This window comes from Delphinus delphis, chromosome 3 (genome assembly GCF_949987515.2).
Source record: "Delphinus delphis chromosome 3, mDelDel1.2, whole genome shotgun sequence".
In the NCBI taxonomy this organism is placed as follows: Eukaryota; Metazoa; Chordata; class Mammalia; order Artiodactyla; family Delphinidae; genus Delphinus; species Delphinus delphis.
In genome coordinates this window covers 127,760,822-127,832,910 of record NC_082685.1, presented here as the reverse complement: position 1 = coordinate 127,832,910, position 72,089 = coordinate 127,760,822, and the positions used below count along the sequence as shown (strand labels likewise).

Here is a 72,089-nt window from a genome sequence, read left to right as displayed (position 1 = left end):
AAATCTGTAAAACTGCCAGGTGACTCTAATAAAATACAATCAGCATAATACCCTATGGCTTGATATTTAAACGCTGAATTTGATTATTTAATTGATGTGGATTTTTTAACCTCAATGTTTAAAAGACAATTTGAAATATTAAGATTAGATAGTTTAGAAGCATGGATTTCACCTAAAACTCACAGAAAAAAAATAAAATAATGTAAAGCCTACGTCATATTATCAAGAGTGTGGTGTTACTTTGACAATGATCTAATTTTTGGGGTAGCTTATAAACAATACTTCTTTAGTTGTTGTTTATTCTAATGAATGTTATCTATTTTAGATACATTGCACAGATTTGGCAATATTATGTCCATTAGTCAATCTTAACTGTTTTCAGGAACATCTTTAAATCTTATCAGATTCAGTATAAATAAAATTGGATTTCATCCCTTCTCTATGGAATTGTACCTTTCAACCAGTAAATCAGTAATTGTTTTGTAGCTAATGACTTCATATCTTTAAATCCTAGAACCACCACTGTAGCAAAAGATGGGAAAAATATAAAATATACTGAGTTCTGACATTAGAAAATGCCATCTGATGGTTTGAGTTGACCCAAATGAAGGGAAAATAGATGTTGTACAAATTTATTTGGAGCAACTAGATTCCATGTGCTCTTGTTTATGCAAAAGAGGTCAAGAAAACCCCTAACAACCCACTCAGTTCAGCTTTCACATTGTGATCATGAACCAGGTCTTGTCTGTAAGATACTCAATAATTTGTGGATAGAACAAAATTTATATTAGCATATTCATCTTTATACTTTGAAATAAGTTTTGGCACTCATTGCTCATGAATAAAAAAAAAATGTTATGCAGTGAAATCCTCTAAGGCAATTAGCATAACACAGGGTTTATTTCTTCAACCAAAACCTTCTACTACTAAGGGCCTTTTTGGAAATCGAACTTAATGCTTCAAAGTACCTATGTATAAAGAAGATGAAATTTAATTTTTGAAGCTTGTTTTTTTTTTTTATTTCACAGGTTTCCCCTAGAGACAATGCAGCAGATACAATTCAGAAAATATAAAATAATTCTCTGCTTTATTTATGCTGGTAGAAATGTCTAGATTCTCATTCTGACCACAATTCATCTTTTCTCCTGTGTACATGAAAAACGATTAGGAATCTAACCTGACTTCAACATATGGTAATTTTCCATCTCCTGTGATGTTAATTAATTTAATGGAAATGCTTGATTTTAGAGATAAAACAGGGTCCTCAATGTTGTACCTACAATGTATCATTATTATTTATAGAGCACTTTGCTTTTCAGAGCATTTTCAGGAGTTTTACTAGTCAGTTTTCATTGTATCACTTACAGTTGTATGATTACTCTCATTTGACACACAGAGAAAATCACAAATAGAGACATGAAAGCTCTGGTTTACACTGTGCCAAAACTATGCATTTCATTCCATCAGTGCAGCTAATCCAGTCATGAAGGAAAAAATAGCAGCTCAGTCAAGATACTTAGCACTATCTGGACAAAAAAGAAAATCAAACAAAAATAAATACACACATCTGTAGTGATCTCCTAAATGAAATGGTCAGCCAAGATATAAGTTTGTTACATAACTTCAGACCTAGCTCCTATCCACCCTATGAACTAACTCATGGTGATGAGATAAGATGAGAAGGCGACATTTTTCCTCCTGAAGAGATAAGTAGTTTCCATTCTATGCATACAAAAAGCTCCTAAAAAGGAGTTTTTTTATGTTTATTTAAAATTAGTTTATCTCATTTTTTCACATTAAGCCTTAGATTTCCCCAAACTGTGAATATTTTGAAAAAAAGTGATATCTGATATTTATCGAGTCTTGACTCTGTGCCAGCCACTATTGTGGATTATTTTAACAATCCTCGGAGGGTTCGTATTTCTATGACATGGATTTTATGCCTAATTTACAGTGGATGTGATAAAAGTCCAGACAGAGAAGTCAAGGAACTTACCCACAGTCACAAAACTAGTTTTGATAAACCTGGGACTTGGACTCAGGTCTGACCTTAGAACCTGGATGCTTTGCCACTCCACCAGCTGAGAGAAAGAAAATCCAGGGCTCCACATGACGTCCATCACTATGATTTGTCCTCACTCCTGATTCCATAGTCCCCAGATAGAGGAGACACTGTGAGTATAGCCTGAAATCATTGTTTTCACTAAAACCTCCCAGAAAAACAATACTTCGATACCCACAGGACGGAGTGCCATACAAAACAGGAGTGTGTGGGCTTTCTCCCCTCTTCTGCACACAACATGCCGTGTGCTCCGTGCCTTCAGCCATTGTAGTTCCCGGAATCTGTACTCTCATTTTGGCATCCGGAAGGTTTCAGCGTAAGAGCAGGATATTGCTTATAATGGTGCCTAGGAGCACTGAGTGGGTGGGCCTCCTATGCATTTTTTACAGGGGCTCCAAGAGCAAAAGGAACAAAATGGCCTGTGACTAAAGCAGCTAGAAGAACCCATAGGAGAATGCCAGTGAGATAGCGCCTGCAGACACCATAAATAAGCGGTTAGAAAAGTGTTTCACTGGAAGTCGAAGGTTCTGCAATAACAAGGGGGAGTGAAAGCCCAGAAAATGTATATCATAACTGCTCATCTCACTCCATTTTTCACCTGTCCACCCTCCACATCCCTCAAGGCTGGGGCAGCCTAAGAAAATACAAACTGTGAATTTAATCCCTTGACAATGTTCTTTGTACACTAACTCTCTGACAAATAACGTTTTAAACATGTCTCACTCCACTTCGGATGTCTTCAAGTCTCATGTTTTCATTATATGTGGGATCACTGCCCATTATGAGTAGTATTGTGTACTGTGGTTAGCAAGGCCTGAGTTTATCTCCTTAATACAGCATATAATTGTCTCTGGCCAGAAAGGAAAATTGACATTATAATTATATTCAAAGTTAACACATAAGTTTTTTTTTTTTTTTTTTTGCGGTACGCGGGCCTCCCACTGCTGTGGCCTCTCCCGCCGCGGAGCACAGGCTCCAGATGCGCAGGCCCAGCGGTCACGGCTCACGGGCCAGCTGCTCCGCGGCATGTGGGATCCTCCCGGACCGGGGCACGAACCCGCGTCCCCTGTATCAGCAGGCGGACTCTCAACCACTGCGCCACCAGGGAAGCCCAACACATAAGTTTAGGACGTAATCCAGAGAAACAGGTCAACAAAATAACAGCCATATAGGTGCCAGAACAGGGCTAGACAGGGCTGTTACCAAGCCTAATCATTGGTTTTTGTTTGTTTGTTTTGTTTCATGCTTCTGATATTTTTAAGGACCTACAGATGAGTAACATTTATTATTGCTTTTCATGGCTATGACCATTCTCATAGATTCCTAATAGAGAGAAGAAAATACAGGTATGGTCTAAAAGATTTTATATTCAAGGCCAAAATAGTAGGCATATTATGGCAGGACATTTTGAAGAGAATGATTATAGCATACATGCACACATGCATATGAGAGTGTGGTTAGTCATCCTTGATAATCTTCAGGGCCTTTGTTCCAGGACCCCCAGGGATACCCAAATCTGCAGATTCTCAAGTTTCATATAAAGTGGGGATCCGCCGTTGCTTGAATCCGTGGATGCAAAACCTGCGGATACAAAGGGCCCACTGTATACGTTTCTTGCAAGAGGGATGGGCAGCTCAGTGCTGGTGGTATCAGAGTGGCAGGCTGGCCTTGGTAGAGAGCTGAAACAAAGACATCAAAAAATAAAATAAAAAAGAAGAGAGCCATCTGAGTTTCCAGGAAAGGTTAGGTTAAAATCTAAAGGTTAGGACTCCCCTAACACGTGTGGCAGTCAGGATCTAGGATTCACTCTAGTTACACACTGGCCGCCCAAGCATTCCCCTTGAATTTGGCTTGGGAAATAAAGAGTGACCCAGCCTTGCTTTGCCACTAATGGAAGCATGAACTTTGGGTCCTGCATAGCTCCACATAGATGTCCTCACAGTATCCTCCCAAGGTCCCTTAATAGAAGAGCTTCCGCCTATCGTGGCTTTGCTTGTGATACCCATAACGACGATTAGTAATAATGCCTCTTTTTGGTAGAGCACTTTGCATCCTGCTTTTGTCCATTTTACACCTGTTATTCAGTGTGATCCTCACAATAGCTCTGATGTAGAGTGAGGGTGGTATTAGCCTTGATTTGCAGATAAGGACAGACTCAGGGAAGGACTTGGTCTAGGTCCAATAGCTAGTGAGTGACAAAGCCAGTACTCCTGTCTTCAGGCCACTTCCTTTGCCAGAGCCCTGGGCTGCCTCACCAGCTGTGGCCAAGCTTCTGAAAAAGTGAGCCCCAAGGCTTCTGGGAAGATTCATCTTGCAGTTTTGCTTCTCCCAATGGATTCAAGGGCAGTATGGCCTCTTTACAATGTTGGATGAAGTGAACAAAGGGATGAACTTTATTTTATTTGTACTCTCTGTCTTCAGGTTCTATTTACCACTGACTCTGCAACAATGAACAATTTAACTTCTCTGATGATTGATTTCTCTGTCTTTAAAATGGCAAAGGTAATATTTGTCACCCACTGACATTTCTAGAATTAAGGAACCAGAGCTTCTAAACTACAGTGAAAGAGATTATTTCAAAGAGATGCTCTAGAAATATGATATTTACATTCAATACAATTAAATGTGATTTTTTAAACAGAAATTAAGGTTTCACCAAAGAGTCTTGCCACATTGAACTCATCATCATTTGTGTTTTTATTATTCTTCTTATTACAATTTCTTTCTTTTTCAGTTTCAGTGACTAGGCAGTAAATGGACTTTCCAGTTTTACAGATTCTGCCATTTTATGGCCCACTGCTGAAGACGGAAATTTCATCATCTTATACACTCCACCCAAGACCTCATTTTACTCAGTTTGTTCTAGCTAAGGTGATAAATAAACATTGCCTTTTTTTGCTATACAGGAGTAACAACATGTTCTTCAAGCTCTGCCTCAGAAAAAAGCATAAGATGATGAACCAGGTTTTACTTCAACACTAAAAGTGCCATTTTGCACCATAATCTAGCAATGGCACAACAGTGTTGCTGGCCCTGGTGACCTGATGCATCACAGGGACAGCCATCATTAGTCAGGCTGGCATGACTCCCACTCGGCGAAACTATAGGATGTGTAATCTCTCCAAGGAGAGCTGAGGTATAGCAACCAGACCGCTGAAGGCTTCTTAATGAATGACTCTAACAGTCCAGAGTTACTAGGAATAAAACTATTAAGCCAGAGAGACATCTATGGCTTGCAAATTTAAAATGGTGTGTTTGTTCTTGAGAAGCCATTTTTAGATAAGAAGTGCAAACTTTCACACTGAACTGGATTTTCTAAAGCACCTGAACCAACAAAATACTTTCCATAAAGGTGCTATTGGTTGTTGAAGTTGACCTTGAAATGATACAGAAGCGTTTTTCTGGAAGAACCTGAAATTCACAAATCAGGATTTTCATGAATGATATTATACATTATCTACTGTTTCATAGGAATTTTTTTCAAAATTGGGTTAGTGTCATTTAGCTTTTCTATCTGTCTCCTGTTTTCAGGAAGACAATGAATTAATATACTGCTAAAAGTCTTCTAAGAAATAAATACCTGTCTTTTAAAGACCTGTCTTTTAAACATCTAAGTGCTTCATTTAGTCCTGATAACCAGGGTCTGCTACCAAGAAAACAAAAGGAAAACAAACAAAAAACAAGCAAACAAAATGGCTTATTTCTCAAAAGTTTTTATTTTCTTAAATACAGCTAACCCTAGCTCAAAGTGCTCAAAAATGTTCATCTTCCTCATGACATCTGCCTTATATTTTGGATACTTTGGTTAGGCTTGTGGATTTTGTGTTGTTTTGCTTTAATTTCTAGAGTGAGCAATGCTCTTCCATTAGCTTGTTAGGAAACTGGCCTTTCAGTCTTCTCACACCCACTTAAAACAAGCACACAATGTTTGGAAAACAATCCACAGTACCTTTCACAGTGTCCGAAGATTGGAATATGACCAAACGTTGAGAGATTGGAATATGACCAAACATTGAGATTCTGTCTACTTTATTGACCTAAAATTTCCTTCACGTTGCCAAGAAACTGGCTCCTGTAGACACTTGTTACACTTTAATATCAGACTGGTACTGTGGCAATGACGCTAGGTAAATAGCATCGATATGTCTAATACGTTTTCTGAAAACCTCATGGTGCTTCACTGAAAAAAAGTCATCCAAACACATAGAGAACTCAATACCATGTCTGTGTAACTAAAATAAATGATATTTTTTAAAAAATAAGTTATTTTGGCCAATTTGGTGCTGAACTAATAGAGTGTAAGAACAAGAGCTCGAATCAACTTTCTTTACAAGAATTTGGAGTATTGTGATGTGACCTGCAATATCTGCATTTTTTAAAACACAGAATTTTAGGTTTTCAATAAAAATATTGATATAACCCAAAGATTTTTTTAAAATGTTCCTTTTGACTGTTAATTCTTAAAATCTTTACATACATGTAATAAAACTTTCATATTTATTGTTGTTATTATGACTCTGAATCTTAATTCCTGTTTTTGTTCTTCTGCCCATTAAAGTAAAAGGATAACTTCAAGAAACCATATAATGTCACTCTTATACCATGAATGCTAAGAGAAAAGCCAGTTAGAAACTGGGAAACCCTAATGAAAAATTTAAATTTGCTATGCAGTCCATTCAGTGTAGTATCTACGTCACTAAAGCAAACCAGCTGTTATATGCCTGATATAAAGTGCATTCTTACTTTTAATTCTTAGCTAAGCCCATAAAATGTACCAATACAATCGCAATTCTAAATGCGTCACTAAATTGACAATGTTACTAAGTTCAAGGTGAAATTCTTTTGATGTATCTAGAAACTCAGAATACTATTATTTTATAACCTCCTTCCTTAGATAAATAATTATGACATCTTGGTATGTTTAGTTAGTATTGGCATTTCAGCTAATATTGACCGAAGAAGCTGGGGTGTCTATATTTAAATTCTTATTTCCATAAGAGCTTCACCACACTCCACAGAATATTTTAAATATTTTTAAATCGATGAGATCTATTATTTTCAGAGTACATTTCAAATTCATTCGTTTTTCCAGTCAAATTATTTTTCCAGTCTATCCACCTGAATTGAAGGAAATCAATTTTATTTGAAACAAGAACTCCATATTTCTATTTCAGTCCTTCCTCTTTAAAGCCAGGATGAAATCATGTCACTGTTTAATTCAACCATATACCTCTAAGTTGAAATGACACATAATTGATTATGAGTCAGAGTCTGTAAAAGATTAGTGATTAGAGAAACCATATCTTTTCCAAATATGTTTCTTTCATTCTCATTTACCAGGTGGTACCTGTGTCATTGACTGTCTTTAATACTTTTTACCATCATTGGCATAGTGGTCTTAACAAGCAGATAAAGTAAAAAAGTATGTAATGTGTACCAGCATCTAAATAAATTTGTGTAGCCTGGATTCAGTTTTTCTGCTTCTCTGTTTAATGAGGCATAAAAATAAGGTCATAGACACTAACAGTACCGAAAAATTCTAACCTAACTTCCATAGGAAAAGGAATGGAAATCAAAGGTGCAGTAACATGGGAGCAGGTCATGCTAGATGCATCTTAGCTCATGTGGGATAGAGCATGAAAGGGATAGCAATGAATATTTCATAGGGTAACCATATAATTCATCTTCCAAATCCAGACACATTTGACTGGGACAAAGTCTGGGTAAAATTTTCCCAGGTAAACAGAGGTGTGTGGTCACCCTCCACGTATATGCATCACATCTTTGCAGTACCTGGCTGTTCAGTATTAATGAGAAAAAACCAAATTGGACAATTAAGCAATAGCTAAAACAACATGTTCCAAACCGTCTAGTGGACATTGAAAGACCCTCTTCATTTGGATTGGAACTACAATATTATGTTCCTGGTGCAGTGTGAGATTTATTCAATTAGGGTTTCCTGACTTTTTTCTTTAAACTGAACTGAGTTTCTCTATCCCTTCTGAATATATAACTCCTTTCCTTATCACGCCATTAAAATAAGTCAATTAAATCTTGTCCTTCTACAATGATTTCACAATGAAGTTTAATTAATAAATCTTGCTCTAATGTATTCAGTATGATAGATCCACATGCACTGTTCAGTAGGTTCTTCACAGGAGGTGGCATATGGAGGAAGATGCTTTACATCTTTTACAGCTGTGCTCTTCAGTGTAAAGAACTATCAACATGCTCTCTTCAAACCCAAAACGTTTTTTGCAAATCATAGTGAATATGGACTAAAATTTATTTTAAAGCATTTCAATGCTATTATTGTAAAGAAACAGAAATGTGCATAAGTCAACTGTAGGCCTCTCCTTATTATCTAGGAATGGAATGTCTGCACTGCAAAGTTGACGTGGTTACCTGGCCATACGGTTGATTTCTGGGCCATAAGTTTCTCCCTCTAGAGGGAAAATTTTCTTACTAAGTAAGACTGTAGAAGATATCTAAGGGGTCTGGAACTGTGATATCAGAGGTGGTGTTAAACTCCCTATTCACCTAAATATTGTCCTACCACCGTAAAACTCTGGGCTTTCATCCCAACCTATTTGACTGGTTCAAGATCTTTTAAAAGTAAATTTCAGTTACTAAATATGATTACTACATACATTGGCGAACTACATTCCAAGGAACATTGCTTACGATCTTAAAAGTTAATCCAAAACAAAGAGTGTACTAGGGCAAATAAGTTTGGAGAAACCTTTCCACTCTATTCCTCTCTGGAGATTCACAATGCAGGATATAGCATATTCAAGTTCCTGAGAAGTTTTGACTTAAAGAAATGTTTACATTTATTTAATTCAGTATTTCCCCAAATAATTTGCCACTGAGTATATTTTTCAGGGAATCTTCATGATATTGCAAGAATTTGGTATTCCTTGGAACACAGTAGAGGAATTATTTTTGAAGATAGTTGAGAAAGGACTATAACAAGAAAAAGCAACAAAGGAGGACTTACAATGTGGGAGATGTTTATGTGACTGGACTTAAATTTTGTCGGTTATCAGAAATTAAATTGCTCTCACTTTGGCGCATTCCTTACTTGATTCCTAGGAGCATGGTGAATGAAGCAATTAATAATTGAAAAGCTCTAACGATATTTAATTAGGTACAAAATATACTCTTTACTGAAGTGTATATCACACATTATATTGTGTATACCCTTATTTACTCTTCAGTAAATGATATAAATATAAAACAAAAGGAAATATTAATAAAGACAATATTAAAAGAGGGAAGAAGAAAACTTTCAATCTGATTTCTTCTCTTATTTTTTGAATGAAAAGAAATAGCTTCTGTTGTAGGTCAAAAATGGTCAAATATCATCAATATCATATTGTTCATCCTAATAGATTCCAATACAATTTTTATTATTATCCTTATTTTACAGATGAGAAAAATAAGAATCAAGCAGTGTCGTGTTCCTGATACTCAGCATGATGCCATTGGCCCAGTTCAGTCAAGCTTAATATAGCTGATTAAAATTCCAAACTTTTCCTACTACATCATATATTTTTATAATTTGTTCATTGTGGGTTTTGTTTTACCACAAATGTTTCTTATTTGAGGAACTGACTTTTTACCACAAGTTTTGTATTTTAAACAAGAAATATAACTGGCATATTGTCTTTGAGGTTAACTGTAATTTCTTACACATTAGGACTTTGAAAATGTATTAGCTTTCGTACTTATATTCAGCTCAATTTGATTTTCACTGCCATGTATGAATACATTTATAAAAGTCCATTTGCAAAGATATTTTTTCATTCAGTTTAAAAATTCTTATGGCATGTTCAACATGATCCCAACTTTAAAGGTCATTCGGCTGCCGTTGATTCCAAAGCAGTACCAAAGAAAGGCATTGCTGATTTTATTTCATTTAGGCCTGCTGCCTGGTTTCTTGCAGTACTAATTTGCTACAGGCCTAAAAAAGAGAATTTGTTCTAACTCGTATGGTTGGATTAAAATATCTGATCGTTCAGTATTTCATAGCCGAGATACCTCAGTACATTTATTATTTTCACCTTAACTTGGTAGTGAAGTTATTGTACCTCAATCATTAAAATCAATTTTGCTTTGTATATAATTGTATTATAAAGCTAATCCCAGGGGCAAAATCTATGTATTCTATTCAGTTGAATTCCAAACACTGATGAACCGTTATATTAAATTCTAACACTGCATATGGGAGTTTAACATTTTAGTTTGAATTCACTAATATAATTAAATTGTGGCAATTCAAACAAAGGGATACTTTCCATTACTAAAGTTAATAAGGCACAAAGAAGTACTAGAGGAAAGCATGAGTCTATTCATATATAGATTAGAATCTCTTGCAAGTCAAGGAAAAACAAAATGGAATCTACAGGTTTCTGTTTATAGAAGAGGTTATTCCAAGCCTTGGAAATATACTAACTCTACCATGCACAGAATTGTTATAAAATACCAACATTGATTTCTCCATGTACCTTATGAAAATGTATCTTACTCATTTTTAAGTCATATCTATTTTCATTAGACTAACGTCTCTCTAGTGTAAAAAAGTCTGATGATGTTTCAAATCACAGAGGCCTAAAGCAAGAGTGACTCATTTTAAGGTTCCTCACTCTATCTTGTTCCTCCTCTAACCTTCCCCTGCCTGTCATCCTCCTGCCTAGTGAACTAGAGCTCTTAGCACTCATGTCACTTTGGGATTTAAGAGGAAGCGAGGATAGAGGTGGTACAAAATTAATGGAAGAGAAAAGTTAAGAAAGAAGGAAGGTATTGGCCTGTTCAAGCTCAGACCCACCCCTGCCCTTCCCTGCTTCATTCTCCAATAGAAGAATGATTCCTGCAACTACATTCATCAGGGTTCTTTTCCATTAGCGTCCAGTTCACTTGGTCATCGGTAGACTGTAGGGCAAAAGGAAGAAATAATCCAGAATATTTTATCCCTTTTCTTTCCTAACCAGATGTGTACAGGGGTTATCTCAAGCAGTGACTACATTTGCTCCATGATTTCAAACTCCTGGTAGGCAGTGACCACCATAATTCTACTTTCTGCCAGAAACCCCCAGTTCTGGAGTATTCCCACTTTCTCTCTGGGTCTCTCCAGCCAAGGGTGTGGTAGCGGCTTCCTACTGCTGCTTATCTCTTGGTTGCCTCACCGCCTCCTATCTGACTTCCGAGCTCTTCCATTATCTATACAACCAATAGCCTCCAATAAATTCCTTCTCTTTGAAAGTCCTAAAATGACTTGTGCATTCCTGGCTCGCCCATGACTGATACAGAAAGGAAGACTGGAAGGGGCAGAAATGAGTCAGTTATTTTCTTTTCTAGGTAACCAGGGTTACTGTTATGATGGGTGTGGAAGAAGGCAGGGGAAACAGGACAAGAAAAGGGGCAAATATTTATTGAGCACCTTTGATGTACAAGTGCTTTATTATCATTTAATCTTTGTAGGTGAGGAAACTGAAGCTTAGAGAGGTTAGGTATTCTTGAGATCTTATTGGTAATACATGGTTGAACAGGAATTTGAACTTAGGACTGATTCCAAAGCTTTTCCACTGCAGTACACTTCCTATCTAGCAAACATAAGGTTACATTCAAAAATAGTTCTTGAAGGTTGGTTTTTCTGGGGTTTTTTTTACTACTTTTATGAAGTAGTAAATGTCAAATAACTCAGGATCTGAGTCCTGCCATGGTCACACCACACTTAGCTGAAGTTAGCTATTACTATGCAGCAAAACTGAAGTTTTACATCTTAAAAGATTGCCTTGTATCTCAGCCTATAGACTGCCAGGATTGGGGATGGCTAAGTGAGAAACATTCTTGAGGACCGAAGGTGTTCATCAAGCACATCTGTTATTTGGGAGTTGTTTTTATGGAATCCAGAGTCCTTGATTTTGAAAAGTAGAATTTATTTGGGAATTTTTTATCTTCTTTCCTTCATTGTAAAGGTTTATCAACACTGTTACGTTTTACATAGATGTCCTCAGTACCAAAAAATAAAAATGCTGCTGGGTAGAAGGGATGACAGGGACCCATTTTTGTGTGCTCTCATCCAAAGCCTGTTTACTCCCAAATCTTGCCCACTCTTGAGATGTAGACATGTATATCCAACTGTTTTCTGGACCTATTTGAGCATCCTCACACGAGTTTGATTCAAGCTGTCCTAAACTCACTGCATTTCCCTGAATATCAGGCTCTTCCTTCTACATTCCTAATTTATTTCAGTTAATGACCCCACAGTACACTGCCTGCCCGCCATTGACTGCCAATCATCCTAAGGCCCACCTTCTTCCTCAGGCTCCACATTCAATAAAGTGCCAAATCCTATTCAAATCAACTTTCTAAGTCCCTCCCAAATCTACTGTCATTTATTCATTCAATATTTGATTGCCATATGCCACCGTACTGGGGATACTAAAATAAACTATTGGTAGACGGGCCAAAGGAGACACTACCTAACTCTATATGCTCCTTTTTATAAAGTCCTTTCTCACCTGGATCACAACATTAGTATCTTTACTGTTTGGGTCATCTTTCTCCATCTTCTTCCCCACCCATCTTGCTTTAATAAATTTATTTATAATTTATTAATTAATTAAATTAATTAATTAATTAACTTAATAAAACTGAAATACTAGGTCACTTCCTTAAAATCTTTCAGTAACTACACATAGCCTTCGGTGCAGCCTAAATGCCTTGTGATGGAACTTGGGAGCACGTCAGGTCTGTTTCTTCCAGCCTTTACCTATGATGCTTCAGACTTACACATCCACTTCTCCTGTGAACTCTTTCACCCTCGGGCATCTATATATGTTATTCCCACTGCTTATAATACCCTTCCCCATCTCATACCTTTATTTAACCCTCACTCATCTTTCAAAACCCAATAAAAAAGAATTTTCTTCTCTGGAATCTCCTGCGCAGCCACGCCTGCGGCTCCTTCCCCACGATTCCTGTTCTTGGTTCCCACAACACCCAGTACATATCTTTATCATAATATCACAGCACTTATCAGACTCCTAGACAAATGCACTAGACAAATGTCTCCTCCACTCTGCTGTGATTTCCTCAAGGACAGGGAGAGGTTTGGGCTCACTCAGCATCTCCGACACCAGGCCCTGGGTTTGGCACACAGGAGACCCTCAGTACCTACAAGAATGGATAAGTACCTAATTTTGAAATGGTGAAGTAATATACAACCTAACACTGTAAAACTCAAAATGAAAGCACATTTTTTACTATTTACAAACTCCTACTTCTACCTCTCTGCTCACAAAGACAAAAATAGATTCTACTTTTGCACACCCAGCTATGAGTGTGATTATCCAGTTTTCTTCAGCTATTACTATTTTCTTCAGCTATTACCATAAACCATTTAACGGAGACTGAAGCTGTACACGTGGCCAGAGAACTCCAGTCAGCAGGAGTTACTCTAGGAACTGTGAAACATCCATAAACAGTTCTCCAGATTCGACTTTTATTAATAAAGCTCATCAGGGGCAGTTTGTAGTAATTTTAGAAAACTGTAAAATTACAACCACCATCTCTATGCTACTCTGTACAGGATCCTAGTGCAAACAGAGCCTGACCCATGAGACAGTGCTGCTTTTCTCAGGACAATATTTTCCTTATAGTGGGATTACAATTGAACAGAAAAAGTATTTGCACTTTATACAGGTCACTGTAAGTTCAGAGTAACAGGGAGCAGCTTTGTACACCTGTCAAAGGAGACATCCCACTGAAAGAGAAAACTGTCTCAGATTCACCGCTTGGATAATTTGATAGTTTAAAAGATGGGCTTAAAACCAAAGCTTGGTACCCTTACCATTCCCCATCCTCCATGCACCAGAAGGAAAATGACTTATTTACAAAGTACTTCTCACTACTGGTGGCAATGGGCGTGTTTAGGTAGGTTTAAGCTGAGTTATACATTTAGGTGGTGCAAGTATTATAAAGTACAGAGTCCTGCCCACATTAAGATAAACTTCCGGTACCTGTTGACACTTAATAACAGAGATCCGTTTACACGGGATTACTCTAGCTTTGAGCTCCAAGCTAAACGAGTTTTGGGGAAATACTCCAGAGAGAAATTGGTTTTGGATTCAGTAGGAGGCCTATATTCTGGTTGTGAAAAGAGTGGTATTTTTGTTATACTCTTCTCTTCTCAAGCTAGATCTACCAGAGAGCATATGACTTCCCTTCAGGTATTAAAGACTGACTTCCTAGAAATTATTATCAGCAAAGTTAAAACTCTAACTTTCTAGCCTGCTCCTGCACTCAACGTCCTGCCGAAGAGTGCCAAGGATCCATGATCAAAGAATGCTGGGATGCAGTGCTGGGGCCACACCAAAGACAGGAGATCACTGTTTCTGCTTTTTCATACTCTTTATTGCCAACAGTTTAAAATGGTCAACATAAAAAAAAAAAACTGATAATAAATACTGCTCTTTGGGCTGTAATAAATAAAAAGTTTATTAACAAGGAATGCACTTTTCCAGCCACAAGTGTCTTCAAAAAAAAGAGAAAATTATATATGGCCATAGTTCACAGTTGAGCAGCCAAAAGCTGCTCCAGTTACAGCCTTTCAACAACACGGGAGCGTCCTCCCTTCTCCCTCCCCTTCAGGAAGTATATTCACAGTCCCAAGTCCTCTGTCTGAAGTGCTCTCCACAGAGAGAAGTTAAGTCAATGCACCTTTCTGCGAAATTGTCTGAAAAACCTTTTGAAACAGGTACGTCAAGGAAAACTGCATTCGGGTTCACTCTCAGCTTGTCCAAGGTCCAGAACTGTGTGCCTGTGCCCGGTCTGGTTCCACCAGGTCCAGCAGGCCACGGAGGAATTGTTTTCGTACCACCACCTGTCCACCTTCTTCAACGTGCTGTAGATCATTCTACTGGCTTCCCTGTAGATCTCACAGTGGAAAAGAGGAGTCCCATAGGATCCATTCAAAAAGTCTCTCAGTTACACCTCTGTAAGAGCATGTTCAGAGCATATTCCATTCGATTTTTTAATTCTAATGAACAGCCAGACATCAGCAGAGTTGTCAGTCTAAACGTTGTAGATATCCTGTCCTCATTGATGTAGGTGAGAAGGTATTCTTCATTTTGGCTACAGATGATTATTTTCGTATGATCGTGGTAGAAATTCACCTTTAAAAAGCAGACACAGATATCAGATCTCTCTAAATACTCAAGATGTGAAGAGTTTCGTCAATGATCAGATTGGCTAGGTCAAAATCATTTGGGGACCTAAACACGTGCTTTCCTCAAGGGTTCATTTACCTGAAAGGTGCCATCGTTGAAGAGCATCATTAAGGCCTTATCAGATTTTAGCCACTGAAGGAGGTAGAGCCGAGGTCTTCGAACATCCGTAACACTAGGCAGATCTCCACCCTGGGAGAGATTGGGAGACTTAGTGCCTATAAAAGCTTTGCTGTGTGTGCACTCGGTTCTTCTCAGCAAATGCCTATCAAACTTAAGCAAGTGCCAGAGTGGCCTGGAGATTCTGATCCAGTAGATTGAGGGCGGGACACAAGAGGCTGCATGCCTTAAAGCGCTGAGGTCACACAGATGCCACTGCTCTGTGGACTACACTGCAAACATCACTGCTGGAAAGCCACGGTACTTACATCCATGAGGTTCTCCTCCATGTAATGAGAGAAGTATTTCAGCACCGTCACTTGACTAATGAATTGTTCGGGGGCATCTGTTGCTGGGAAAACAGAGCATTGGCCAAGCTCCGCGTAATAGTGAACTGTTCTAAAGAACAGGAACAATACGGAGAAAAGAAGGAAAAACGGAAGTAGTTAGTCACTATTTTCAGATTTCCTTAGGGCAAAACTAAAGAACTGACGGGGCTTCCTTAATTGAACATGCTTACTTTTTATCTGGAAGGAGGCTCATGTGAGCACCGTTGTTGAAGAGGACGCCTACAGTGTGGTCTGAGAGCTGGTACCCAAAGCCATATTTATTAGAGTAGTCGACCCATTTGGTGACCCACTGAAAGGAAGTGCTCAGCTGCTCTTTGGGGATGCAGTCAGCTTCTGGCATGTTTTCTAGACATCCTCGAAGGACTCTTGCCACTGTGTCTGCGACACTTCCCATGGTACTGTCCTCGAGGCCTGGAAAGTCAGAGAAATTTAGAAAATAATTAACAACAAAACCTCAGGCTATGGTAGGTGCTAAGTCTCCCTTCACTAAATCTAAGGAGGGAGGACTCAAAATTGTTCCAGTCCTCTAATTTTGCTTCTTCTATGTTAAATCAGGCCAAAAACCAAACTGACGTCAGTTACTTAGTATTGAGCACTGGCATTCAGAGCGTCCTTATTTAAAATGCAGTTGACAACCACTTACATTCACTGCTGCTGCTGCAGCTGCCAAGTGTTCCTCTGACTATCATCCGAATAGCATCTCCAATCTGCTGCTTGTTTTCCACTGCGGGTGTTCCAGATCTGGCAACTGTAGTGGTAGGTGGCTGGAGTTCCTAGAAGAGAGAAGAGCCAGGCCATGGTCAAGCTTTTAAAATTCATTTGGGGTTGAGAATTCTAGTTTAAGATGAGATTGTGGCAATTAGTAGGAAAGCTTATCAAAAAGCAATGGACACAAGCCAGGTAACAGCTATTTCGGTAACTCAACTGCATGCATTGTTAAACTAAGAGATAAAAATCTTCCCTTTTAAAGGGTTGGGAAGAAAACGTTAAGTAAATATGTGATCCAAGCGATAATTAACGAAGAATGAAAAGGATATAAAGTGTTTATAACTATTTTACTCTTCTTTAGCATACCTCATCTGTCCTATGTTTGCTGGGTTGCTGAGTTATCGAAGTCTTTTTCAAATCATGCCTAAGCTTGTAAATTTCTTCATCTTCTTTAGCCACTTTATCTGTAAATCAAGGAAAAGAATTATGAGCATTATTCTATCCAAACAAGGTAGAAACAGAGCTAGCCCTATTTCCTCCTTTGGCATTAATAACCCACTTAAGAGCATCCAAGGCAAAACCATCAGCTTTTACTTTTATCTTTGCCATCAGCTGCAATTATGCAAGAAGCACACTTTAATGCCTATGAAACAAAAAGCTATCAACCACAGTTTGCAGTGTGGATTTTTGATGCTACAGAAAGTCAAATAGTATACAAACATACAGGCCAACTTATGTTCATATAAAAGCCTCTTTTAACTAACTTATCAACTTTATATATAATATTGGACACGGAAGAACAAAAGAAGTCTTATAACTTACTGTGTGTGTCAATATATCTTGCTTTGTCTTTTTTGCCACCAAAAAGAGCAGCAGCTGCCTTCTTAAAGAAATTCTTAGCTGGGCTTGACAAGTGGAAATCTGGAACTGTATGACAACAGCTAGAAGAGAGTCTGTCTGGAGTGAAGCCCTATGGAGTAAAAGACAAGATCTTCAGTAACCTGCTGGGAAATTAGGATCAAGAACATGTAATAAAATGACGGCAAAAAAAAAAAAAAAAGCACCCACCTGCAAAAAAAAATCATGTCGAATGATGTCATCCAAACTGGGACGATCTTCTGGATTTTTGGACAACATGCTGGCTATTAAGTGCTTAGCAGGAGCCAGCAATGAAGAGGGCATCGTATACCTTGCTTCTCTTATGCACCTGTAAGTTTCTTTCAGGTTTGTGGTTTCAAATGGGGGTCTTCCTAATAACATTGTATACCTGTATGCAAGGAAACACTTCTTTAGGAACGGTCAAAAAGCGACTCTTTTCGAGTGTTAAAAACCTACATCCAAATTTGCTTTTTGATTATTTTGGTGCGTTTACTTACATTACACAGCCTAAGGCCCAAATGTCTGATTCACAGCCGTGTCCTTGTTTGTTGAGGACTTCAGGAGAAAGATAATTTGGGGTACCACATATCGTTCTAGGAAAACAAAATATGAAGATCTCATTAGGAACTATTCTACTGTTTAAACTTAGTTCTCTGGATAAAACCTTAAAAGCACTATGCTGAATTTCTATTTGGAAACATCTGACTTTTGATTTCTGGCATGTAAACAACTGACATTTGACCAAGTGACTCGGTAATTTTTTTTTAATGTGTGTACAATTTTTTTCAGCCACATGACAAAGTGTTTTAAGCCAACTGAGACCAGGTACAGCAGGACATATTTATATATTTCAGGCAAATATAAGACAGATTTGTTTCATAATCAACTTATAGGCATAAGGTACTCTGCCTGGTCCATAGTGGCACTGGATAAGTGTTTCCTTCAATTAACACTGTAGCGGTTTATAGATTTTAGTATCAACTGGCCTTTGAAACATTAACTGGAAAATAAGAAGGGCATATTTGATCTCCACAAAACCCTATCAGGATGTGTCCTTCTGACTCTTACCTCCTTCTGTGTTCCAAGGGCTCCAGCCTGGCTGCCAAACCAAAGTCCCCAACTTTTAGTTCCATGGCTTCATTAATAAAAAAGTTTCCTAGATGATTAAAAAAAAGAAATCTGAATTCCCCTGGAAAGCTGTTCTAACCAAGTACACACACATCCACTCAACAGGCAGGCAGCCAGTTGCTTCAAGTGAAAGCCATCATTCATAAGCAAGATTGCGCTGGTTAGATTCCAACTAAGCCATCATTCATAAGCAAGATTGCGCTGGTGAGATCCCAACTAAGAACGTTAATATGTTAAAAAAAAGGGAGAGAGACAGCACACCTCTCTGACACAAAAGTCATCATTCGGAGTGAAAGGCTTACCTAGTTTGAGATCTCTGTGCAAGATTTCTTGTTCATGAAGGTACTTCAGTCCAGACACAATCTGCCTGAGGTAGTATCGGACTTCCGGCTCTGTCAACACCTTCCTTGCTTTCAAGATATGAGCCATGGACTGGGAAGAGGAGAAGGAAAAAAGAGATCTGTCAAACAAAGTTACCAAAATCAGGGGTTTCCTTGTGCAGGATGAGTGATGAAAGTTAATGCTGCAGTGTAATAATTACCTCCACAACGAAATTCCCAGATAAAGTTCAGTTTGAATGCCATGTCAGTTTGCGGGAAGTAAATGCATTCAAATAGGAGTGAACACTTACCCTTCTACTGCAATATTCCAAAAGAATGTAAATGTTTTCTTTATCCTCAAAGTAGTGGTAAAACTGCACTACATGCTTGTGATGGAGGATTCTGTGAAGCTCTATTTCTTTGTCAATCTAAAAGAAAAAAGCAAGATCAGTCTTATTAGCCTCCCTCACCTCTGAAAAGCCAGTCTTACACATGCAGAAGACATTTTCCTAAAAGGGAAGGGCCATCTTGCACACAAAGAAAATACTTTACTCAACAGTCATACACACCTTTTCCCTTTGATGAGGTTTGGCCACTCTGCTGTGAGGAATAATTTTTGCAGCGTAGACTTTGTTGTTTGTCAAATCTGTCATCTCGTAACATTTTGCAAAGCCACCCTGACAGGAAACAAAGCCGAGACGGAATTGAGTATGGCAGGGACATGGACGGCAGATTTATATATATATATATATATATATATATATATATATATATATATATATATATATATATATATATATATATATATATATGTAAATGAGAAAGAAAAGCAGAAATATGGGAGAGGAAGGGCGGACAGAGGGATGCGGTCTACTTTTTTAAAGCTCTTTCACGAAGGGAAAAGCATTCCTGAAAACAGTAAGTTAAAACAGTGCCCCTTCTCCCTTTACAGAGAGGAGCTTTCCGGAGGGGGGGCTTGGGGTTGGGGAGATGAGAAATAGGGTATGAAGAGACTTGTCAAGAAAATCCTCTGTGGGGGCAGCTCGAGAGAGTTAGGTCTGGTATAGAAAGCCCTCGCTTCTGGCCTCAAGATCAATGTCTTTGGGCGGCGGGACGCAGACTGAGCCGCGGCTAAGGATGTGAAATCGATCCCGGCGCTGCCAGCGCACAAAAGCCAGAGGAGGGCAGGTGAGCAGCCCACGTCGCACCGGGATCGGCCTCCCGAGACGCCGAGAAGCGCTGGGCGCGGCGTCCGGCCCGGCCCGGGGAATGCCCGGGCAGACCTCCCTCCCGCCTGGCAGCAGGGCGCCCGCCGCTCGTCACCTTTCCCAGCACTTTGCCTCGGCAGTAGCGCTTCCCCGTGGTGGGGTCGACGATAATCCTCGAGATCTCGGCCCCCGAGTGCGAGTGGTGGTGATGGTGGTGCGAGGCGGCCGGCTGCACCTGCACCTGGGGCTGCGGTGGCTGCGGCTCTTCGGGGGGCGGCTGCGGCCGCTTCTTCTTCGAGTCCCCGCCGCAAGCCTTGCCCAGCGCCTGCTCGCACATCTTGGTGCCGGCTGCCGGCTGGTAGGTGATAGTCCGCAAGAGCTCCATGGTCCCCTCGCCACCCTGCACTGCCCGCTGCCACCTCCGAGGCGCGGACACGCGACCGAGCCGGCCTCTACCCTCGAGCCCCAGCCGCAGGCACCAACCTCCCACGCCCGACGCCTTCGTTCACTTGTACGAGTGTGAACGCCCGGAGAAGTCTTATATACGGGCGGAGAAGGGGGCGGAGAATCGAAACGGGATGCTACATCACGGGTGACGCCCCGCCCACCGGCCTCAAGAGCGTCCGGGGCCGAGCGGGAGGTTGCGACGGGCTGGTGGCTTCCAGCTTGCGAGCTGCTTGCCGGTCGCGGGGAGCGCTCACCCCGATGGGGAGGCGGACACAGGCGTCCGGCCGTCCCCGTGACCGCCATCCCATTCTTGGAATGTTCCGAGCTTCTGGGTTTGAAGTAGAAACCCTAGGGCCGACGCCTGGCTCCGCCCCCACCCGCCCCGCGGCGGGCGGTGCAGTGATCAGAGCCCCGCCGGGTGCTGCGGTCCTCGCAGGTTCCCTCCCGTGCACAGCCCTTCCTCACCGCCCTACAACCTGACGCCTCCGGTGTCAAGGTGTGAGTGTGGCCGGAGCCACTGCACAGTCACGTGAGGCTTCCCGGTGGCCACCTGGAGACCTTCTGGGCTGCCGCCGCCCCCGCAGTTTTACCCCGTTAGCTCCTGTCTAGAGGGGCCCTGCGGGGAGGCCGTGCCCCTGAAAGACAAGGGTCCGCGGAACAGGGTGTTCCGAGCTCCCCGCCGCTTCTGAATGAAGCGGACTTCGGCTGGGGCCGGCCGGCTGACCATGGACAAGTCCCACTTAGGCCCGTGTGGCCTCTGCCCATCACCTTAGAGCAAGCCTTTGTCGGAGGTCAGGCCCTTAACCTTGGAGAGGGAGGCCAGCGCCTTGGGAAGGCTTCGCGTTCAGAATGACCGAAGACGGGGAGCAAAGGCGCCACCTCGTGGAATGTTCCAGAAGTGCAGTTAGTCCGAGTGGGCAGCGGTTAATGACTATATGGGCTTTCTTTGACAGTAAGTGGTTTAAAAGTGCTCCTGGTGCTAACTATGGTTTTACAATCTAAATCATCTATCACTTCTTATTCCGAAGGGGTTATGCGGAATGCGTCGTTTAAAATGGCTCATTAAGCCACGTGGCTGCTCTGGTGCTGGGAGAGTCAATCCTAGGCCTTCCAAGTGGAGAGGATTGGTAGCATGAGGGAGGAGCATAGCCAAGTGAGCTAAAACATGGCTTAGTTTCCTATTTCCAGATTTTACGATTCAGACTTGCTAACCTGGGACCGCCATTGTTTCTTGTTCTAATGACAGTAGTGCATTTATGTGCAGGGTACCGTGCTTAGTATTTTGAAAAGCCTTATTTAATTCTACATCCATTCTAAGTAGGAAATATTGTTATTCCCATTTTACAGATGAGGAATCTGGGGTTTAACGAATTTAAGTTAACTATTCCCTCTATATATATTTAGTAGAACATCCAAGTTATGTTAATTGGCAATAGACAGATTTTTAAATCCAAGTTAAGATGTGTTAAACAGTTTTTTGATACTAATTTCCAGTGCTATATAGAATACCAGATTAATAACCCCCTGGAAGGTACCTAGAAAACGGTTGGCTCCAGTACAGATACCATCAGGGTAGGCATGGTATCAGTTAATTAAATGTGCATGGTTTCGAAGATTCTGTCTCAAGTGTTTCCCACATAATGTAGAAAGGAGTTTCATTGGCATTATAGAGTAGAAAGGGAAAGTCTTCTGTGACTCCTCCTTTTTGATTCTGTAAGCTGTTCAGGGCAAGCCAAGGCATGTTTCTCATAAAGTGAAAGTAGAATTTACCCCATGATTATCAGGGCTGGAACAGGCGCCTGGTGGTGGATATGAAGAATTACACAATCCTCTTTAAAGATAAACCTAGGGGTGACCTTTGCTCCCCAGATTTATGCAAACTTATTTACTAGCCTGTAGTAGGCTTGCAGGTTTAGAAAATACTACCTAAATTTCCAGAGTTAATTTTACACCTTGTCTTTATTTTCTCGGTTGATAATGAACTTTTTAATCTATATCTGTTTATGACTTTCTATGATAAAAGGACTATGAAGAATAGTCATGATATTTTTCATTATTATTTCCATTCTTTGATTATCATATACTATAGTATATCTCTTTACCAAATGTACTTAAGCATTTTATGGACTGTTGAACATGCCATGTGAAATTCAGGTCTATCCTCCAAAACATTTGAGCATTTAATAAAATATTAACATGTATACGTGTTATGGGACCTTCTGTCCAACTATGAAAATCTGATTTTTTGGTTCGTGGTGCCATCGTGTGGACAGAACTAAAATTGTTGTTAGTAGAACAAAAAAGAAAATAAATGTACTTTCCAATGGAGATAAATCTTTAATTACAAAATATTTCTCTGTAGTTCTGTAGATTTAATGTAATTACAAGTGGAATCCCAATATGACTTTTAGTGAAACTTGACAAGCTGATTGCAAACTTTGAAAGTGTAAGTGATCAAAAATAGCAAACTAATTTAAAGAAGAACTAGAAGGGGGAAAGTCTTTCTTTACCAGTTATCACAACTTATAATTAAGCTAGAGCAATTAAGAAAATTTGGTCTTCTCACAGGGATAGACTGACCAATGGAATAAAGAGCCTAGAAATAGATCCACTTATATATGGAACTTTGGTATATGGCAGAGGAAACATGATAGATCATTGAGGAAAGGAAACTATTCAGTAAATGGAAGTAGAAAATTGATTTTTCCATATTCAAAAAAAATGAAATCCGTATCTTACACTGTATTAGTTTTCTAGGGCTACCCTAACAGAATACCACAGACTGGGTGGCTTAAACAACAGAAATTTACTTTCTCACAGTTCTGGGGGCTACAAGTCCAGGATCAAGGTGTGGGCAGGCTTGGTTCCTCCTGAGGCCTTCTCTCTTTGACTGCAGATGGCTGCCTTCTCATCGTGTCCTCACGTGATCATTCCTCTGTGAGAGAGCATCCCTGGTGTCCCCTTGTATGTCCAAATTTCCTGTTATAAGGACAGCAGTTAGACTGGATCAGGGCCCACCCAAATGACCTCATTTAACCTTAATCACCTTTTTAAGGCCCTATCTCTAAATACAGTCATATTCTGAAGTACTGGGGACTAGAGCTTCATTATATGAATTTTGAAGGGAAACAATTTTTAGCCCATAACACACACCATGTACAAAAAATCTACTTCAGATGGAGTAAGGACTTAAAGAGTAAGAACAAAACAAAATATCAGTAGGAAATATAAGTAACCAACTTGCAGAGCATAGGGTAGGGAAAGATTTTTCTATTGAGATCTAGTTGACATATAATACTGCATTAGTTTTAGGTGTACAGCATTATGATTTGATATATGTATGTGTATATATATGTGTGTGTGTGTGTGTGTGTGTGTGTGTGTGTATATATATATATATATACACAGTGAAATGGCTAACAGTTTATATCACCACATATAGTTACATATTTTTTCCTTGTGTGATAATAAATTTTAAGATCTACTCTCTCAATAACATTCAAATATACAATACAGTATCGTTAGCTAGAGTCACCATGCTTTACATTACATCCCAGGGACTTACGTATCTTATAATAGGAAGTCTGTACCTTTTGACCCCCTTTGCCCATTTTGCCTACCTTCCCTGACTTCTGTTAACCACGGATCTGTTCTCTGTATCTAGAAGTTCAGGTTTTTTTAGATTTCACATATAAATGAGAATATACATTGTCTTTCTCTCATTTCACTTAACATAAATACCTCAGGGTCCATCCATGTTATTGCAAATGGCAGGACTTCCTTCTGTTTTATGGCTAAATCATATTCTATTATGTGTGTGTGTGTGTGTGTGTGTGTGTGTGTGTGTGTGTGTGTGTGTATCAAATGTTTTCTTTATCCATTCATCCGTTGATGGACACTTTGTTTCCATACCTTGGCTGTCATTAATAATGCTGCAGTGAACATGGGAATAGCGATATCTCTTCAAGATTATGATTTCCTTTCCTTTGATTATATACCCAGAAATGGGATTGCTGGATCATATGGTACTTCTATTTTTAATTTTTTGAGGAATCTCCATTCTGTTTTCCATAGTGGTTGCACTAATTTATATTCCCACCGACAGTGCATAAGGGTTCTCTTTTCTCCACATCCTCACCAACACTGTTATTTCTTGTCTCTTTAGTAATAGCCATTCTAGAGAGGTGTGAGATCATATCTCATTGTAGTTTGGATTTGCCTTTCCCTGATGATTACTGATGTTGAGCATCTTTTCATTTACCTGTTGGCCAGTTGTATGTCTTCTTTGGAAAATATCTATTCAAGTGTTCTAACCATTTTTTTTTTTTTTTGAAGCATAGTTGATTTACAATGTTGTGTTAGTTTCTGGTGTACAGCAAAGTGATTCAGTTATATATATACATATATATAATATATTCTTTTTCATATTATTTTCCATTATGGTTTATTAGAGGATATTGAATATATACAATTCCCTGTGCTATATGGTGGAACCGTGTTGTTTGCCTATTTTATATATATCAATAGTAGTTTGTATCTGCTAATCCCAAACTCGTAATTTATTCCTCCCTACCCTTTCCCATTTGGTAACCATAAATTTGTTTCCTATGTCTGTGAGTGTGTTTCTGTTTTGTACATAAGTTCATTTGTATCATATTTTAGATTCCACATATAAGTGATGTCATATGATATTTGTCTTTTTCTGACTTACTTCACTTAGTATGATAATCTCTAGGTCCATCCATGTTACTGCAAATGGCATTATTTCATTCTTTTTTATGGCTGAGTAGGATTGCATCGTATATACATACCACATCTTCTTTATCCATCATCTGTTGATGGACATTTTGGTTGTTTCCATGTCTTGGCTATTGTGAATAGTGCTGCTGTGAACACTGGGGTGCATGTATCTTTTCAAATTAGAGTTTTCTCTGGATATATGCCCGGGAATGGGATTGCTGGATCATATGTCTTCTACCCATTTTTAATCGGATTGCTTATCTCTTTACAGTTGAGTTGTATGAGTTATTTATTTATTTTGCATATTAACCCCTTATTAGACATATGATTTGAAAACATTTTCTGTCATTATATAGGTTGCCTTTTCATTTGGTTGATGATTTCCTTTGCTGTGCAGAAGCTTTCTTTGTTTGATGTAGTTCCACTTGTTTATTTTTGCTTTTATTGCTTTTGATTTTGTCATCAAGTCCAAAATATCATACCCAAGACTAATGTCAAGGAGCTTATCCCCATATTTTCTTCTGGGAGTTTTATGGTTTCAGATCTTGAACCTATTTTGTGTTGATTTTTGTGTATGGCATAAAGATAATGGTCCAGTTTCATTCTTTTGTGTGCGGCTGTCCAGTTTTCCCAGCACCATTTATTTATTTATTTATTTATTTTTATTTATCTTTTTTTTTGTGGTACGCGGGCCTCTCACTGTTGTGGCCTCTCCCATTGCGGAGCACAGGCTCCGGACACGCAGGCTCAGCGGCCATGGCCCACGGGCCCAGCCGCTCCACAGCATGTGGGATCCTCCCGGACCGGGGCACGAACCCGTGTCCCCTGCATCAGCAGGCGGATTCCCAACCACTGCGCCACCAGCGAAGCCCCCAGCACCATTTATTGAAGAGACTATCCTTTATATATGTCCAAAAATATATTATGGGGAAAGGATAGCCTGTTCAATAAAGGCAAAGATTTTCAACATGCAAAATCCATTAACCATATAACAGGAGATTGATAAATTTGGCTAAATTAAAATTAAGAAATTTGATTCATCAAAAGACACCTTAAAGTTGGGGAATCCCCTGGCAGTCCAGTGGTTAGGGCTCCACACTTCCTCTGCAGGGGCACAGGTTCAATCCCCGGTGGGGGAACTATGATCCCCCATTATGATACCCCCATGCGGTGCAGCCAAAAAAAAAGATACCTTAAAGTAAAAAGGCTGGACAGCCTCTTCAATAAGTGATGCTGGGAAAACTGGACAGGCACATGTAAAAGAATGAGATTAGATCGCTCCCTAACACCATACACAAAAATAAGCTCAAAATGGATTAAAGACCTCAATGTAAGGCCAGAAACTATCAAACTCTTAGAGGAAAACATAGGGAGAACACTCTATGACATAAATCACAGCAAGATCCTTTTTGACCCCCCTCCTAGAGAAATGGAAATAAAAACAAAAATAAACAAATGGGACCTAATGAAACTTCAAAGCTTTTGCACAGCAAAGGACACCATAAACAAGACCAAAAGACAATCCTCAGAATGGGAGAAAATATTTGCAAATGAAGCAACTGACAAAGGATTAATCTCCAAAATTTACAAGCAGCTCATGCAGCTCAATAACAAAAAAACAAACAACCCAATCCAAAAATGGGCAGAAGACCTAAATAGACATTTGTCCAAAGAAGATATACAGACTGCCAACAAACACATGAAAGAATGCTCAACATCATTAATCATTAGGGAAATGCAAATCAAAACTACAATGAGATATCATCTCACACCAGTCAGAATGGCCATCATCAAAAAATCTAGAAACAATAAATGCTGGAGAGGGTGTGGAGAAAAGGGAACACTCTTGCACTGCTGGTGGGAATGTGTATTGGTACAGCCACTATGGAGAACAGTATGGAGGTTCCTTAAAAAACTACAAATAGAACTACCATATGACCCAGCAATCCCATTACTGGGCATATACCCTGAGAAAACCATAATTCAAAAAGAGTCGTGTACGAAATGTTCATTGCAGCTCTATTTGCAGTAGCCAGGAGATGGAAACAACCTAAGTGTCCATCATCGGATGAATGGATAAAGAAGATGTGGCACATATATACAATGGAATATTACTCAGCCATAAAAAGAAACGAAATTGAGCTATTTGTAATGAGGTGGATGGACCTAGAGTCTGTCATACAGAGTGAAGTAAGTGAGAAAGAGAAAGACAAATACCGTATGCTAACACATATATATGGAATTTAAGAAAAAAAAATGTCATGAAGAACCCAGGGGTAGGACGGGAATAAAGACACAGACTTACTAGAGAATGGACTTGAGGATATGGGGAGGGGGAAGGGTAAGCTGTGATGGGGTGAGAGAGTGGCATGGACATATATACACTACCAAGCGTAAAATCGATAGCTAGTGGGAAGCAGCCGCATAGCACAGGGAGATCAGCTCTGTGCTTTGTGACCACCTAGAGGGGTGGGATAGGGAGGGTGGGAGGGAGGGAGATGCAAGAAGGAAGAGATATGGGAACATATGTATATGTATAACTGATTCACTTTGTTGTCGAGCGGAAACTAACACACCATTGTAAAGCAATTATACTCCAATAAAGATGTTTAAAAAATAAATAAATAAATAAAAATAAAGTAAAAAGGCTATAAGTTGGTAGAGACATTCGCATGCATATAACTAACAAAGAAATATATAGGAGTCCTACATATATATCGGTAAGGAAAATGACCCAACATAAAAATAAGTAAAAGATATAAACAAGCATTTCATAAAAAAGGAACTACTTATAGCCAATAAATGAGTTTCTCATAGTTATTAATAATTAGGGAAATATATATCAAGACCAGTTAAACTCATTCAATAGGTAAAAGTTAGGAAGCCTGAGCACATCAAGTGTTGGAAAAGAGGTCAATTTGCGTGTACAGTTTTGCTAAGAGAGTGAATTGATTATTCTTGCATCCTACAACCCAGCAAGAGAAATGCTTGCACATATGTACCAGGAGACATATACAAGTATAGTCATGACAGTACTTTTAGTAATTGCAAAAAAAAAAAAAAAAAAGAAAAAGAAAAACCACACAAACCAAATGCCCATAAGATAGGAGAATGGATAAATATATAGTGCTACATACACATAATGGGATATTATGTGAAAATCAATGAATTACACATTTCCATATCAGTATGAATAAATCTTAATGTTTGGTTTTTAAAAGGGCAAGTTGAAGATTACTCTTTTTATAGAATTCAAGAGCTAAACCTACATATTTTGTTTATACATATATATGTATTGATTTTAAATTCTATTTTTTTAAAATGTGGAAATGTTAAACAGAACATTTAGAGCAATGATTACCATGTATGAGGCAAGGGGTGTAAGAGAGGGAAAGAACATGCAGGTCTGTATAAGTTATTGCCCATGATCGGTTTTTCGATTGGATTATAAACTCAAACAAGACGTGTATACCTGGGGAGACCAATGATAACTGTGTCACGAGCCAAGGAATATGGTTAGGCCAATTATGAGTACCTTACATCCAGGTAAAAAACAAATACATACTTCTAACCAGCATGATTTGAGGGAAGTGAAACAATGGGAAGAACATTCCGATATATGTATGCATTGCCAGGAGGCTACAGGGGCTAGGCCGGCCATGGTACGTCTCCACTGAAATATCCTGAGCGTCTAAGGAAGGTGAAAAGAGACCAAACCTCGTTTTATATTTGTCACAATATATCTAATTGATTGGATATTTAAATTTAAGGCCTAACTCTTTGAAAAGCAACTTAATGAATATAAAATAAAAGGTTAATTTTAAGATTTAAATTTAAATCTTAGACGTGGCGGCCCATGCAGGTCCGGGGTCAGGCAGCCACGCCCCCGGCCCAGCCATGGTGCAGTCCTGGTACATGGACGAGTCGCCGGCGACCCGCGGTGGCCCCACGGCGCAGAGCCCGCGTGCCCGGTCCGCCTGGAGCGGCTGCACGGGCTCGGCGTCCTTTACTGGACGCTGGATGCTGACAAAGATGAGAATGACCTAGAATTAGAAAAGATCCGAAAAGAGAAAAACTACTCCTGGATGGACACAATAACCACATGCAAAGACAAACTACCAAATTATGAAGAAAAGATGAAGATGTTTTACGAGGAGCATTTATACCTGGATGACGAGATTCGCTACCTCCTGGACGGCAGTGGGTACTTTGACGTGAGGGATAAAGAGGACAGGTGGATCCGGATCTTCATGGGGAAAGGAGACATGATCACTCTCCCCGCCGGGATATACCACCGCTTCACACTGGACGGAAGAACTACGTGAAGGCCATGCAGCTGTTTGTGGGAGACCCAGTGTGGACAGCGTACAGCCGGCCGGCTGACCACTTCGAGGCCCGTGGGCAGTATTGAGTTTCTGGCACAGATGGCCTAGCGGTGCCCTGGGGCCTCGGGCACCCGAAAGTCCGGGACATGATAGCAGCAGAAAATCTGTCCTATTCTCCTTGCTTTTGTGTTGTAGGCTTGAGGCTAGGTGAGCTTTCCTCTGCAAGATTGTTTGATCAGAATACGTTTTAATGGAAGTAGCTGTAGAACCGGTTGGTACATAGAAGCACCTGTGGAAATCTGGGCAAATCCGTTCATTTTCTCTAATTCAGGACCAGTGGTCAGTGGCCCTGTATCAGCTCGTGCCTTCAGCTGTGACCGAGTGAGTTTCAACTCCCGAAACGGAGCCACTTAGCTGCCCCATCTGAACCTGATTCTTGGACTTTAAGCAGGTACCAAACGAGGCCATGCCTGCCTTGTGCGGAGGAGTGATAGTGGATGACAGGACTGGGCAGAGAGAAGAAGCTTTTCTCCCAAAACATGGGAGGAAGCTGGGTGGGGGAGGGGTGCCGCGGGGGATGAGCTGGCGAGTTAGGGGGGCCCTCACTTGATTATGCCACTTTCTTCTTCAAAATAGAGTAGCTGCCTTAACGTTAATAAATAAATATTAAATATGTTAAATACCTTTTATGTTACATTTATTTTGACATACAGGCATTTTGTAAGTGAATAAAACTCTGTGGTAAATCCTGCCAGTAATCTTTGATGAAGGTTTATATTATACATTTATCAAAATAGTTGACCAAACTTTTATTCATTCATCTGACTGTCTACCTGTCTACCTACCTAACTACCCATCCACCTGTTTCCTGGACATGATAATAACAGTATTTGAGAGCAACTCCCCTTTCCCTTCATTCACTGTTGCAGACTGAAACTACTAATTTATTGCAGTGGACATAGATCTCCCTCTACTGGTACAAAATGATAATGCCAATCAATCCTATAAAGTTTTTAAGGTTATTTAAAATGCAGCTATTCCTTTAAGTCATACCCACCATTCCATTGCCTTGTGTAGCATCAGCATAAAAAGTAATCTCACTTTTGAATCTATCTTAAACGCCACACTTATTTTCTAAAGCCAAATTATATAAATTTTTATAAATAAAAACAAATTATTAAGTGAATATAACACAAACAAAAACAAGGCAAAGGTGTTTTAGCTTTTCCTCATTCTTGGAAGTAAAAACATTTTGTTTCATTGAAATCTTAAACAAAAAATTTTTTTGCAATTTTATTTTATTTATTTTTTATACAGCAGGTTCTTATTAGTTATCCATTTTATACCTATTAGTGTATACATGTCAGTCCCAATCTCCCAATTGATCACACCACCACCCCGGCCCCAGCCACTTTCCCCCCTTGGTGTCCATACAGTTGTTCTCTACATCTGTGTCTCTATTTCTGCCCTGCAAACCAGTTCATCTGTACCATTTTTCTAGGTTCCACATATATGCATTAATATATGATATTTGTTTTACTCTTTCTAACTTACTTCACTCTGTATGACAGTCTCTAGATCCATCCATGTCTCTATAAATGACCCAATTTCGTTCCGTTTTATGGCTGAGTAGTATTCCATTCTATATGTTTACCACATCTTCTTTATCCATTCGTCTGTTGATAGACATTTAAGTTGCTTCCATGACCTGGCTATTATAAATAGTGCTGCAATGAACATTGGGGTGCATGTGTCTTTTTGAATTATGGTTTTCTCTGGGTGTATGGCCAGTAGTGGGATTGCTGGGTCATATGGTAATTCTATTTTTAGTTTTTTAAGGAACCTCCATACTGTTCTCCATAGTGGCTGTATCAATTTATATTCCCACCAATACTGCAAGAGTGTTCCCTTTTCTCCACACCCTCTCCAGCATTTGTTGTTTGTAGATTTTCTGATGATGCCCATTCTAACTAGTGTGAGGTAATACCTCATTGTAGTTTTGATTTGCATTTCTCTAATAATTAGTGATGTTGAGCAGATTTTCATGTGCTTCTTGGCCATCTATATGTCTTCTTTGGAGAAATGTCTATTCAGGTCTTCTGTCCATTTTTGGATTGGGTTGTTTTTTAGTATTGAGCTGCATGAGCTGTTTATATATTTTGGAGATTAATCCTTTGTCCGTTGATTCATTTGCAAATAGTTTCTCCCATTCTGAGGGTTGTCTTTTCATCTTGTTTGTAGTTTCCTTAGCTTTGCAAAAGCTTTGAAGTTTCATTAGGTCCCATTTGTTTATTTTTGTTTTTATTTCCGTTACTCTAGGAGGTTGATTCAAAAAAAATCTTGCTGTGATTTATGTCAAAGAATGTTCTTCCTATGTTTTCCTCTAAGAGTTTTGTAGTGTCCAGTCTTACATTTAGATCTCTAATCCATTTTGAGTTTATTTTTGTGTGGTGTTAGGGAGTGTTCTAATTTCACTCTTTTACATGTAGCTGTCCAGTTTTCCCAACACCACTTATTGAAGAGACTGTCTTTTCTCCATTGTATATCCTTGCCTCCTTTGTCATAGATTAGTTGACCATAGGTGCGTGGGTTTATCTCTGGGCTTTTTATCCTGTTCCATTGATCTATATTTCTGTTTTTGTGCCAGTACCATACTGTCTTGATTACTGTAGCTTTGTAGTATAGTCTGAAGTCCAGGAGCCTGATTCCTCCAGCTCTGTTTTTTTCCCTCAAGACTACTTTGGCTATTTGGGGTCTTTTGTATCTCCATACAAATTTTAAGATTTCCTTAGGGTGAAACAGGAAAGGAAAATAATATACTTTTATAGTCTCAAATGTGAATAGGGCATAAAATTTCTGGAAAGATTAATAGGAAACTAATATCAATAAAGGTTTTCTCCATTTACTTGTTTATACATTTATTTTTGCAGGTGGGTTATTTACTTTTCTGATCTTTTTTTTATAGGTTTTAGTGTTTGGACCAGGAGGGTAGATTACCTATTTTAAAATATGTAAAAATATTTTTATGACAGGATTTAGCTCCTCAAAGAGGGCTTTTTGGTCTATACTCCCTCTGTTACTGTCAATCATCTGATCAAGATTTCTGATGCGTACCCTGCTTTGTATTATTTAATTGTTTGGTGGTTATTTTTCTTCCCCACAGGTGTGAAAGCTCCATGGGGGCAAGTTCATTACTATCTTCAGTGCTGTGTTCCCTGTGTCTACAACAGTACATGGTACAGAGTAGGAAATCAATTATTTTTTGGATAAATCAATTTATAATTATAAAACAGTTGAGGAGACTAGACACATTCTAGATTTGGTCTTGCATAAATTACTGAACCTCTCTGTGCCACAGTTAACATGGGGATTACAATATTGTATAAGGTGGTTGTGATTAAATAATCCAATGCCTAGAATGTGTTTAGAGCAGTACTTGACATATAGGAAGAGATCAGTAATGTTAGTTACTATTTAATATTCAGGAGAAAGGAAGGGGCAAGACAAAGAACTAGCAAGGGCAACAGGGACAGACAAAGAGAAGTTTAACCCAAGGCCTAGTGGAAAGATCTTCTCTCCAGCATCTGGTTTACTGAAAGGAGTTGAACAAAAATAAATGGAACTAACAAGGAGAAAGAGTGAGCAAATAAGCACTGTTTTTGTTTGCCTTTTTGCTTTGTTTTTGGCTTGGGTAAGTGGAAAGAGAGAGGAGAAGCATCTAGGAGGTTGTTACCACCAGCCAAGGGAGAAGATGTCCCAGCTCTGGACCCGGAACGTGATGGAAGCTGCAGCTTGGCTGTTCTGAGGGCTGGGAGAGGCTGGTGTGCTTCTCTCAGTGGCCGCCTAGGCAGTCCAAGTGGGACGGGCTTCTTCAGCTCTGCTCCAGGAGGCCAGCCCCGGCAAACAGTCTGGTGCCCGGAGCGGCCGTGTGCGTAGGGAGCGACCTGCTCCTCTTGAGAAGTCCCAAGCCCACTTCGTCCAAACACCTCTCCACACCGCCTCCCACCGTGGCTCCCACACCCACACCTAACTCAGCTTTTGTGAATTCAGGGGTGCAAAGAGCAAGGCTGACTCTGGGGACTCAGTGTGGTGCCTGCAACCCAGGACCTCCAACCACTGGGGTAGGAGCGAAGCCCTGGCAGAGGAGGAGGGATCTGGGCCGCTGGCGTCTCACTGTGGAGCTGCAGTGACAGGTTGGCAGCACAGAGCATATGTTTGTTTAACATAATTGTGAAAAACAATCAAACATATAGAATTGTAAAAAAAAAAAAAAGGCACAGTGAATGCCCATACATCCAGCACCACATTCAGCAGCTGTTTACACATATTCCCCCCACTCTCTTGCTTGCCATTTAAAAGTATGTTGTAGGTATCATAACATGCTATCCTTAAATACTGCAGCATGTATCTCTTAAAATGAGGAAATTCTCATATAGAGCTGTAACTCTTTTATTGCACCTTGCAAAATAAACAATAATCCTTCATATCTAATACCTAGCTCACATCCACGTTTTCCCACTTGTTGCGCAGGTGCATTTTATAGCTGATTTGGTTCAAACTAAGAGCCAATCAAGGACCACAGACTGCATTCTGTTATGACTCCTAACTCGATAAAGCTGCAAGTCAGTCCTTCTTTTGGCTTTTTGAAGAGACCGGGCTTGATGTCTTGTAAAATGTCTGTTTTCTGGATTTGTTTTATTTTTTTCCTAAACGTTTCATTTAACATATTCCTTTGTCTGTATTTCCTTTAAACTTGAAGTTAGAAAGGCAGACTGATTTAGATTGGGGCTGAGCATGTTGTAGTAAGAATGCGTCCTAGAGAACACCGTATAATGCCCATGTGTCCCATCAGGAGGCACGTGGTGTCGTCCCGCCATTCCTGAGAGCCACTCTGCTCTCCGAGTTAAGATGCTGGCAGCCAGATCTCACCGTCATAAAGCTGCAGGGAATCTGGGGGCAATGTAGGAAAATTTTTCCATCAGCCATTCACCTAATGATTCGATCCCACTTTGGTGATTCTTAATAGAACCAGTTATATCATTCATGGTTGCAGAATGGTGATTTCCTGATAGTGTCCCTTCTTTCTACATTTATTAGTTGCTATTCCATAAAAAATATTTTCTCATCACCAGAGGCTCGGAGGATGGGGGCAAGGGGAATTGGATGAAGGTAGTCAAAAGGTATGAACTTCCTGTTATAAGATAAATTAGTAGGGATGTCATATACAACATGATGACTATAGTTAATACTGCAGTATGATATATAGGAAAGTTCAGAGAGTAGATTCTAAGCGTTCTCATCACAAGGAAAATTGTTTTTCTTTTATTTTTGTATCTATGTGAGATAATGGATGTTAATTTAACTTAGTGTGGTAATCATTTCACAATATATGTAAGTCAAATCGTTATGTTGTACAGCTTGATCTTACACAGTTCTGTATGTCAATTATATCCCAGCAAAACTGGAAAAAAGTTTCCTTATCAACTGGGGTTATATTGTTATATAAGAAAGAGTAAGAAGAGTAAATTAATGCGTTCCCTTTAATTACCAATTTTCAGAATAAGGATTCCAGTGCGGGCGAGGAAGTTTATGTTTGCATGCTTACTTTTTTTTTTTAATACAACTGTGGTTTCATGAATTTTTTATGTCTCAAGTGTATTAATCAATTATATTCACCTTTTTCAAAAATGTAGGCCCATTCAGACAGCGGAGGTAGGAAATACATATTTTTAAATCAGGAGTTTAAATTGACATTTGTCAATTCAAATTTGACTTATAGGGTTTTATCTAATTCCTTAGATTTTATACTTCCCCTCTTAAAATGAAAATTTTATTTTATAGTGGCATAATCATTTATTTGCTTTAGCTCTATAGTATACATAAAATGACTTCCAAATAACAATACCAATATTACTATTAACAGTAAAACCACTGAATTTGAAGCTCTTTTTGACCTTAGAATATATCTTTCCAAAGGTTTGCAGCAAGAATACAATACTTTAGAGTGATCTAACGTAATTGTTTCCTCTGTCTGGTTATGTTAAATTCTGATATACAGTTAGTATCTTTCCTTTTAAAATATTTTCAATTTTAGGGATTACTTTTTTTTAAATGTGTAAAATATTTACATGATTCGAAAGTCAAAATTTCATAAAAGTATACTCCAAGAGGTCTTGCTTCCATTTCTGTTCATTTAATACTGTTTATGTCCCAACACCCATCCCTAACCAGTAGATATTTTCATTAGTGCTGGGTTTGCCTTACAGAGTTTCCTTCTGAAAATATAAGTGGATATGTCTGCCTATCTATATCTACCTATCTACTTATCTATATATATGCATAATATATTCATATTCAAATACTTTTATTTCTCTTTCTTTCTCACACAAAATGTAACATAACCAGTCCTCACTCTGAATCTGCATGAGACTCATTGAATCACCCAGCATCTGGGCAGACAGAAGAGCCTGCTGGAAGATTGTGATTTTGCCTTTGTCCAGTGCAAGTTCTAGCCAGAGACAATTAGGTTGTTGGTGATACATGTGAATTTTATCTCAGGCTCGGGGTAGTTGAAGAAACACCTTCACACAAAATATTTAAATTTTAAATAGACTTTATTGTCATGCTGATGTGAAAATCTCTAGTTAAATGTGAGATCTTCAAGTAGAAGCATCTGGCTGGTGTTTCTGAATGTAAAAAGAGATCAATAAGATTTCTGAGTCATCCACCTAGGGGTGATGATTGGATTTGCGAGAATGAGTCAATTCTCCAAGAGAAAAAAATACAGAGAAAGTAACAAGTAACTAATTTTGTAGAAAAGTCAATTCAAATGAGGATATGCATATATTGGAATGTTTCAAGGAGTGCTGGGGCACACAGATAGTTTCAAAGAAGTCAATTTACGAATTCCCAGCTGTTACATGAACTCTTTCCTGAAACTCATCTGCCTGTGAAGTACCCCGTCTGTTTGTTCTCCTTTCCCAATTTCTCTTTCACAACTGCCCTTCTCTCATTTTACAGTAGGAGAGCATGCCGCTCATCTGTGTGTCCATCCATCCATCTATCCAGAATTTTACTCTTGTGCATTTCCTCCAGGTGTAAATGTTACTGAACCAGGTTCGTTTGCTCGACACATGGCAAGCCAAATGCTGAGACATTGAGGTTGGCAGCAGGTAAAGGGTTTATTCACAAGGCAGCCAAGTGAGGAGACAGGAGAACAAGTCTCAGATTTGCCTCCCAAAGGTGAGGGGCTCAGGGTATTTATAGGATAGAGAAGCAGAGTGGTCTTAGGTGTGGGGAAAGGAGATTGGAAGTAAGAAAAAGGTGAGGTAATCAGTGTTCTGTGCAGGCATATCTGAGTTACATGCTTGTTCATGGGATGCATGATCAGAAAATGGCAGTGTTAGCGAGATTTGAGGGTGGAGTTTTTGGCCCTCTGACATCAAAAGGTCATCTGTGGGACACTCTTGCAGGCCCAGTTGGAGGGTCAGTGGTCCCAAACAGCCTTAACCAGCTTGAACTTGAACTAAACAAATACTCCAAGTTCCCAAAAAAAAACTTAAGCACATTACCATAGCGACCCATACGTTAGAAGTATTATCTATAAAGGCAGTTAAAGGAGGCTTGCAATATATTGTCTAGGCTACCTGAAGTTTGGAGGGTAGGCAATTTGCAGGAACAATTAAAGGGAGCTTAGTCACTGAAGACAGGTTACAGGGTATCATTTATTAAGCCAGTTATAGTTTAAGGGATCCTAATTAATGACTGTCCTCCGTTTCATAAATACCTTTGGAGTATTTGTTCCCCAGAACAAAGGGAAAGTTTGAGACTGCAGAGCTTCTGCAAGAAGCTTCCTCCAAGTGGCAAACCTGTGGCAAGACCTCCTGCCTCATCATTTCTTTTCTTTTTCCTTTTTTCCTTCTTTCTTTTCTGTGCCGAAGACTTAGAATTTAGAAGCAAGATGGTTGACACAGAGACAGGTTTTAACACATTTATTTGAGTTGGAACACAAAGTCAATTTTTTGATTGATTTGTTCGGCAGTGAAGACTGTGTTTGCCAATTAAATTATGTAGTGGAAGTTTTCCATAAACTGAAGGTGCAACTCCATAGTTTTGTCAAAAATGTATTAGAGGCACATATACAATATTCACTGTGTCGCATATTGTATTCCTTGTGACCCTTAACCTTATGAAAAAATTTACATATCAACTTAAAAATGTGTGAGGTGGTACATAATTTTCAACGTTATTTTATTATGGAGTACAGGGACCAAAACATTTGAAGTCCTGTGAGTTAGAGGACCTGAAGAGACAGAAAAGGACCAGAAAAAGTCAGGGGCAAGGAGGAGAACCAGAAGAGACGGCAGAAGAGACTCCAGTCCAGGAGGTAGGTATGATGGCAAAAAAGAGGGGTAATGAGAAGCGCTAAACATTGCAGAAGGGTTAAGGAGAATAATAACTGGATACAAATCTTAGTGAATGCAGTTTCTGCAGGTGGGATAGAGTTAATAGTCTGTTTAGATCATTCAAAAAGTTGGGCAGGGCTTCCCTGGTGGCGCAGTGGTTGAGAGTCCGCCTGCCGATGCAGGGGACACGGGTTCGTGCCCCGGTCCGGGAAGATCCCACATGCTGCGGAGCGGCTGGGCCCGTGAGCCAATGGCCGCTGGGCCTGCGCATCCGGAGCCTGTGCTCCGCAACGGGAGAGGCCACAGCAGTGAGAGGCCCGTGTACCGCAAAAAAAAAAAAAAAAAAAAAGCTGGGCAGTGATGACAAGGAAAATAGAATACTGTTTATAGTACTATTTGCCAGATCACTGGGGTTAAAATGGATTTTGTAACTGAAAGAGCAATTCAGGATGTTGGCCAGTGAAGACTGTTTGAAGGAATACAGTGGCAGGGGGGCAGGGGGCATAGAGAGAGGGACTTGCCTTCAGGAGAAGGAAGAGAGCTCTTCCTCTGAAACTGGCGGGAGTGAGCAGAGAGCTGTTGAGACAGCTGGAGAGGAGGGAAGCGGCCAGAGCCTCCAGCTCCAGGCGACGGTCTCAGTTAAGGAGAAGGGGAGCTCCTGTGCTGAGAGTAGCCGTCTGGGTGGAGAGCAGAGGAGTCCAACGACTGCTGAGAAGTTATGCCAAGAAATTTCTAAGAGAGGTTCAGGAGAGAGGACCATTTTAGGATTGTTGCATTGTAATTTTCTTATGAGTTTTTAAAGTGTAGTTTTGTCAATGCTGTCCCCTTTAAGATTTCTATATTTTTCAAATTTCCTACAATGAACAAGGAATAAAGAATTTTTTTTCCAAAATAAGGGGTTAAAAAATAAAAGATCAAAGAAGGTGCAGGTAAACAATGTCATCAACCTACATCAAACTAAAAAGCTTCTTCACAGCAAAAGAAATCATCAACAAAATGAAAAGACAACATACAGAATGGGAGATAATATTCACTAACCATTTATCTGATAATTCATTAATATTCAGGATATACAGGGAACTCGTACAACTCCACAGCTAATAATAATAATAACGCAATTAAAAATGGGCAAAATCTTGAATAGACATTTTTTCCAAAGAAGATATACAAATAGCCCACAGGTACATGAAAAGGTGCTCAACATCACTAATCATCAGGAAAATGCAAATCAAAACCACAATGAGATGTCACCACACACCTGTTAGGATGTTTATTATAATAAAGACAAGAGATACCAAAAGCTGTCAAGGTTGTGGAAAAATGGAAATCCTTGTATACTCTTGGTGGAAATGTAAACTGGAACAGTCACTATGGAAAACAATATGGAGATTCCTCAAGAAATTAAAAATAGAACTACCATATGATCTAGCAATTCCATGTCTGGGTATATATCCAAAGGAAACAGAATCATAGTCTTGAAGAGGTATCTGTGTCCCATGTCCACTACAGCATTAGTCATGATAGCCAAAGTACGGAAACAAGCTAAGTGTCCATCAATGATGAAGGAAGCAAATGTGGCATATGTAGGCAATGGAATGTTATTCAAATGCCTTAAAATAAAGAAGGAAATACTGTTATTTTCAACAACATGGATGAACCTGGAGGGCATTATGCTAATTAAAATAGACAGACAAAGACAAATATTGCCTGGGATCACTTATATATGAAATCTAACAAAAACATCAAACTCATAGTAACAATAAAACGGTGATTGCCAGGGGATGAGGGTGGTGGGGGAAATGAGGAGAGGTTGGTAGAAGGGTTTAAACTTTCAGATACAAGATGAATACTGTCTGAGGATCTAGTGTATATGGTATGGTGTCTATAGTTGACAATACTGTGTTGTACAATTGAAATTTTCTAAGAGAGTAAATCTTGTGTTCTCACCAAGAAAAAAAGTAAATATGTGAGTGATGAATGTGATAATTCAATTGGGGAATCCTTATATGTATATCAAATCATCACATTGTATGCTTTAAATGTATCATAAGGTGTCAATTATACCTCAATAAAGCTAACACAGTTTTAGAACAATGTCCTCAGCAAACTCCCTCGGTACTGTAATACTGTAACGTAAAGGAGGAGTCATTGCCTTTATGTGGAGTAGTAGCTCAGTGTTTCTGAGTTTGTTTTGCCAGTTTGAGGAAGCTTATAAAGATGTCTTCTGAAACGTTAGATGAGTACTTTCAAGCAGTCTACCCACAGCTGAGCCGACAGTCAGCCATACTACCTGCTCAAATTTTTCTGGCCCTGAGTATGATGGTTTCTAATGATCAGTCTGCATAGAAGTCATGTTTATAACAAAGATAGTGATGACTTGGCAGGTATACAGGAATTGGGTGTGAAAAAAAAAGGTGCATTACCAAACCCAGATTTTTAGCCAGTAGAGGGCAGTCTTCTCTAGGTTTTGGGTTCTACAGCATTTGCTCCTAGTTTTTCCTAGTGGTGATACAAGTATTAAAGATAGATAAAGCCAGACACTAGGGAAAGTGATAAGAACACATTATAATCAGTAACCTACTACTGCAGTAGGGAAAGGAGTTCAGCGTGAACTGAACTCAACTTTGACTTATACAGAGGTGGCTGGGTGTTTAAAGGGAGAATGAGAATGAGGGTGTTGGTGAGCAGAGGCTCAGCAGAGTCAGGAAGCTGAAAGCTTACAAAAAGGAGGACGAAGTGGGGGTAGGTCCATAAGAAACCCATCTGGGTTTGCTAACTGGCACTCACCAAAATTAGGCTCCTACCATCCCACAGAGACTGGGAGGTGGGCTCTATCTTTAAGTATTGGCTGGAACAAACAATAAAGTCTTTTGGCAGCAATGAGTTTTCTCAGGCGGGTACTTTAAGGGGGTGTGAGGGTCCTCCTAGGGGTTCAGTCTTGAGCTACTAGAAGCTATGTTGCTATTTGTTCAAGTCTTCATAGGCCAAGGTGAGGCCTGCTTGAGAAAGGGCTTGAGAGGAACCTGGCTAGAGTTTGGTCAAGGAGACAATTTTTGTCACAGGGAATGGTATTAATACTAGTTTTATTGACAAAAATATAATTCCACTACCTTCTTCTGCCAGTGCGACAATGCTGGTACTTCTTGACTCATTGACAATAATTCTGCTTTGGAACTGCTTTAAGATCTCAGCAGAGGGCTTCCCTGGTGGCGCAGTGGTTGAGAGTCCGCCTGCCGATGCAGGGAACACGGGTTCGTGCCCCGGTCCGGGAAGATCCCACATGCCGCGGAGCGGCTGGGCCCGTGAGCCATGGCCGCTGAGCCTGCGCGTCCGGAGCCTGTGCTCCGCAACGGGAGAGATCACAACAGTGAAAGGCCCGCGTACCGCAAAAAAAAAAAAAAAAAAGATCTCAGCAGAATTTGGGAGACAACTTGAGAAATGGTTCTCTCTGTCCTGAGAGAACTGTTGTCTTGTCCCTGTCCTTTTTCCTTTAAAGAATCTTCAAGAAGAAAAAGGGTCACTTGTGTTTCTTCACAAAACTCCATAATGTCCTTCTGTAAACCATGCATCAGCCGGCAAAGAGAAGTAGTTAACCTCATTTGTCACCTCCGCTCCGGGGGAGGACATGCAAGCTTGGCCTAACCCATCAGAGCATCATACACCCCCTGAGTCAAACAGTTCTTCCAAGAACTGACTTGAAACCTGACACAGGCCAGTGGTCAATTCTGGGGCTTCTGGAACTGTTGAGAAGCCAGGCACTCTTGCCACTAAACTGCCAACTGTAGCTATAGCAAGCTTGGGGCTGCAGGCGATTCCAGCTGCAGCGGGCCTGCAGAGGCACGGGGGGTGCGGCCAAGAGGAGGGGGTGCCATTGCTGATGACATTTCTTGAGCTGCTGGATCCAGCCGCTTCATGTTGTTTTATCTTGGTTTGTTTTCATTTATTTTGAAGTATTTCAAATATTCAAGAAGGTGTGAAAATTATTGTAATGAACATCCATGCACCCATCAGGCAGTTTGGGAAATAAAAGATTACCAATGACATTGAACTCATGGACTTTTCAGTTATAAAGGTCAGTCAATCTATTTTGCGTAAGCCAGTTTGAGTTGAGGCTGTGTCCCTTACAACTGGAGAGTTCCAGCACATATCCAGTAAAGTATGTCCTAAGATGATCTGAAAGCATAGTACATAAACAAATGTAAAGATGTAAATAACTGCACAGTGCATCAGTCACAGTTTTAGTTGCAAGTAATGGACCCTATTGAAGCTGATTGTTAACCCTTTTGGAAAAATTAAGACTTTTGTTTTTAGAACAGTTTAAGGTCCATAGCCAACTTGAAGGGAAGGTATAAAGATTTCCCATATACTCCCTGTCCTCACACATGTGGGGCCTCCCCAGTTATCAACAGCCCCTACCAGAGCAGTACATTTGTTACAACTGACCTACGCTGACACATCATAGTCACCCAAAGTCCATAGTTTACATTACCTGTTCAGTCTTGGTGTTGTACAATTTACAAGTTGGAGAAATGTATAATGTCATTTATCCATCATTAGTGTATCATAAATAGTGTTTTCACTGCCCTAAAAATCCTCTGTACTCTGCCTATTCATATCTCCCTCCTTCCCCAATCACAAGCAACCACTGGTCTTTTTACCATCTCCCTAGTTTTGCCTTTTCCAGAATGTCATATAGTTGGAAGCATACAGTGTGTAGCCTTTTCAGATTGTCCTCTTTCACTAAGTAATATGCATTAATTTTCCTTCATGCCTTTTCACGGCTTGATAGCTCATTTCTTTTTAGCGCTTTAGTATTCCACTGTCTAGATATTTATTTATCTATTCAGCTACTAAAGGACATCTTGGTTGCTTCCAAGTTTTGTTTTTTTTTTTTTAAGGATGTTTGCATATTTTATTCTTTAAAAAATTTATTGACTAAAACATTCTTTAAATTCTGTAGTGCTTTACAGTTTTCAAAAGTTTCACACACATTATTTCATATAATCCCATAATAACCCTTTTTCCCCCTACCCTTAATTGCCCCTCCCCCTTCCCTCTTCCCACTGGTAACCACTAGTTTGTCCTTTATATCTGTGAGTCTGCATTTTTTTTTGTTTTATTCATTAGTTTGTTGTATTTTTTAGATTCCAGATATGTGATATCATACAGTATTTGTCTTTCTCTGTCTGACTTATTTAGCATAATGCCCTCCAAGGCCATCCACGTTGCAGCAAATGGCAAATTTTCGTTATTTTTTATGGCTGAGTAGTATTCCATTGTGTATCTATCCATATATATCTATCTGCTTGTCTGTCTGTCTATCTATCTACCTGCCTACCACATCTTTATCCATTCATCTGTCGATGGACACTTAGGTTGTTTCCATGTCTTGGTCATTGTAAATAATGCTGCTATGACATTGGGGTGCGTGTATCTTTTTGAATTAGTGTTTTTGTTTCTTTGGATATATACCTAGGAGTAGAATTTCTGGGTCATATGGTGGTTCTATTTTTAGTTTTTTGATCTCGATACTGTTTTCCATAGTGGCTGTACCAATTTACATTATTATAACAGAATAAAGCTGCTATAAACATCCTTGTGCAGGTTTTTATGTGGACGTAAGTTTTTAACTCCTTTGGGTAAATACTAAGGAGCATGATTGTATGGTATTGTGTGGTAATTGTACAGTAAGAGTATGTTTAGTTTTGTAAGAAACCACCAAGATTTTGCACCCTTTTAAGCCTAAGGACAGAAGGTCTCAGTGAGCCTGGCCCTGATACTTTCCTATACTTGGCTTGTCTTGACAATATGCTGCCAGGATACTTGAAGCCCCTTTTTACCCCACAGAAATGCTCTTCTTTGACCTACCCCTTAAGGCCATACTCAGAAGCAGAAAATACAGAGCACCCTTTGTCCCTGACCTTGTCTCCACTAGACATCCATGTCTGGTCCATACTAGAGGCCTACCAGCTGCTTGACAATAAGCTGTACATTTTCATGCCACTTCCTAGACCTGTCCAGAGACACGCCAGCCCACCAGAAGGGACTTTGTACGAACTCACAGAGGCTGAGGCAACTGGTGGTCTCGTGGCTCAACACAACTTCCCTTCTGCAGAGAGCCTCATCTGACAGTGGAGATCTTGCCATGTCTACATGAACTGAGTCTGTGCTTGCTCTGCAGTTTTCCAGACTATTTAGTGATATACACATAGGTGGTGAAACTGTAACGAAAAGCAAGGAATGATTAACAGAAAAAACCTGGGCTGCCGTTACTCTGGAGATGAGGGAAGACAGTGTCATAGGGTGGCGCAAGTTTGGGGCTTCCAAAGTAGTGGTGATTTTCAGTTTCTTTACCTGAGTGTGGATACGTACACCGATGTAACATTGTGCTAAAGGGAGCAGCTAACGCACGGCCTAAAGGCAAGAACGAACTGAACGCAGTGGAGGGTTCGCAGACAGCAAATGTGTCTGGGGTTCAGTGAGGGAGGGAGGTAGCAGGGGCTAGATTATGAAAATCCTTATCAGTAAAAGTGGGGTAGTTCCAAGACTACAGGAAGCCACTCAAGGGTCTCAGTAAGCAGGGGGCTGATGTGGTCTAATTTATGTTTGAGAGATATCACTCTGTCAGCTTTACGGCAGTATTGGAGGATGAGCAAGGTAGGATAAAGAGGCAGTAAGAGGCTATTTCATTTGTTCAGGCGGAGATGGTGTGGTCTGGAATAAGGACATGTCCGTGTACATACGGAGAAGAGGGCAGACTCTATGTGTAACAGCTTACTGAGTCCAGTCAGAGCTAAATGTGAGGTCATTTCCATCACTCTCCCTGGTAGTCACAAGGGTCACCAGCCTCAGGCCATTTTAAGCATGTCACTCCCCTTCTGTGAATTGTTTAATCTGGTACATCACAGGCATTTGGTTACACAAAGAGAAGGAGGGCAGTTCATAAATACCGTAGAGGTTAAAAGCACTTGCTCTAGATTCAGGTCACATGCTGTGAGTTTGAATTCAGGCTCTGGAAAGAGATATGGCCTCGGGTAGGCCTCAGCTTCTTCATCTTCAAACTAGTAAATAACACCCATCCCTATTCTTGCAGAAATTAAAAAAGAAAATCCACATAAAGAGATGAGAGAATGGTCTGACATATGCTCAAGTGTGAAATCAATGTGTATGTCCTATTAGTGCATTTTAGCCATCATGCAAATTCCCGGCAGCTTTTAGTAACATATATTTTTGTGGTGAACTTTGTGCACTTTGCAGATATGTTTTTACAACACTACGTTTCAAGTTCTCTTTATTTATTTATTTTTGGTTGTGTTGAGTCTTCATTGCTGCATGTGGGCTTTCTCTAGTTGCAGCGAGCGGGTGCTACTCTTCATTGTGGTGCACAGGCTTCTCATTGCAGAGAACGGGCTCTAGGCGCACGGGCTTCAGTAGTTGCAGCATGCAGTCTCAGTAGTTGCGGCACACAGACTCAGTAGTTGTGGCACAAGGGCTCAGTAGTTGTGGCTTGCAGACTCTAGAGCACAGGCTCAGTAGTTGTGGCTCACAGGCTTAGTTGCTCCACAGCATGTGGATCTTCCCGGACCAGGGATCGAACCCATGTCCCCTGCATTGGCAAGCGGATTCTTAACCAATGCGCCACCAGGGAAGTCCCTCAAGTTCTCTTTTTATAGTGAAGACAACTGAAGTAAAGAGTTAAGCGGTTCTCAAGATCATACAGCACAGAGCCATAGAATATTAGTTCAAAAGAGGCCTGACTGTTCAGTACTGGCTTGCTGGGGACTTTAAATACCTGAAGACCTTTTAAAAACTAGTAATGCTCAAGTTACACCCTCAGAGATTTTGCTCTAATTTTTGTGGCCTGGAACCCAAGCATCAAGATTCTTAAAGCTCCTTAATGAGACTCCAATGAACAGCTAGAGTTAAGAACCATTAACTCATTAAGATCCATTTTACAGATGAGAAATTGAGGTTCTCTGTGATTAAATGACTGGCTCAAGCTAGTTCATATTAGAGAGATGATAGATTCTGAGGACAAGAAAGAGACGGTCTTCAAATTCTGATAAACTAGCTAATAAAAGGAACATATTACGGTGAGATATGTCTCTTAAGAATGAACAACATGATGCTAGCCTGGTCTACTAACAAGAAGCCAGTGGTCTACAACGAAGCATAGAAAATGGGTTTCAGAGACATCGACTTGGCTGGGGCATAACACTGGCTTATCTGAGACTATTAACAATTTATGCCTCGCCACTAAATGCCCTCGTGCTCTGGGTGAATGTTCACCAATATTTACCTGAAGATGAATTGGCTTCCAGAGTGTGTTTCCCACAGGGAGAGAAAAAGATGCCCTCTTTATTGGGGACCCTTTTAGACAGGCCCTTTGCCCTACCCACTCCATTTTAGTGTTTGTTGTTTTCTTCACCCTCTACTCCTCCTCCTGGGAATAAATTTATATAGGGCGCAATCTCATTTTGGGGGGAGAAAAGTGACTCTAAACAGCTACTATTCTCTCTCCATCCCCTAATTTCCTGCTCAGAAACAGTGTATAACTCAGATCACTCAGGGTCTTCAAGCAAAGGCCTGAGAATACGCTTACCTCTGATGAGTGAGCCTTCCCTAGTACCCGCTTCCCGTGCCAGGTTTGAAACGGTTATAGTGATTGACACTGTTCTTGGGAGAAAGGTGTCTGCTCTCCAGTAGTTCTTACATCCAGTCTGACTACAGTGTAAAGTTTCAAAATATGTGCAGTTATTTTTAAAGTAATGATATGTTATAATGTGCCTTGCAGAATTTTCTGAGGAAGTTGGCAGAATCAACCAGTGACTGACTTGGTGCCTATCATTAATCCTAGTTTATAATACTCTCCTCCTCAAATGAACAAAAACCAAAAATCCGTTGAAATAGTTTATCCGTTATTTGACTTGTGAAATTATATACACAGTCTAAGATGAACGGTGTATCTTCTGTTGGACTGCAAAATTATGCAGCTTTCAATTTTTTTTCATGAAGCAGTAAAATGTTTTCAATTTTTTCAGCTTTCCCAATGTCCATTTATTTTAATCTGAAGGAATAAAAGGGGAAACAGTGAGGGAAGGAGAAGGAGTGTTGTTCAACTGAAGTTGAAACAAGCTTCAAGTCATGTTATCTGATATGCGCTAGCAATTAGGAAAGACATGATGAAAAAGGAGTTGGAGTGAAAGGAAATATATGCTAAACGTGAAAACTGCTTTGAAATATCATCTTCTGAATGTGATGGCCATTTTTATACCATTCATTTGTACTTAGTAGAATTTGAAGGAATCTTAGGGATTACTGAATCCGTTTTTGTTTTGTGGATGAAGAAAGCAAGATGGAGAAGTCATTATTTGCCCAAGATCACAGAATTATTCCTTTTAGGTTAAATTGCTTTATACCTGTGTTTTAGAGTGAATATTATTTTTCAGCAACACATCCCTTAAGTAAGTCAAGGTGTGCCAATGAAAGACCATATTCATAATCTCAGAAAGTAGAAATTCCCTGCTTTGACTGGGTGGAAGCTCAAGGTTCATTAATAACTCCCATCCTTCTTACCACCAGCCTTTACCAACCTTCAGGCTCAGGAAGCTCCAGATAAAGTTATAACTCATCCAGCTCAAAGTCTACCTGCAATTTAGCAAAATTTCCCCTCCCAAATTAGTAGATCAGTTTACCAAAGAAGATGGTAATCTGAATGAATAAAAACATATATCTAGTTACCTCAGTTTGTCATGACTTTTAAAGGTATTGTCTTACTCTTCATCTCCAGTTTCTTTTTTTTAATTAAGATACAATTACATAATGTAGTGCATAAATCTGAAATGGACAGCTTGATGAATGGTTATACATAGATACGTCTTTGTAGCCACCACAAAGAGAAAGATATAGAACATTTTCTAGCATCTGAGACGGCTCCCTTATATACCTCCCAGTCTATAATAATCACCTTTCTTCCGACTTCTACCATTATATGGTTGTAGAAAGCTTTACATGATTTCAGGAGTGGAATCATAAAACATGTACTCTTTTGTGCATAGCTTCTTTAATTATATATTAAGTTTGTAAGATTCATCCATGTTTTTGTGCATATCAGTAACTTGGCTGTTTTCATTGTTGTGTAGTACTCCATTGTGTGGATTTACCATGCTCCATTTACCGACTGTATTGTTGATGGACATTTGGAATGTTTCTAGAGCTTTGGGACAATATGAAGAAAGCAGTCATAATCAGAAACGGCCTTCGTTTTTGTTGAGTATATACATAAGAGTGCAATTCCTAGGTCTTTTTACTTTGTTTTTCTTTCAATGTCTTCTTTTTTTAGCCCTTGACCATAATCTAACCTTTCTAAGTTGTTAAATGAACCATAACAATATACGTCTCTTTAGTCCTGACAAGTGTTTCAGGTGGCAGATTTCATAGTTTAAAATGGTCCACCAATAGAGTAACATCTTTCATGGTTCACTACCTATGGCATCCCTGATGGATTTTGCTCTCTCATTTTCTTATCTCTAACTTCCTGTCATATATATTCTGACTTAATGTAAGGAGAGAAAAACAGATAGACTCTTGAAGGGGACATCTAGGGACTTTCTTTTTATCTATTCCTCACGGAGGTGGCATAGTATAGAGGAAAATTACTAGATCAGAATCAGGAGACTGTTTTGATATCTGGTCTAGATTTCTACTTTCTGTGGAGTAAATCACATCACTTCTCTGACCCTCAGAGGGTTCAATTATATCAATAGTTCCCAAACCTGGCCACAATTCAAAATCATCTGAGATGTCAATGTTCCTTTTTCTTATGAAAGTGGTACATGTTTATGAAAAAAGATCAAAAAGTATAAAAGACTGTAAAATCAAAAGTAAAAATTCCTCTCCCCGACACAGTCTGTGCAATCCCTTATTCCTCTAACTCAGAAATTCCTTGGTATTGTTCTTAACTTTTAAAATGAAGTTCCCTGGGCTGACTCCAGACATAATGAAGCAGAATCCCCAGGGTCCTATGAATTTCTATTTTTTTTTAAGTTTCATAAGTGATCTTTTTTTGTGTGTGTGTGGTACGCGGGCCTCTCACTGTTGTGGCCTCTCCCGTTGCGGAGTACAGGCTCCGGACGTGCAGTGGCCATGGCTCATGGGCCCAGCCGCCCCGCGGCATGTGGGATCTTCCCGGACCGGGGCACAAACCCGTGTCCCCTGCATCAGCAGGCGGACTCTGAACCACTGCGCCACCAGGGAAGCCCCTCATAAGTGACCTTGATAGACTTTCAGGTTTGGGAATGAATTCCTTGACTAAATAATATCTCACATCTCTACCAGTAAAATCCATTCCTGTCCCCTCAAAATTATATGATTTAAGTTTGCCAGCTGCTAACAGGATTGACACTAAGCATAACTAAAGCAACAGTGGTTCTATTTTGACCTCTTCTTATTCATGCCTTCTCTCCTCACCTTCAACTCCTCAACTTCCTCACTTTAAAATTTTCTTAACTCCTTGGCCCACACAGTGAAACTTTACTAGTTGAAAGGCAGTGACTCATTCCATTAAAGCTCTAGTTGCTTTTTGGCTAATCCCATAAACCCATCAGTATTAATGAATTTGCTAGCTAATAATATGCTACCTTTCCCAGGCAACATAATGTCTTATGCTAAAATGTTTGCTTCCATAACGCCTTTAACCAGTAGCATGGAGTTTGGGGGCTCCGTACAGAATATCCAGGAAGATGTTTTTAGTCAGTCATGCTTTCAAATAAAATCCACATTCACAAACATTTTTCCACATCTGTCATCACCAATATTACTCAGTTCAAGTATCTGAAAAAGTACATGGTTAAAATAAATAGGTATTAACTGACACAAAAGAAATTGCTAGGAATTTTAATCACAGTTAAGTAAATTGGTTGTTAGTCATCAAATAATAGAAGAAAGATTATCTGGATAAACTATTCAGTCCAAATTACACTAGAGAACAATTTACCTCCCACGCCCTCTGCTACCCAAATGACATGGTGGAAGGAAAAGCAGGAAAAGAAAGCCTAACTATAATTGCTATGATTAAAAAGGGAACTGTAAGAAGACAATAAAAATGTGTCTTGCTAGGCCAAAGATAGGAAGGTAGGAAAACAGAACTCAAGACATAATATCTGATCCATACAAATGATGATTATACAATAATTCTATTTTGAAAAAAATATATATAGCATCTCTTCTGTAAATTCAAAGAATGGTTATATCTATTACTTAAAAATAAATCATATCTAGAGAAAAAGGCCAGGGAATATCCCTTCATTTTATTTATCCTTAGAAAAACTAAAGTGATAAAGGGTTAAAACTTTCCTAAGTTCAAACAGCAAAATCCAGATGAACTTCCAGTTGTCCTGAGTTCTAGAGTAGACTGTATAATCTCACATGAATGTTGTATTGATTACATTACTTGCAGATTGTATGCATGTGTGTATTATTACTTGGAAGGGTGGCTAATGTTGCAGTTAAAATATTGGTAGACTGAAGATTGAATTCACATTTCAAGCTTCACAACTTCATAACCTCCTTCACTCTGAGATCTTTGCCTAGAACACTCCTATTCTGCCTTGCTTATCTCCTTCGTGCTCTGTGAGGCTTTGCTCATGTCTTCCCTTCCCTTCACCAGCTGTGAGCTGGTGTCTCTTTTCCTCGCTCCCACTGTTCCCTGTGCATAACGGCGTCTTAGCTCCTACTGTCTTGATCTGAAAAGATCTGTGGGTACAACCTCTTCACTAGGCTTTAGGTGCTGCAAGGGAGTTTGTTCACTATTGCATCCCCATTGCTTAGCATAATGCCTGGCACGGTGTCAGTGTCCAGTCAGTATTGACAATATTGTTCTTCGAATGTCCAATTGGTATTGCAGTAAATAAATCTTTTATTTATTTATGTATTTATTTATTTTTTTGCGGTACGCAGGCCTCTCACTGTTGTGGCCTCTTCCGTTGCGGAGCACAGGCTCCAGACGCGCAGGCTCAGTGGCCATGGCTCACGGACCCAGCCGCTCCGCGGCATGTGGGATCCTCCCTGACCGGGGCACAAACCCGCGTCCCCTGCATCAGCAGGCGGACTCTCAACCACTGCACCAGCAGGGAAGCCCACTAAATCGTCTTTTAAACTGCCTCATGCAAAGTTCATCCTCTGTGCTTGAAAAAGTTCCAGTACAACATAAAAGGCAAAATTTCCGTTACTTTATCATCTTGTCTGTCTAATTCAGCATTTCCCATTTTGTATTCCGCAGAGTTGTCCTCTGAGAGATGCTGTTAGATAAGGGTTCCGTGATGGAGACTTGTCCTTCAGCCTAGCCAGACAGCTAGTATGGTGACTTTAGCTCACAGGTGATGGAAGCAAACTGCCAGCCACACGGGGGAGTGAGTACCTCACCACTCAGCCTTCCTCCCCTCTTCTGTAAGAAAGGACGAATAGAGTCCTCTCCTATCAAGCTGTTGTCAGGATTTACTGAGTAGCACACAAAGGCTTTAAATACATAGTAGTGCTCAGAAAATGCTGGCGACTATTATTAAATGAAGTGAAACAGTTTTTCTTTCATGTTTGGTTTTGTTTTGTTTTGTTTGCTTGCTGTAGGACTGCTCATAGCTTTTAGTATGCTGAGTGCCTATGAGTCTCCAGGTAAGCAGTACTTTCCAAATTTACTTGATGAAACTTCTACTAGATAATTTCAGAAGTAGTACACTTTGGAATATACTTTAGGAAATCCCGTCTTATCAATTTAATTTAAAAGAATATTAGCATATTCTGAACAAAAATTGGGACACTGGTTTGACATGTGTAGATGTAACCTGGGGCACTGGGACATAGTACTTGGAACAAGGACTGTTCTAACATACAAGCAAATAAATAAAGACCTATGCATTACTACATTTTAAAATACTTCTTTTTAAAAATTTTAAAGTACAAATAAAATGACTTATTTATTCTCAAGTGAGGACTGCCTGAAGATTACACACAGAATTAAACTTTTAAAAGTTATAAAAATTTGGGCTTCCCTGGTGGCACAGTGGTTGAGAGTCCACCTGCTGATGGGGAGGGACACGGGTTCGTGCCCCGGTCCGGGAAGATCCCACGTGCCACGGAGCGGCTGGGCCCGTGAGCCATGGCCGCTAAGCCTGCTCATCTGGAGCCTGTGCTCAGCAACGGGAGAGGCCACAACAGTGAGAGACCCGCGTACCGCAAAAAAAAAAAGTTATAAAAATTAAAAGGTAAAATGCACACTCTTTTAGGTATTGTAGTAGGTTGAATGGTGACCCCCCCCCCCCACCAAGCCCCTAAAAGAGCCATCCAAATCCTAATTCCTGGAAGCTGTGAACAGGACCTTATTTGGAAGTAGGGTCTTTGCAGGTGTAATTAAATGAAGAGTCTGTGAAATGATCATCCTGGATTATCTGGGTGGTCCTACATCCAATGACAGTGACCTTATAAGAGATACATAGAGGAAAAGACAAGAGGAGAAGCCATGAGACAATGGAGCAGAGATGGGGGTGATGTGTCTACAAGATGAGGAACACCGGGGATCGCCAGGAAGCACCAGAAGCTGGGAGAGAGGCCTGGATGGATTCTCCCCTGGGGTGTCCAGAAGTACCGCCCCTGCCCACCCCTTGATTTTGGACTTCTGGCCTCCATAATGTGAGAGAATAAATTTCTGATGTTTAGAAGAAACAAAAATAAAGTGGAGACTGCAAATATTGCTCAAATAAAAACACCACCTAGGCTTTAGGCATCATTTTCTGATATAGTTGGAAAATTATTACTGGGTAAAGATGAAGGGCTGGACTTCCTTACTCAAAAACTCGTGCAATTTATCTTAATTCTTGTGCATCTGATGAGAACTTCCTCTAGAGCCAGGAAACTTTGCAAGTATGAAATGATCTGAAAGGAGGGAGTAAAGAAGGAAGTAACCGACCTATGTGAAAAAGAGGAACAAGTTCTAAACAAAAGCGGGTTTAAAACATAGCCAAAAGAACAAAAGAAAGCTCAGCATACCAATCTCAAGGTAAGTAAGACCTGCTTTAAGGTGTTTGTGTGAAATGAAAACTATAAAAACTAGTTCATTTTAAATAATCAATGGCTTTTTATCTTATCAAACACAGTTTGTAGAATTAGGTGGCCATACGTTGAAAAACCACTCTACAAATTGAGAGTGAGGTTAATGTTTCTTTACTAGTACAGAGCCTCACAAGGATAAGAGTATGCTTTGTTGTTGCCTTGGTTTCAAACAGAAGGGCAGTATCTGACTGAAAATTTCAGAAGTTTGTCAACAATTTGTGGTCTTAAGACAAATAATTGTTAGGTAACCTGTTGGAATTGTCTTCCAAAACAGAAGCAGTCTTCTTTCAAATTGGGCAAAGTGAAACCTATAAGTTATATTTGAAGGACTCTTGTTTAACATATGTATCCCATTCTAGTAGGTCTTTATTCATGTCTTGCAGGGGTTTTCCTATTGTTATTTTGAAGAAAGAGGACAGATGCATTTATTTTCCTGTAAAATATCTCCTTGTCTTTATCTCAGAGAACACTACTTTGACAAACAGCTTTAATATTGGGAATGTAGGGCTTCTCTGGTGGCGCAGTGGTTGAGAGTCCGCCTGCTGATGCAGGGGATGGGGGTTCGTGCCCCCGTCCGGGAAGATCCCACATACCGCGGAGTGGCTGGGCCCGTGAGCCATGGCCGCTGAGCCTGCGCATCCGGAGCCTGTGCTCCGCAACGGGAGAGGCCACAACAGTGAGAGGCCCGCGTACCGCCAAAAAAAAAAAAAATATATTGGGAATATACTGGAATGTCTACATAGAAGAACATAGATGGTTAAAAATAAATTCTCCTCTCGAAAATCCAGAGAGCAATTTCTTACCTTATCCTCAGAGGACAATAGTTAGCCTTCCTCACTGCTGTTGCAATCCCGGCAGCTTTTAAAAAGCTGATTAATTTCAATCAATATGTGAAATTTAGTTCAAATATGCTGGCAAATATTTACTTAAATGAGTAATCATTTATACCATGAAATATCTTACATATGGTCAATTCTCAACTGCTGCAAAAAAAGGAAGTGGGCTCCGAATGGTTAAAGTCACTTGCCAAACCTTTGCCTTTGAATACAAGCACTGTGTCTGGCCTTTTAAAGGAGGGAACCTACAAAAGTTCCAAAGAGAGTAAAAGATGTTGCAGTCTGGGGTGTCTGTCCCTATAGTTTTATCAAATAAATGTTATGAGTTAACTGCATCTCCTATTTAATTTCATATTTTATGTGAAATGCCAATTGAAAATTTGCACATTGATGTATTCTAACCTTGAACAAATTTAGAAAAGTTCACTGTTGTACATGAGTTCCTACTGAGAGCAGGGCACAATTTCATGGGGTTTCTTTTTTCCTGTTTATCATGACTATTTTTATCCTAATGCAGGTTGCTCCCTTCATTAACACATATTTAGCAAGCTAGCTATTCTGTGTCTAGTACTGCTGCTGGTAATATAAAGATGAATAAGATACGATTCCGAACACTCAAGAACCTCAGAGCTAATCATCTATAAAAATTTAGCAATGGATGTGCTTGATAGACATTCATAGAAATGTGGGTAGGAATAATATTTGGGGGAAATTTTTACTTGAATCCAGATTTAATCACTTCTTAGTCATTAAAGAAGTTACTTAACTTTTTTAATCCTCTCTTTTCTCACATATAAAATGGGCATAACAGTAGTATCTATTTAACATGACAGCTGTGCATGGTAGGATTAAATGAGATAATCCATATAAAAGTGTTTAGAAGCTGACCCCAAATAACTAAATATTATTGATGATGACATTCAGTGGATCATGACAATCATCTCATAAGCACTATGAAATTGGATGACTATAGTTAACAATACTGTGTTATTTATTTGAAAGTTGCTAAGAGAGTAGCTCGTAAAGTTCTCATTACAAGAAAAAAAATTGTAACTGAGCTGATGCATATTAACTAACTTTAGTGTTTTGATCAATTCACAATACACACATATATCAAATCATCATGTTGTACACCGTAAACTGATACAGTGGTATATATCAATTATATCTCAATAAAACTGGAAGAAAACAATAATGAAAACAATATTGGATATAAGTATTTCTTTGACTAGGCTAAAAACATACAGTAATAATATTTTGTTGATAAAATCATAATAGAACACTCAGCCGAGTTGAACACTTCCATTTTTCTCTCCTCTTTGCCATTTTAAAGCATCAACAGGTAGCACTCTAAAATTATCTTAATTAAACGGAAGTTATTTGCTGGAAGTTGTGAGAAGACTAGTGAGAGGAAGTCTTTCAAATTTTGTTTTAAATATTTTGGTTTTAGGTATTTTGTGTTACATCAAAGAGCTCTTTTCTTTTTTTAAGTATACACTGTACCTTTTAGAAGACATGTCTCGAGTTTTAAACTGTGAACTTAAACAATTAGATGCTTAGATTTGGAGTCCTATGTTTATTTAATCATTTATTCAATAAATATTGACTGAGTGTCTTTTTTGTACTAGGTGTTACGCTTTTCTCTAGGAGTATTCAGAGGAAAAGACCTGATCCCTTGTCCACCGTTTAACCAGATAGGAAAACAAACAATTTCCTGTAATTTAGATTGCCATACTATAATAGAGAACTAACTCATTAATATGGGGATACAGAGGAATGTGTGATTAAGGAAAAGACATGGTCCCAGATCATTACAAAGGGGGACAGGCAAGGTTTCACAGAGGAGGTGATGGGTAATGGAAATGATTGCACATCTATACTCTTATCTCTTTGCTCCTATTGTGTTTGAAGCATTATCTTTCTCTTGAAAATTATTAGCCTTATGGTCAAAAACCATGTTGAAATCTAGGTGATAAAACCACTCAGGCTTCAGCAGAGACAGGTTCTTTTAACTCTCCCCCCACCACACACACACACACACACACAACAGCTCGTACTGTATTTTATATTAAAACAAAAAATCACTAAATGCAACAGCTGGTACTGTATTCTACCCTGAAGGAAGAGCTCACTAAATGCTGGTGCTTAATGTAGTGGTAGAAATTGGCAGATTTTCGACTATGCTATGTACTAAATACGCATTTAAATGTTTCTGATTTACAGCAGGCACGTGGATGGTAGATCGTTCAACCTTCCCTTCCTTGAGTTTTCTGCTCTGCTATTAGTTTCCACTCATTTGTGTTTCATTTTGTGATTCATTGATAGAAAAGGAAGCAGAGTTGAATGAAATCCCCCCGACACGGTGCAATTATACAACAACAGTTGTATAATCATCAGCTACAACAAGAGCCAGCTTCCAAAATCAAGTTTACTCACCTCTCCTCTGTGTACACCAGGACTTTGCCATGATGTTCTTTCATATCTGAAACAGAAATGCCTAAAAGAACTTCCAAAATTACTTTCAGACCATATCCTACAAAGAATTACAGTGGACTGTACCTGTGAATTCATTAAGGGCTACACCATACTACGAAACAATACTGTGCAGAAATGCTGAAAAGCTGTGGAAATACTTCAGTGGCCGTTTCCATAGGAATTTCCCTTCTTTTACTGTTGGTGATCTGTGGAATTGGGTGTGTTTGGCACTGGAAACAGCATAATACAAGGCAACTTACCTTACCAAAGTTTTTGCAAAGGAGAAAAAAGAGAAAAGACCAAAGTAAAAGAGTCTCCTTGAGCTCCCAGGTTATCGGCCCAAGGCATAAAATCTCAGTTCAAACCGAAGACCACAGCTCTGCTGGGAAGGACACTAACACACATGGCAACTATGAAAATGTGGAAGCGTGTCCTCCCCAAGCTAAAGAAGAAACAGACAAGGGAGTATATGAAAACACTTGGCAGACCAATTTCAAGGAACACATCTATGGAAATGAGACACCATGTGACTATTATACCCGCCAGAAGCCTGGTACTTCTGAAGAACCTCAAGATGAAGACATATATGTTCTTCCGGATTCTTATTAACTTTTCAAAATGTGGGTTTAGTTATTGGAGGATAAATATTTTCTGGAACTTTTATTGTACTGATAACATTATTAATCAAGTTCTTCTGTTCAAACTTAATGATCTCTGTTTTATCTCCACCCTTCCGAATCCTCTCTGCATGTATCACTGTGGATTAACTCTAGCTATCCTCTCCACCCTCCTTGCCCTGGATTAATTCTGCATTATGTCTTACTGATTCTTCCTTCTGAACATTACTTGTTATATTTTTCTTCTTTTTCTATCTCCACTGTCTTTTCTGGCCCAGGATTGTTGTCCCAGTCTGCTAACTAGTCTTTCTGGCTCTAGTTTCTGCATAATCAGTGATGCAGCATCTATCCCCATGATGTTGCCCGATTCATCTGCAGAAAATATTCCCAACGGCCACATCACTCCTTTGCATATAACCTCTTAATGTCACCTCTTTGTAAAAGACATACTACTCATAATTCTACCTCCAGAATTCATGATTTTACACAGCTGGTTCAAATTCACTTTTCCAGTGACTTCTACTAATCTCTCACTTCGTTTTCATCAGAATCATCTGAAAACCTGCCGAACCCATCCCTCCTCCACAGCTTTGCTTGTCCACCCCCTCCTAAGCCTGCCTCAGATCATAACTTCTTCCACAAGTCTCTTGAATCATTCCAAACCTACATTTGCCTTTTTTCTTTTCCTGATCTCCTATAGATTTGGCTGCCTATTCAATTCTTTGGGCGTTTAAACATATGAATGTTTGCAATGGCATTTTATTATTTAATGTCATATGACGATGTCTTAAATTCCCTACTAAATAGTCAGGAACTGTCTCATATTCATATTTTAGCTCCAATACTTAGACCACCATGTGAGGCACTCAATATTATTCAGTTGACAAGAATTGAACTGTATATTTTACTAAGTCCTTTTGAAAACAATCTAATAAATTCATCCATCCAAGGAATATTTATTGAGTACCTTCTATTTACTTCTTACTGTGCTGTACAAATGGACGGGGTAAAATAGTGAAAAGAAAGACATGGGTCCTGAACATGTTCTGTCTAGTACGAAAGAAAAGACAAAAAACAAATACTATGCTATTTATTAAGCTGTCTCCAAACCCACCCTTGGATATGCTGCTCTAAATTGCTCAGGCTGGAACTCTGCAAACTATCAATACCTTTTTCCTTTGCCAGGTGTATCCACGTTAGGATCTGTCAATAGCGGGCAGTGAGGAAGAATGGTAGGCAACAAACAGGAAGGAAAAGGGGCCTTGCTCGTTCTCGTTCTCCTTGCTGTTCTGAGAAGGTACTGTTGTCATTTAACTTACTCCAGCATCACTGGTTGTTCGCAGTTTCTAATTCTCCCAGCACTCCCAGAACCAGCTTCTTTGCACCTTGTCAGAGTTGCCGGCACCAGCCAAGCAGCACCCTTTCCTTGGTATCTGAGAACCAGCCCCTCAGGCCCTCCTCCAAGCTCCTGAGGGACCGGCAGGAAGCAAACGGAACCTTGAGCTCTGGGTCCCAGCCCTGCAGGACACCTCCTCCTAGTTTCTGATGATCCCCAGCCCTAGGTCTGGTGGCTATTTCCTGCATTTCCTATCTCTCTGGTACCTCAGTGTCCTCTTTTGGTCTTTTCAGTCTGCCAGTACTTTTTTTAAATTGATGCTTTATATTTGGTCCTCCCTTTTCAGACAAACTGGTATGGTTTCCATTTCCCCAAGTGGACCCTGAGTGATACAACTAAAAATGGTATAGTAGGTGCTGTGAAAAAAAAAAAGCTTTCTGTTTTTTTTTTTTTTTTTTTTTTTTGCGGTACACGGGCCTCTCACTGCCGTGGCCTCTCCCATTGCGGAGCACAGGCTCTGGATGCTCAGGCTCAGCGGCCATGGCTCACGGGCCCAGCCGCTCCGCGGCATGCCGGGGCACGAACCCGTGTCCCCCGCATCGGCAGGCGGACTCTCAACCACTGCGCCACCAGGGAAGCCCGAAAGCGTTCTGTTTTTGAGAACAATGGCATTCGTTCAGTAGGGAAGAGGATTTGAATTTTAATAAGATGGCCGAAGGAGGCCTCTCTAAAGGCACGCTTAAGCTGAGACCTGAGGGTGAAAGGGGTTATGTAAATGTGGTGATGGGCAAGAAAGGAACCAGCATACGGAAAGGATCTGAGGCATGAAAGAATGTATGGTGCTCTGGGAACTTAAAGAAAGCCATGGTGGCTGGAGCTTGGTGAGGGAGGGCTGAAGTGACACCCGATGTGTTGGCAAAGGGGGGAAGAGTAGACACAGCGCAGCTTCTCGTAGGTCTTGGTAGGTGGCTTGGACTCTGACGTGCGTGCAAGTGGAATCTAAAAACTGATTTTAAGCAGAGGAGTGACAACATTACATTTTTAGAAGAGCAACCAGGTTGAGAAATAACTGGAAAGGGTCAAGATGGAAGTGCTCAAGACAGTAAAGAATGTTCAGTACCTTACTACTCATTAATGAAAGTCCATAAAGCCTGGCAAGGTTTGAAATGGCTCTTATTCACTTTCTAGAGGAGAAAAGGATTTATGTTGATCTCAAGCATTTATGTTGGTCCCGGACCACATGGTCATTTTGAAGTCCCAAACAGTAAGTTTTTTGCTAGAGTAATCTATACCCATGCCTACCTAGTACTCAATCATAGGAACTGAAAATTACCTGCCAGAAACACCACCAGAGAATATCTGTGTCTTGGTAGGATGGTGGGAATCAGGCTGGAACGAAGAGGGGGGTTTAATCCAGAACAGCTGAAGTGGTATTAGCTAAAGGGATCACGAGACTCCTGTGGAGGTGAGTAGCCACAGGTGGGCACTGGAGGAGCCGCCTTACCAGTCTGGTCTGAGCATTCATTGGGAGGAGGTAAAGCAAGGTTTCTCAGTGAGCTAAGCAAGGGCCCATTTGCTGTGAGATCAATAGTGGGTTGGAGTATATTACTCTACCCTCTTATTGGGGTATATTATTATTACCTTTATGATGAAGTGTTAAGTCAGACTGAAGTGAAACTTGGCAAGTTGCAGGCGTGAGCGCAGGGGCAAGGAGCCTGGTGCTCGTTGTTGCTGGATGTTGGCCATGAAACCCTGCAGAGATTAGCTACGAGTCACGGGGTGTGAACATGCCGACATTTCTGTAAGTACCTGGTAAAGCCGCGCTCATTATATTTGACGCTACTGGGTCTTTTTCCCCACCCCCAACTTCCTTCCTCTTTTAATTGTGGTACATGTGGTTAATTTTGCTAATAATCTAACTCAAATGCAAACTGCTATTCTCAGCCGATGTAAACAATCTTTTTATCTCTCAAGGATGATTTTCACTTTTGAGATTTTAAGAAGGTACAGAAATATTGTAAAGGATGCAGATGGAAGATAGAAATTTGAAAGGGGAGGTGGGGACGAAGATAGAGAAGAGGAGGAGGAGAAGAGTGGGGGAAATGAGAGAAGGAGAGAGAGAAACGAGAATAGGAAATAGGAGCGGGACGGAGAATGGAGGGCATGTATGGTCAAAAGAGAAGTTGAATGACAATTTCCTTTACCCCCTCTGTTGTTTCCCCCCAACACACACACACACAAGAATTGCTAGTAAGGGGCTTCCCTAGTAGTGCAGTGGTTGAGAGTCCGCCTGCCCATGCAGGGACATGGGTTCGTGCCCTGGTCTGGCAGGATCCCACATGCCGCGGAGCGGCTGGGCCCGTGAGCCATGGCCGCTGAGCCTGCGTGTCTGGAGCCCGTGCTCTGCAGCGGGAGAGGCCACAACAGTGAGAGGCCCGCGTACCGTAAAAAAAAAAAAAAAAAAGAAGTGCTAGTAAGATAAGTAGATATAAAAAGGAGGAAGAAGTTGTCTGCCTTTACTGCCTTTCTAACCTTGTTGAATGTAGATAACAGTTGGCTACTGGTAAACATATTGGTAATTGCACCCGTCCTTGTCATGGAAGTGTACTTATGTGATCACTAGCCTTCTCGCTGGTCCTCAAACTTGCCTGAATTCAGGGACATTACATTATCTCAGCCCTGACTGCTCTTCCTCCAGATATTCACACTGTGAACTCCTCATTTCATTGAACTCTCTGATCAAAGGACACGTACTCAGAGCTGACCCCCGAATCTGAAATGGCCCCCTACTGTGAATCTCAGACCCTTTTCCTTGCTTTAGTTGCCTTCATAGACTTATCACTACCTGACAAGTGTTCTTGTATGTTTATAATCTGCTCTCTTTACCTAGAATGTAAGTTCCATGAGGGCAGAAACATTTTCTGTCTTACTCCCTGCTTGATCACCAGTACTCGCTTATAGGATATGCTCAATTATGTTTGCCGATCAAATCATTAAGGTGTTTTCTTGAAGGCTAACATTTTTAGTGAAATTGCTGAAATACTTTGGAAAATAACAAAATGGGAAAACTTACAAATATTATTTTGAACATCACTATTATGCAAGGATATATTAAGCCAGATTTTAATAGAAATTCAGTGCCATGAGACTTCTTTGCTGTCTCGGTACGAGTGAGCTTCGTGCCACATCAGTAGAAGGAGCAGAACAGGTGTGGCACTTAGGCCAGTGGGGAGACTGGACATTGGGTTCCATGGAGGAAAGGGAAAAGAGGGGAAAGATGACCCTATTTCCACATTTTTTTTTTTTTTTTTGCGGGCCTCTCACTGTTGTGGCCTCTCCCATTGCAGAGCACAGGCTCCGGACGCACAGGCTCAGCAGCCATGGCTCACAGGCCCAGCCGCTCCGCAGCATGTGGAATCTTCCCGGACCGGGGCACGAACCCGTGTCCCCTGCATCGGCAGGCGGACTCTCAACCACTGCACCACCAGGGAAACCCTATTTCCACATTTTTAACTGCTCTTCTAAGCCACAATAACCAGCTGGTTTTTTACGATTCAGGGAGTTATAAACTCCATCATCCCCTTTTAGTGCTTATATTGTGTTATCACTTTGCAGCATGGTATTCTTGTTCCCTCTCTCCCCTCCTCAGCTCTTTTGCAAGTTCCTTTCCTCTTGTACACCCATTCAGCACAGTGGTGCTCCATGAGGCTTTCCTCAGCTCCCAGCTTCTTCTCACACTTCTTCCCCAGGTGACTTAGACATTTATGCCTGAACTCTCCTGCCCCCAATGTCCTTTGGAAGCATTTGACTCACATAGCTCACCATCTAATGCTTATTTCTATGCAGTGTTAGTATCCTTCAGACATCTGAAATTCAGCATGGGCCAGACTGATGGCTAGAGGTCAAGGTGTGGGTTTCACTCAGAAATAGAAATGAAATTAATGATGGGATCAGAGAAGGCTCAGAGATAAAGGGAGGGTATCCACTGCATGGGATGCTTGCTAATAATTTCAGAAGCTGACAGTTCAGAATGTCGCAGTGTCAGAAACTTCAGCCTCAAAGTAGCATGGTGTCAGTATACCACGTACTGAGTAGCTGCCTCTTCAACATTAGTGCCTGGCTCAAGATTTGTCCCTGTGATCCCCAGTCACTGAATTCAGGTAGTGTCACATTTAGCAAACAGTGTGTCTGTCCTTCCCTTCCCCTGACTGCTGACTGATGAGCTCTGAAACATAAGACTCTGTATAGTAGCAAGAAGGGGTCCAGGGCTTGCTGGGCCTCAGGCTAGTGGACTTGTCTGATGACTATAGGTGTATGGCTCAGTAGTGCTACTTATTTCATTTACTTCAACATTTTTGTTTGTTCCTTATTTTTAAGTCTTTTTAGGATAACTGCATTGAGCTGACCTAAAAATCAGTGGTTAGTGGACTAAATCATGAAAAAAAAACACAGACCACAGACCAGGGATTTTAGAATTTGTCCACTTTAAGTGACTGGTTATCTACTGAAATCCCTGTGAAGGATAGGAAAATTGCAAATACATCTTGAATAAAAGAACCTTCTGGTAGATGCTTACAGTTGGATAGACAGGAAGTTGCAGAACACCAAAGTCATGAAATTTATAACAAGGGACTCTCATGATCTAGTAGGATAAAGTGATTTCAGTCATGCAACAAATATTTGTGAAGCGCCTGTGATATATCAAACACTTAAGGAGCACTGCAAATTCAGCAGTGGGGTTAGTGGATGGAGGGTGTAGAGACAGACCCTGCCTCTGCATTCGCTGGGCTTACACAGTTTTAAGGAGTTCTGATACTTCTACAGGCTATTAGAATGTATTGAGATAATGGTGTAACAGGGAAGCACGTGGTGTAATGGAAGACTCTCCAGGCTTGGGGTTAAGAAGGCTTTCCTGTGGAAAGTGACACCTAAACTGAGACCTGGAGGACAATTACGAGATAGCCAGGCAAGGAGGCTGAGGGAATGATGTTCCAAAATGAGGGGACAGCATGTGTGAGGAGCCAGAGGATAGGATGTGTTCAAGAAGTGAAAGAAGAGAAATACCACCTAAGTGTAGAGTGTAAAGGGAGACGGGCAAGAGGAAGGTGGTGCTGTGAGCAAAGGTCAGCTGATATAGGGCTTTGTGTGACAAGCTGAGGAATTTGGGCTTTATCCTGACAAAGCTGATACCCATGATATCAGAATAGGATCTTGGAAGGCAGAAGTGGCATCGAATAGGGGAAGCGAGATTCTGAGGTTCAGGATATGGGAGTTGATTCTAACAAGCACATGTCTATGAGTTTTATAAAATAAGCCGTGCTCTCCAGTGTTTTATTAAGGCTCCCATAGCTTTTAATTTAAATTCAGCTCCCGTAGTTTTGCATTTTGCGATTCTCCCAATAGAGATGGGAATTAAGCAAATGAGAGAGGCTCAAACAAAAGGAAGCACAGAAGATGGTAAATTGCCAGATGCAATCAAGGCTGATGAAGGTGTGACTGCAGCTATTGACCTGCGCTGTTGCCATGGGAACAAAAGCTCGGTGGTTCTGGAGTGCTTTTCCTTTTTAAGGACAGACTGGCTTTAGTGAATAGTTAAGACTGAAAATTATGGAAGTCAGACCATCCACTGCCACATGTATTCTAAATCTTTGTTAGTGACAGAGATGGTGGCTAGCTGGGTCTGAGGTGAGCTCCCCAGAAGCCTGGAAGCTGTAAAAGCCATAAGGTTGAGGCTCAGTGAAAAGCAGAGTTTAGCTGTTGCCTCAGGCCCACTTCCCCAGCTCCACTCCATGCTAGACTGACATATTAATTGTGATACTGAGAATTTAGGAGGAGGAATATAATTAACTAGGCTTTATTAACATATGATTTTTTAAATATCAAATTAGGATATTGGAAACTCATCAAGCAAATACACAGAAATGTACATTTTATTTTCCTTCTTAGGTGTTTCTGAGAAGACTGTAGTCCTTGTTACATTCCTACTATTGGACTGGCTTCTGAGCACCAAGCACCATGATAAGGCTTTATGTGAATTATCTTTCTTAATTCACCAACAATTCTATTGCATTTGTACTGTTGTTATCCCCATTTTACAGATGAGAAGATTGAGACTTAGGGAAGTTAAAATCTGACCAAAGATCTTAGTGTCAATAAAAAAAAAAAATGGAGGCAGGATTTGAACCCAGTCATTCTGATGAGAGACTTGCTCAGGTTATTTTATGACAGTATTATTAGTAGATGATATCTTCTATCTTAGCATCATGGAATTTCAGACTGAGAAAATAACTTGGAAATTATCTAAACTGACTTCCTCATATTGCAAATGAGAACAATGAGTCCCAGAAAGTTTATGTGACTTCCCTAAAGTAATACAGTGATTCATGACTAACCAGGATCAGAACTCAGGGCTATTCAACGTAACTTGCTGCCTTTCTTACTGACTGAAAATAGAAAGGTTTTGTTTGTCTCTTAATCCAAGTCTTCTTCAGAGCATCCTTTCAAGTCTCATTTCCTGAGGGCTTTGCTTTTATCTATTTTATTTTAGCTGGGCCTTCTCTGCATTTAGAAATGACACTGATTTTTCTAAATGTTAAGCAAAGATAGCCCTAAGAGAGCAGAGTATACAGATTTCTTAATGCATGTGGTTCTCGTGTGGCCGGAGCTAAGTAATGAAGCCCATCAATCAGGAGTGGAGTGGTGCACGACAGGTCCTCTTTTGGTCATTATTTCTTAAAATGTACTCCTTTGTCATCTTGTTTCATCTGGCAGAATTTGTCTAGACTATATACACTTTTAACTCAATTATCTGATAAGAGAGACACATGACCAACAGAAGAGGTGCATTCAGGGTGAGGGGAAGGGGGAGGAAGTGGGGAAATGTCTGTGACAACTGCATTGCAATGAGAGGGCTGGAGAGCACATTTGAAGGAAGAGCTAATGACAGATATTCTCTCTGGGCTGGAATGGCAAGGGCCTAGAAGCTATTTTCAGTCTGTTTGTTCCAGAAGATCAAGGAGAATATTGTGAAGTACCTGAGCAAGGAAAAATCTGATGTTACATTTAAGGGAGAATCTCCTCCTTTTAACGTTAAAAGATGGAAAAGCAAAAGCAAAGCAATAATTACTTTTGAATTTGCTAGATCAACTAATTAAATCTTAGAGCAAAGGTTTGGAAGAGGACTAGAAAAGTGCACGGGAGGGGGAACATTTAGAAAAAGGAGGAATGAAAAGATGCATAAAAAAAGAACCTTGAGAATATATAATCCCCTTAATGGTAATCAAAAGAGAACGTTCTGTCTAAAGGAGAAAGCTAGACATCTACAAGGGCTAGGCAAGGACATATATTCATGAATGAGGCTGCTGAAAGCCAGTGGGGGGCTAAGAGTCTTGTATGTGGAGCGAGTGAAAGAGCTGCCTGTGTGTCTTTCCTTTTCAGACCCTCTGCAGAACAAACAATAATCAAGCAAATGTGTCCCTTAGCGCTAAATCAAGATGTAGTTCTTTGTTCCTACTATTTCTAATGCGTCATGCAGATCTGTAGAAATGGTTTGATTTTACTGTTTAGTAATAGTTCTTTCTACTGAAACACTTTATAGTTCAAGGATATATAATAGTAAAGGAAACCAGAGGGGGAAGTGGTACTCTTTTCATTTAAGAATGATTTTCATTTCCTCTTTTAATTAGCTGTGTTGCTTGATATAACAATACCTTCTCACCCACATGTGTTGAAAAAGAAAGCTGTGAGGCTTAATTCAGGATGCATCTCCTCGACTGCACTTAATGGGAAAAAAAAAAGCTGTAATAAAGGGTGTATATTTTTAACATGTGGATTGACATGTTAAACATTTTGCCCCCTTCTCAAAGCCTATATTAAATTCCAGATCACATATGAATCCTTGTTTAATGCCAGCAGTCCAAAATGACCTATCTTGTGCTGATTTCCTTCCTCTGTCTATCCATGCATCCATTTAGCCGTTACCCAGCTAACAAATATTTACTGAGGGTGCATCAGCTGTTAGGCATTGTGATAGGAACTCAATGGTGAATAAAAACATACAACGCAGTCTAGATGAAATACCAAAAAAAAACCCTACAAACAAAAGCATAATTAAAAACATAAATAAATGCTATGAAGGAAAGAAACATGGTGATATTAAAGCTTGTAATAGAAGAACTTGACTTAGTTGAGCAGTCAGAACAGGCTACTTACACTGGATTACTAAAGCATGAATTATATAGCAGAATTTACCTAGAATGAAAATAAGAATTAATGACTGCCTTTCTACAAAAGAGGCCCATTATTATAGGACATTATCACTGTGTTGGCTTGTTTGTGTAAAAGAAAGGGCAAAATCTCCAATTGCTTTGAAGGGCTTGTAAACTGCTATTAAAAATAATTAGAAACACGAAAATATTGGTTGAGAAAATTTCATACAGATTAGCTTTCTACACAGGTCTGGCATGAATTTAAATATTTCTAGGCAGTGTAATAGAGTGGAAAAAATAAATGCTAAAACATATACTAGACCTATATTAGTATCACAGTTCTAATGAATATTAGCTATGTGGCTTTGCAAAAGTTATTTATCCACTCTGAGTCAGAAAATCCACAGCTGATAAGTAACACTAATAAGAATACGGTAGAGTTATTGTGGAAATTGAATAATATGTGAAAATGCCTCAGACATTAAGATTATTCAATGCCTGGACTTCCCTGGTGGTGCAGTGCTTAAGAATCCACCTGCCAATGCGGGGACACGGGTTCGATCCCTGGTCCGGGAAAATCCCTCATGCCGTGGAGCTACTAAGCCCACGAGCCACAACTACTGAAGCCTGCACCCTCAAGGCCCGAGTACCACAGCTACTGAGCCTGCGTGCCTAGAACCTGTGATTCACCAGAGAAGCCACCGCAATGAGAAGCCTGCGCACCGCAACGAAGAGTAGCCCCCCACTCGCCACATCTAGAGAAAGCCTCTGCTCAGCAACGAAGACCCAACGCTGCCAAAAATTAAAAAAAAAAAAAAAAAAAAAAAAGGCTTCCCTAGTGGCACAGTGGTTGAGAGTCCACCTGCCGATGCAGGGGACACGGGTTCATGCCCCAGTCCAGGAAGATCCCACATGCCGCGGAGCGGCTGGGCCCATGAGCCATGGCCGCTGAGCCTGCGCGTCCGGAGCCTGTGCTCCGCAACGGGAGAGGCCACAACAGTGAGAGGCCCTGGTACTGAAAAAAAAAAAAAAAAAATTATTCAATGCCTAAGATGCATATAAAACATTAATCTGCTGTATTACTTGTCTCAGTTATATTACCTACATATTATTGTTGGACTTTTCACCATTAAGGATTATTTTTTATGATTTTCTTCTTCAAAGATTTTGTGCTTTGAAATTTTGCTCAATAAAATAAGCATTTATTATATAATAATTGATTTTGATGGACATATATACACTACCAGATGTAAAATAGATAGCTAGTGGAAGCCACTGCATAGCACAGGGAGATCAGCTCCGTGCTTTGTGACCACCTGGAGAGGTGGGATAGGGAGGGTGGGAGGAAGACGCAAGAGGGAGGGGATATGGGGATATATGTTCATGTATAGCTGATTCACTTTGTTATACAGCAGAAACTAACACACTATTGTAAAGCAATTATATTCCAATAAAGACGTTAAAAACTAATAATAATAATAATTGATTTTGAAATTTTCAACAATCTTGCACTTGTAACTACCAATCAGAACTTCTGATCAGCATGGTCACAATTGAATTTATATAACTAAAAAAACTTCTTGCACTACTTCGACTTTTTAAAATTCAAAATAGCTACCTCTTATGTGAACAGTGAAGCAGCTCTTGTCCAAATTCCTTTCCAGGAAAATAAGGGGCAAGAATGCTGAACCAAGGGCAAGATTGAGGGGGAGGCTGGGCTGGAGATAGATGAGTTCTGTGCTCCTCGCACCAGCTCTGAGAGTCCTAGTTGAACTCCAATGCACTAGAACGATATAGCTTAATTCCTAATTTCAATATGTGTCAATTAAAAGTTGTATTGATTCTACTGTTAAATCATTGACTCAGATGTTTGGAATGACTTCATTGTCACAGAGTTCACCTTCTGAAAGTTGTCACACTTTTTTTTTTTTTTTTTTTTTTTTTGCGGTATGCCGGCCTCTCACTGTTGTGGCCTGTCCCATTGCGGAGCACAGGATCCAGACTCGCAGGCCCAGCGGCCATGGCTCACGGGCCCAGCCGCTCCGCGGCATGTGAGATCTTCCTGGACTGGGGCACGAACCCGTGTCCCCTGCATTGGCAGGCGGACTCCCAACCACTGCGCCACCAGGGAAGCCCTGTCACACTTATTTTGATGAGTTCAAAGGGTATTAAAATTTGCTTAGTTCAGTCTACATTTCTGCTCAAAATTCATCAGCTTTTGTATGTCTTACTGCCTCTCTTTGGCTGCCATACTTTACAAGCTTCCCTCCTTGGAGCATTATGGAGGGCCTTGAGAAACTCTCATGATGGGTACAGAAGTATTACCTAAAGAGACAGTGTCCATAAAAATTATATCCACCCCCATTTGGGCCATGCCATGATGATATAAGTTTCCCTCTTTTCAATTACCAAGATTGTTGATATGCCCTGAAGTTACTTCCACCACGTTGACTGCTGGTTGAGTGTGTGCACTTGTCCAAGAGTCAGAATGATATAGGAGGTTGTTGCTTGGGTCAAGGTAATTTAAGGGTGTCCAAAGTCCCAATTACACATCCCTCCTGCCTGTCACAGAGTTTGAAACTCACACCAATACAGGGTTCTTCCTTGCTCTTTAGAGTCTCTAAAATCCTTTTGTGTTCTTAAACCATTACCCACTACTTAATACTTTCAAGAGTTGATGATTCAGGTAAGTAACAGGGATTTAGAGAAGAGCCACCACACATCTGAGCAACTAATTAACTGCTTTCTTCTAAGACAAGTGATCACATAGTGTAGAGGTTCTGGAATTCTGGGCTGGTTCAGGGGGAAGATATAACGGAGTTTCAGATGGCTTTTGGTAAAAAGATGCTATGAGGAAATAAGCCAAATTGTCTTCATATTTCTTCTATATTCCTGCCTTCTGGTACTCAGTTGTCCTTTTTAATCCTTGACATTCATCACCATGGCTGCCTAATTAAGAGCATCTCTTACAGCCCTCCAGGTATTAGCCCATGTAATACCTCAGCACAGTATTAAGCTGAGGATACAGATACATGAAAGGCAAGCCTCTACCCTTGAGGTTTATAGTCTGCTTAACCTTATAATCATTTTTCCCCCTCAAATCATGGACTGATATTGCCACTCACTTGTTAATTTGCATTATTAGGCCTGCAAATCTTTGGAATTCAATGTCATTCCAGATAAAACATGTACTGCTTTATTTTTTTTTAAATATATTCATATGCCATGGCCATTCTAGACTGTAGTGACACAGAAATGATGTCAAATGACTCATAGACTTTTGTGAAAGCCACATAAATAAACCAACAGTTTTAGTACAATGTAATAAATTCTATCTTTAGTAGAAGTGTAAGTTCATAGCTATGTGAGCAGAGATGAGAAAGTCTAATTCTGACTGAGAGGGTAAAATGTGTCTTCAGAAAGAAATGGTGAGCTGAGATGGGGGAAGAGTACAAGACTTCATTACCTTGGAAGTCCCAGGAAATATTAATACAAGATACATATGACTTGATATGAGAGATAATCTGAGCATGGTCACTATGGGGACCCAGTGGGGCATCATGAGAAAACCAGAAGCATCATGATAAATTCTGGGAAACCAGAGGTCAGAGGGAGTTTTAGTGTTAGGAAAACACTAAAAGTAGGAGCGAGACTAAAGAAGGAGAGGTGGGAAGCTTGTAAAATATAAGTACACTCTTTTTCACTATTTTGTAGAAAATGTATATGTGAGTGTGTATAGGCATTTCAGATAGAGGGAACTTAATAAAGGACTTGGTTGCAAAGATGTTGCAGGACTGCGAGAACAAAAAGGAGTAGGTAATTCTACTCAAAAGATCAGTAACTGCAGGAACCTATTCCCTCCCTATTCTCCCCCAGGGAGAGCTAAAGCGAAATGATCCAGACTAGACTAGAGCTCACAGTTCCTATGCCCCTGAGCCTGCTCCTTGGGGATCAAGTTATGTGAGCAGGAGCCCAGGAAGTGATGCGCAGCAGCCATCACTGCAGGAGGTACCACGAGAAAGCAGAACAAGAGCTTCTCCCTACCTTCAAACCTACCAAAAGGCAACCGACAAGGGAGCTTGGGAGTTTGAGAAATATAACATGCAGGTTCTCATCCCCAGTGGTATAGAGGAGACCATAGAAGAATGATTATGGAGTTGAGAGATAATAGACACTATCTAACAACTCATGTCCTGACTTAAGAATCCCTTAAGAATCTCCCTCCATCATCCCTACCCCCAGTATTCCATCAACAAAGAACAACATGGAGGACACTCGTGTACTTGTTTTCATTTTCTTTGGCATTACCTACATATATAGTCATGTCTGCTCTTGGGAAATAGGAAATTATTCTAAGTATGTACTGGTAATAAATGAGGGAAAATTGGAACAGATAGAGATACAGGTTCAGGAGAGAGCCTTTAAAAACAGCAGAAACTAACACAGCACTGTAAATCAGCTATATTCCAATAAAAATTATTTTTTTTAAAAAGCAGAGAAGGCCAGTAGTAATTATCTAGAAAAATAATAGTCTCCTCTATTCCTAACCTATTATTTACCAACACAAAATTTTTAAAAATCCACTTATTTTATACATTTATACTTTCCTTTTTAGTTTTTTAGGTCACCATATCTGCTTTACTCCCACAATTAAAGATTTAAGAAGAAAATAAGTTGTATTTTTCCACCCCAACAGTTTCTAATAATGAAATACGACAAAGCTAACTCTATTAAACAGCTATTCAGGTTGTTCAAATATGCTCTATGGCACATATTTGGTTAGGAAAATAAGGTGTATCTCTTTCAAAAGGAGATTAAATGGCTAAAGATCAGAGAACAATGACAACTGGAAAACTCAACTGGAGAACAAAAATAGACACATAGCCAAAGAGAGAAGCTTGGGTTTTCTATTTAATTTATAAAAGAGTTCTGTTTTTCAAAAAAAATGATTGCATTTGTTGATCTTTGAAAGATTAATATAAAAATTTAAAAGAAGTTAAAGTAAAAACAGTAAAACATACTTTATGCTTTTGCTTTTACATTGCTATTTCCTCTGTATAACTGTATAAGTTTTTAAAGGCAGTGCACACTAGTGGCCCACAAATATACAATATTCTTTAGGGTATATTTTAAATGGTATTCTGTGTCACTTGATTGAAAATTTAGGCTGAGAAATCAGGAGAAGTCAAAACTTAAAACTATAAAACAAAATCCTGATCTTTCAATTAATTTGCAAAGTTATAAAATCATCCTGTAACTATAATTTTGGGGGCAATTTGCATGGCACTGCTCTTAATAGACATATTTTTGGAGTAGTAAGAATTTCACCATAATCTCCTCTCCAGGGTGATTTCACACACCATAAAATAGGGTCCTTCAGACCCTTTTCCTAGTTGTTTCCTCTTCCTGGAATGCTCTTCCTCTAGATACCCATATAGACGATTTTCTCATTTTCTTCAAGGCTAGTTGCTTCATTCACTCTATAATAGTAGCTAACACCTTCCTAACACAGCAAGAGTTGTAAGACATCAATTATCCAGAAAGGGCAACTTC

General features: G+C 40.0%; 2 protein-coding genes and 1 pseudogene across 6 annotated transcripts; 2 read left to right on the top strand and 1 right to left on the bottom strand.

Moving 5' to 3' along the window:
• Positions 1-14,466: 14,466 nt before the first annotated feature.
• PLK2 (polo like kinase 2) lies at positions 14,467-20,555 on the bottom strand. Its single transcript, XM_060009467.1, has 14 exons — positions 20,162-20,555; positions 19,408-19,515; positions 19,150-19,266; positions 18,821-18,950; positions 18,459-18,546; positions 17,888-17,983; positions 17,580-17,778; positions 17,334-17,481; positions 16,878-16,975; positions 16,447-16,576; positions 15,974-16,214; positions 15,723-15,852; positions 15,376-15,486; positions 14,467-15,243 (listed from the first exon to the last, which is right to left on the bottom strand). Exons 1-14 carry the CDS (start codon positions 20,429-20,431, stop codon positions 15,052-15,054), a joined length of 2,058 nt encoding a protein of 685 aa, XP_059865450.1. The 5' UTR covers positions 20,432-20,555; the 3' UTR covers positions 14,467-15,051.
• Positions 20,556-21,361: 806 nt separating this feature from the next.
• On the top strand, positions 21,362-57,010 carry GAPT (GRB2 binding adaptor protein, transmembrane). 5 transcript variants are annotated; one of them, XM_060009462.1, is made up of 3 exons: positions 21,362-21,445; positions 37,820-37,944; positions 56,227-57,010. In XM_060009462.1, exon 3 carries the CDS (start codon positions 56,512-56,514, stop codon positions 56,983-56,985), a length of 474 nt encoding a protein of 157 aa, XP_059865445.1. In that variant the 5' UTR covers positions 21,362-21,445; positions 37,820-37,944; positions 56,227-56,511; the 3' UTR covers positions 56,986-57,010. The 5 variants fall into 5 exon arrangements, with proteins under 5 accessions (XP_059865445.1, XP_059865446.1, XP_059865444.1 ...); XM_060009461.1 differs by having other exon boundaries at positions 21,413-21,445; positions 37,825-37,944; XM_060009463.1 differs by lacking the exon at positions 37,820-37,944 and having other exon boundaries at positions 21,393-21,445.
• Positions 29,131-29,856, top strand: LOC132422229 (acireductone dioxygenase-like; annotated as a pseudogene).
• Positions 57,011-72,089: the final 15,079 nt, after the last annotated feature.

Coding starts and splice junctions, on each gene's coding strand:
- PLK2 (XM_060009467.1), bottom strand. CDS start 20,431: ATGGAGCTCTTGCGGACTATCACCTACCAGCCGGCAGCCGGCACCAAG. Junction 15,853..15,973: donor AGCCTCCTTCCAGATAAAAA/GTAAGCATGTTC, acceptor CCTGTTCTTTAG/AACAGTTCACTATTACGCGG. Junction 15,487..15,722: donor TGGAGGAGAACCTCATGGAT/GTAAGTACCGTG, acceptor AATCTCTCCCAG/GGTGGAGATCTGCCTAGTGT.
- GAPT (XM_060009462.1), top strand. CDS start 56,512: ATGCTGAAAAGCTGTGGAAATACTTCAGTGGCCGTTTCCATAGGAATT.